A 72,089-nucleotide genomic window follows, 5' to 3' on the forward strand; every position below is an offset into this window, starting at 1 on the left:
CCATACCTGTTTGGTTATCTATGGCTGCAGCCACGGTTATTTGTGGAGCATACTGCTGTGTGGAGCTCCACTTCTGCCTTGTAGATCTTTCAAGGGGGTCATCTTTGGAAGGAGTGGCCAGCCCCTTCTCAATAGGCATGCCCCTGGCCTGGCCAGCCAGTCAGCCTCACTTCCTTTCAGCCATACCTTTCAATAATTTAAATTACCTGCCAGATGAAAGTATTGTCTGAATGGTTAGTCCCGGTAAAACTCAAAGGAATGAAATTCTAATTCCAACTTCCTCACTCATTGAGGGAAGTCATTTCTCTGAGCCACAGTTTTCCCCATCTGTAAAATGGGAGGCATACCAATATCATAGGGCTGTAGTGTCAATTAAATGGAGTAATGTATTTAAAATATCTCACATGATGCCCAGCTTGGAAGTAGATCCTGAGATTATTATCCTGAGGTCAAAGGAGATCATACTTGTGGGAGTATTTGGCCATTGTGAAGTCATTGCCACCACCATCACGGATCCCGGTCTTTGCTACATAGTTATAAACTCTTGGACTTAAACACAATTCAGAGTATGGGAAGGACATTTCAGTCACCTTATTTGCCATGGTCTACTCCAGTGAAGGACAGGAGACTAAAAGGGCATTCCAGTTGAAGTTCTTTACTACATCTTTATAGGACCTTAGAGAAGCCATGTAAACTCTCTGAGCCTTACATGACCATCTGTAAAATAGGGAAATTGGATTCCTAGATCTCCAGAGCACTCAAGAATTTTACAAGCCCATGAAAAGTGAAGGTAAGATCTGGAACTGCAGGTATAGCTTTCTGTGAAAGGAGAGACAAGGAAGGGATCCACTCCAGCCCAGTCTACCTGCCTTCAGCCTCACCGTGAAGGTGAGCCGGCCAGAAGATCTTTCTGAAATGAAAACTTGATTATGTCACTTGGCTGCTTACGATCTGTCAGTGACTTGCAAATTGCCTTCAGAATGAAATCTAAATGCTATGGCAAGGCATGCTAAGGGCAGCTGGTAACCATGAAACATTGGAAATATACATGTCCTCTAATGAGGTAACAAGTCAAAGTCAGACTATAATAACTCAATAGTTAGAATGTTATTCACAAGTTAAAATAATGTTGCCCAGACTAAGTAACAGCATGGAAAGTGCTTACAATGAAAGGACTTTAAAAATAGAAGCAAAAATATTTTATATGTAGAATTATAACTATGCTAAATTATACAAAATAGTTTACTTTTTAAAAAGACTGAATTTAAAAAACCCAAAATGTGAATAGTAATTGATTTGACTAATTTTTTCTTCTTTGTAACTCTTCTATATTTTGCAATTTTTTCTTTTTTTATTTAAATTTTTAAATGTTTATTTGAGAGAGAGAGAGAGGGAGGGAAGGGCAGCGAGAGAGGGAGACACAGAATCTGAAGCAGGCTCCAGGCTCTGAGCTGTCAACACATAGCCCAATGTGGGGCTAGAACTAATGAGCTGTGAAAGCATGACCTGAGCCGAAGTCAGCCACTTAACTGAGTGGGACACCCAGGTGCCCTCCAATGTTTAATGAGAACGTATTGTTTTATAAAAAATTGTTTTCATTGTTTTTTTTATTCTGAAAGTAAAGCATGTTCATTTTAGAAACTTCAGAAAATCTAACTATGAAAAAAACCTACCTATACTCCCAACCTCTCAGAAATAACCAGTTAAATTCTCTTGTATGTGTATTTTTATATACATGTATGAATATATAATACATATGTGTATACATAATACACATATATACATTATATATAAGAATATACAAAGAGGATTTACAGTGATTACATATATATGGAAATTTTTTAAAATAAAATTTATAAAAGTTCTGGTACCAGAGTGGGGAAAAACAGGTGAGCAGTATACTCTTTTTAGATTCTCTTAATGAGACTCACTCCTCTGGACATCTTACATTAGGGTTGCTCACATTGTCTACTCTGGGATGGCAGACCTGTTTTCTACCTTTGGGATACACAGGGTGGGAAGTGTTTCTGCATCCTGGGAGAGGAAAACGACTTTCTATGTGAGGAGTTTAGTTGCCTTCTTATTCTCATTTCAGTCCTGATGCTCAGAATTTAATTTAGATCTCTCAGTATAACAAGGACATTAACCGGGATACTTAATCATCTGTAACCCTGAAATCCTGACTATCTTCATGAGCTCTCTTTCTGAAGGTGTCTAACTCAGTGGTACTCCATCATTCCTATGGCTGAAGGCAATGAAAAGTGAATGAAGGAGGAGGCGGCTTCCTGGAGACCCAGCACCATGATCTACCAGTGGGGAACTGGAGACATGAATCAGGAGCGTCAAGCACACTCATTTGTGCCCACGAAGATAGTTTCACCAAAATTGGAACCTGGAAGGAAGACTATGATAGAAACTCAGCCCACTCACCAAGCCTGATCCTACCGGGAACCAAGCTCTGGGGCTTGCCCAACCAAACCATGAAACAAATTTATTCATTTGACAACTAACTTGAACTGGGACTATACAGATGAGCCAGGTGCCAAGGGTACAACAGTAATCAAGATAGTAAGATCCTTTCTGGTGGCGGAAATGCCCTCTCTTCTCAAGAAAAAAAAAAAAAAAAAAGCAAACAAACCCCTGAGGAGTCTGTTTTCTGATGGGGCGCAGGGAGGGTTTCCCAGGTAGAAGCTAGGACATGTGGAAAGGTAGAAAAGAGCTCTGTATGTTCAAGAAACTGAAAGAAGACCAGTGCAGCTTCAGGGCAGGGAGCAGGAAGTGGCAAAGAATGAGGTAGAATTCACAGGGGACTGAAGCCATTGTAAACAGTGTGGATTTCATGCTCTGGGCGGAATGCTGTACAAAGAGTTTAAACAGAGACATGAGGTTGGGCTTTGGCAACTCTGGATTGCCCTCCCTCCTCTCCAAGTGTTTATTTCCCTCTACCGCCTCTCTGGAGTCTCAGTCCCTCTCCTCAGATCCCTCAATTCCTACAGTAACTTTCAGTAGCAAGATGCAAATACCAGAAGACGTTCCCAGGAGTTTGGACTGTAATGGTAGTCAAAGCCTTCAGATAAGGGTAGATTATCAGACTACAAAATGATGAGCATTGGCCAGGAGGTAGAGGACTGGTGAAAAATTCTTTAATCAAGGACTGTTTTTCTAATTGGGATCACACACCTCACAAAGGGTCAGATGGGTCTTAAAGGGAGTCAAGCAAGCATGTGGTGCTCCCTTTCCTGATGGAGGGACCACAGCACATAGAAGGCAAGATTCTAAGCTTGGGGTCTTAACAGTGGAAAGGATCCTGAAGTTCCTCTAAGCCTTAGCCCACGTCACCTGGGCACTTCCGGAGGGCAGGCTCAAACCATCTCCTTCATTTTAATCAGATTTGAGTAATTGAATTCTCATGCTTTTGGTCTCTTCGTCACCTTCTGAGAGAGGCTAATGAATGGAGAAAGAGCCAGTGGCGCCCAGGTAATCCACAAACTAGACATCTGATCTCGGTGTCCTCACAAGTGGCCTGTGTTCCATTTTCATGACAGATACACCTTAGCCTTGAATCACCGAACTGAAATTCATGGCATTATCTCCCTCTTAGTCTTATCATGCAGGGTTTTTCCTAATAGAGCTTCAAATCCCTCTAAGTCTTTGACATCTTATCATGCAGCTGCTGCAATACAGCCTCTGAATTATGGAAATTTTAATACAATAAAGCAGCCACCTGCGGCCTGAAGACTGTCAAGTACTATCTGGTGGATCTCAGATGCCCCAGGTGTATCTCTTTCTCTCACACACCCCCTCATTGCCTCTTCAAAACATCAGCCTCGCCTTGGCACCCGTGGGACTAAGTCACCTGTGCTCGGCAATGACTGACCCATTTCCTGCCCCAGCCTAAACAGGGCGAGAATAGTGATGTTCCATTTGCTCTGTGAAATGTTAAATGTCATCCTCTGATGTTTACTTGCTTTGAAGTTTCCTAGCCGGGGTATGTGGGGAAACTTTTCCCCATCAGAGTCCTCTTTACCCTGTGTTCTGTGTGCAAACAGTCCCTTCCTGTGATTGCAAGTTTCTGCCCTTACATTCTCTCAGGCGTAGAGTTTCTTATTGTCTTACTAACAAAAATAGAGACAATATTTACCCAGGACTTACTGAGTCAGACACTCTAAGCACATTTGGGGAGGTTAGCTCTTTTAAGCCGCACAACAAGCATTTGAAGTGTTTGCAGTCATGAACCCTATTTTACAAACAAGGAAACCGAGGTACTGAGAGGTTAAGGAACCTGTCCAGGTCACCCAGCTAGTGAGTGACAGACAGAACCTGTGTTCTTAACCATGCGGATTTTCCTTCTTGGCCTCATACCCTCCCGCGCCGCCCCCACCGCCATCTATCTTCTGTGCAACTACATCCAGCCAACATCTATTACTCTGCCAAGCACTGCATCGGACACTTGGGATTTGGAGATGGATACATTGAAGAAACCTTTGCCTGCAGCATAACAGAGCCATGCAGGCAACAACTAGTGTGTCAAGTGGGGAAGGGGAGGCCTGGACGAGGGGCCATAGGACTTTGAAGGGCAAGTTGGAGCCTGTGATACCTTATCTGGAACGCTGAAGTGGGTGTAGGTGCTAATGCTCTAAACCAGAAGCCTCTCTTCCATGGTGGATTATTGTTTCCCTCGGTCTCGTCAATTTTTGATATTTCCATTTTGCCTTCTGCCCCAGGAGAGCAGTTTTTGAACTTAGCCGTGCATTAAAAATCACTCATCGTGGCAGCAGTTGACTGATTCTTTTCATGGCCATGCGGTTGACTCAACTTTCAGTCCCCCTCACGATCAGAGGTGGTGTGGTACCGGAGTCTGGCCGAGGCAATGGTGGGAGAGAACAACCTCGGTCACCTCCTAGCCTGGCTCATAAAACCTCCCTTGAAACTCTCCTTCCTCTTTCCCAGGACCCTGTGGCGGACTCTGGGGCTATTCCAACGGACATGTGGGTTTGAGGGTTTGAGAATCACTAGCCAATACATTTGTTTAAATCGCCACCTCATTAACCTTGAGGTTTCTTGGGGGTGGGAGGGAGGAGGGGCAGCTTACAAATGCAGACTGTTATTTTCTTCCATTAATGTTTTCTTAGAAAATCATCCCTCAGCCAGTGTTCACTGTTGGATTTACTCGCAAGCAGGTAAGAGCCGTGGGTGTCAGATGGACCTCAACATGCCCTGAAGCCATCAGAAAAATAAGTCTTTTCTTCTCCCTTAGGACCAGAGTCATATCCTATCTAAGGGCAGAGACGCTGAAAATGACCCCACCCAAATATCATATAAATAACGATTATTTTGATAGAATTCCACATCAATGCTTACATATATGCATACAATATTCGAGATCCTAGGATGTACCAAGCACTCAACGGACAGTACCTCTTTCCATTCCAAAAACAGCTCTAGGAGGTAGCCATTAGGATCTTGTACAGATGAATCTAACACACAGAAGTGAAATGATTTGCCCACGGTCACACTACAAAGGGGAAGATCAGCCAGGACTATGGAAAGGCCATCTGACGCCCCAGTCCACAGGACTAAACCTCACATAGAGGGCCTGAGTGGCTGCCCCAGCACCCCTCACCCCATTCCACTGCTCCTTTCTCTCTGGGTTCCCTTTTCATTCCAGACTGGACTATACTCCCTCTGCCCATGGCTCTCCACACTCGCTAAAATTAAGATTTAGTCAATGTGAAGCAAGTCCCTGGACCTGATGAGTCTCCCTAGTTTTCTCCACACAGTTTGAGATTTCCCCGGCACCATGGCAACCAGATTCTTGGATGAAGCAGGATCTCCAGAGGTAGGGAAATGCAGGAATTAAGCAAAACGCTGAGAAGATTCACAGTGCTGCTAAGTGGTTCCCTGAGGTGGCATCCACCCTTTGCCCAAATTCCCACCAGCCTGCCCTTCCTCATCCAGGGCCATTTCAACTACTAGGTACTTTCAAGAACCCAGAGTTTGAGACCCTAAAAAAAGTAAATAAAATTGTAGAGGACTTCCAAGTAGGAAAAGAAAGTAGCAACATTGAAATTAATGAAGGTTTGATTAAATGCCCACCAAAATATGCTAAATCTCCTGAAGAGTTAAATTTGGAATTCAAAATTCATGATGTTTAACAAACATAAGGCTTGCTTTTCTGACTTTGCAAACATTTTCTGGATTGCATAATGATCATTGAGAAGTCATGACCAGTCGTAAATTAGATGTATGCCTTGTAGGCGACTGGTTTCAAAAGGAGAATTATGAAAGTCCTATCATACGTTTTACAGCCAAGAGAATAATTTGTTCAAATTGGCCAAATGTGGGCCACATGAGATGGGGTGGCTAAAATGTTTGATAGGATGTGGGGTGCAGCCTCCAAATGAAAGAATCCCTTAAAATCCTTCCACCTTCCTAAACCTTAGGAAAGCTCAGCGGAGGCAAAAAAAAAAAAAAAAAAGTACAAGAGATAAAGTGTGGCCCTTTGTGGGGGCTTTCTCTGTTGAGGGGAGAGGCCCACGGAGGGAAATAGCATTCTTGAATGAAATGTAGCATTTACCCAGCTAGCCCGTCTCAGGAAAGAGTGACTATTTGAATGCATCCAATAGATTCCAGCTGCCCTGGCTGGGAACAAGCCAAGAAAAGCCTGCGCCCCATTTTCCCTTCACTGTAGGAAGGAGATTGGGAAGCTTTTGTTTTTAAAAGTGGTGGAGTGAGAAGGGCTGAGAAGCTCCTGTGTTATTCTTTCCCCTCAGCGACGGGGAGTGTGTCTTCCTTATCATTCAGTGCTGGCCCAAGGACACATTTTAACTGGGAGGCATCGCAAATTCACATCTGTTTTCTTATCAAAGTCCTGGACAGGAGGGAGAACCAGCAGCTGTCTCCCTCCATCAAGCCCAGTGCAGGGAGAGCCCTGTGGGTCTGTGATAAAAGTGCAGCAGTTAATCAGGGGGCCGTCTTTGTCTTTGTCTCGACTGCCAGCATCTCTTGATAACTGGCAGAGGCTAGTTCTGGGTTCTGAGGTGCAAGCCCTTGACATGGCAAAGTCTCAGGACCTTGGTTTCCTTACCTGAAAAGGAGGATCTAATTTCCTTCCACCTTTTCTTATCTGACAAACCTTGGGCTGGAACGGGATAACGGATAGGAAATTGCCTTAAGAGGTTTAATGCTTTGCTATTCACAATGTGGCCTTCAGAGCGGCTGCCTCAGAATCATCTGAGAGCTTGTTACAAATGCAAGCTCTTAGGCCCTGCCCCAGACCCACCAGAGAAGAACCTGCCTTTTAACAAGACCCCAGGTGACATGTTTGCACATTGCAGTTGGAGAAGCCTGGATTTAAAAACTCTACAAATCCTACTTTGTGAGGTATTACTAGGGAACAATTTGTTGAAGGTCTTCTCTCTTAGCTCCATGAAAATCAGGTCCCAAGCTGGCTTGCTCCCCCACCGCACCCCACTTTTTACCTCAGTGCCTGGCATTCAGTAGGCACTCAGTAATTGTTGATTTAACTGATAAGCCTTATATCCTATAAGCCTCACATATGACGGCCCCAGAGGATGGTAGAAACAAACAGACATAAAAGGCACATCTGAATGACATGTGCAATCTGCCTGGCAGGTGGTACCATGCATTTGGCCGCTGGTACAATGCCCAAGGCAGCGGGCAAAACTTATGTGCATCAGGATCACCTGGAGGCCTTGTGAAAACAGATAGCTGAGCTCCAACCCCCCAGTTTCTAATTCAATAGGTCTGGGATGGAATGGAGAATTTGCATTTCCAGCAAGTTCCAGGTGATGCTGATGCTGCTGGTCCCGCGACTCCACCTTGAGAACATAAGTATATTGACGTTGCCTAAGTAAGTGTCTTCATATCTTAAATGCAGGCTAGGAAGCATTCACATGGACAAAAACATCAAATTGGCAGGAGAGCATTTTCAGGCTGAGGGATGGGGCTGCTAGTTCAGGCTCTGGTTCCTTTTCAGCTGGGAAGGGGCCAGGACAGTAGTACCCATGGCCAGGAGCGAAGTGGTGCTGGGGGCCGCAAGGTTATAATTTGGGGCTCAAAGACACGGTCCCCGGCCCTGATTGTACATCAGCATCACTTGCGTAACTCTTAAAGGGCTACAGGTTCCTTCCTGAATCACCAAGGGTGGGACTCACTCCTCAATGTGTCAGATGGGAACTTGAGGGTTATATGCTACCAAACAGTAAAGGCAGTAACAGCCATGTCCTACCAAACAGTAAAGGCAGTAACAGCCATGTCCTACCAAACAGTAAAGGCAGTAACAGCCATGTCCTCTATGCCGGGCCTTGGGTCAAGTACTTTCCATAGATCAACTCGTAAAATTGTCACAATAGCCCAAGCAGTAAGCATATTAGTTTTCTATTTGCTGCTGTAACATATCACTGCAAACTTAGTAGCTAAATAATGCAAGTGTATTACCTTACAGTTTTGAAGGTTTGAAGGCTGACATGGGTCTCACTGGGCTGCAATCAAAGTGGCAAGCAGGGCTACATTTCCTTCTGGGGGCTCGAGGGGGGAAGCCATTTCTATGCCCTCTCAGCTCCTGGAGGCTGCTCCCATTCCTCGGCGCACGGCCCCTTCCTCTATCCTCAAAAGCCCACCACGTGGCAACTCTCTTTAGTGACCACCTTTCCTCTGCCTCCCTCTCCTGCTTTTAAAGACCTTTGATTACACTGGGTGCATCTGCATTATCCCGGACACTCTTTTTCAGGTCAGCTGATTAACAACCTTAATTCCATCTGCAATTTGAACTTCCCTTCACCATAATCTAACATATTTCCAGATTCCAGGGACCAGGCTGCAAGCATCTTTAGGGGCCATTGATCTGCCTACCGTGGGAAGCACTCCTATCCACCCCCCCACCCCCACCCCAGTTTGGGAGATGAGAACGTTTAGATTGCTGAGGCTAAGGCATTCTCTCAAGGTCACTCAACTAGAAACCGCTGTGTTAGCCTGGGTTTGCCCCCAAAGCAGAGCCTAACACAAAGACTTAAAGGAAAATCCTTTACTGGGGAGTGAGATCCAGCAAGCAAGAGACACACAGAGCAAAGCGGGGAAGGAGGGACAGCTGCAGTGATGTGTTATCCAGTTGGCCATTGTCTGAGGACAGACCAGGGGGTGAGAAGGGGAAATGCACCAGATGTGACGCTGCCTCCAGGTGCCAGGGTGCATGAGCTGAACATCAAGCAGACTCCTGTGTTCTTGTTCACTGTGGTCTCGGAAGCCCTGGTTGAGGTGCTGGCAGGCTGCATCTGTGTGAGGCTATGAGCCTGAAAGCAGGCATGAGCGCTGCATATTAAACCCAGAACTCTCCCTGACCCTGGACACCTGACTTCACCTGTCAGCATAAGTAACACTGGCCTGCCTGCAGTCATGTAAATTCCAGTCATTTGTAGCTCTGAGCTCCCTGAGGGGGCTGCCTCTGATCTTGACGACACTCTGACACTCTCGGCACTCAAGAGAATCACTTCTTTTGGGAACATTCAGTGCCTGGAAGCTTCTCATGCAGGCATGTACATGGGAGTGTTTCCTGGGACTACAACCTCCAGCCCCTTGGACTTGCCCATCCCTATGGATAGTGGTGGGAGATAGAGGGGAACCTGCCTATCGGAGTGCTCCTCGTGGTCAAACCACACCTACAGCTTCACAAATAGCCCAATACTTTGGAGGGTGATGTAGTGACAATGATCAAAAGCCATTGAAAACATCAACCTCTTTTGATTTTCTAAAGCAGTTATCCTGTAGAAATAATGAAAGGATGTACACAAAAACATCTCAGTGTTGTTTATGATAGCAGGATATCAGGAACAACTTCCATGCAATGGAAGGATTCCATTGGGTTCCATTCCAATGAATGGTATGTCCACCATGGCCTCAGCTCAGACAGAAATTCTGTTTGGTTCTATTCAATTCCTTCTACTGCCCTATCTCCACAGTCTACCTGGTACCTTAGGATGTAACCTTTTTTGGGTGGAAACAGGGTCTTTAAAGAAGTAATTAGTTAAGATGAAATCACCCTGGTTTAGGATGGGCTCTAAATCCAATATGACTCTTGTCTTTAATGGAAGAAGGAAGTTTGGACACAGACACACAGGGGAGAATGCCACGTGAAGACAGAGGCAGAGACCGGAGGGAGGCAGCCACCTGCCAAGGGATGCCAGGGATTGCTGGCAGCCACCAGAGGCTGGAAGAGACAAGGAAGGATTCTTCACTGGAGCCTTTGGAAGGAGCACGGCCCTGCCAACAGCTTGATTTTGGACTCCTGGCCTCCAGAACTGGGAGACAATAAAGTTCTGTTGTTCGAAACCACCCAGTTTGTGGTACATTGTTACGGCAGCCACAGGAAATAAGACTCAGGCCCTAGCGGGCAGGGGCCACATTGAATTTGTCCACTGTTGAATCCCTAGTGTCTAGCACCATGACTAGTGCATAAATGGTCCTAAATAAACTCTTGGGGAAGAACAAGAACCGTGGTGATTTGTTTGGTCCCACAGAGAAAAACAGCAGCTAGAGAGTAAGAAATTAAGCTCGGCCCTTCCTTCCCGATCTCATTCTCAGATGCTGAAATGACTATTTTTGGTGAATGCAAATCATAGCTGTGGCCAGTGTCTTCAGTCCAAGGCCGCAGATGCGTGTGCTGAGCCAGGATTACAGTCACAAGAGTTTATTTTTAAAGTAACCACGCCTGACCTTCTGGCTCAGAGGCCTGTAGACTCAGACTTTCCTGAAGGCCACCCCAGCGTGGTCAGGTCTCCTGGGCAGAGAAAAGCCACAGGTTTCAAAACGGAGGAGGCCCCGAAACTTCCGCTCCACCAGCTAAGGAATACCACCCTCTCCCATCTGTCGCCTATATGCTGACCACTTTCTGGCGTGTTTGACACCCACAAATCACAATCTGTTGCTCTTGGCTCACTCCAGTTTCTCAAATTAAATGGTAAGTGTGAGCCTGCTATGTAGCCCACAGGGTGCGGCTTCTAGGGCTGAATGCTCTCCCACAAGGTAGGAAGCTCTTTCTCAACCTTTAGTCTTCCCCGAGAAAAGACCAGAAAAACACTTCAGAACTGCTGGATTTTTTTTTCTATTAATTGAGCCACAAGTAAGTAGCAATCAGCCATCCATTGGTACAACCTAATTTGCCAAAGATGGGGATCCTCTTTTGTCTCAGAGGTCTACCTGGGCTTTAAGTTAAGAACACATTTCTTAAGAGTTCAACCAAAGTTTGAAAAAAATGAAGAAAGATACTGTTAACCTAGTGAGATCCAGGGTCCTTCTTTGTTTTTCATTTTCTCAAATCGTGTTTTTCTTAGTCTTTATATCAGTAAAGAATGATTCCGACACTCTCATAGAAAGAAAGAAAAGAAAGAAAGAAGGAAAGAAGGAAAGAAAGAAAAGAAAGAAAGAAAGAAAGAAGAAGAGAAGGAAGAAGAGAAAGAAAGAAGAGAAAGAAAGAAGAGAAAGAAAGAAGAGAAAGAAAGAAGAGAAAGAAAGAAAGGGAACACATTACCCATTTGTCTCCAAACTGGCCTTCCTTGGGTACCTGTGCATTCATGCCACGCCCGCTGTGAGAATGGCCACACCCATTCCTTATTAAACAAATAGACTGAACACTCCACACATCTGATTCTGAAAACATCAGAGAGCAGTGCTGATATTTACTGTAGGTTTTTGAGGGAGGGAAGGAGAAGGTTATATGCCACATGGCACAGCTCTTCAAAATTGTCTTTAGACATGTCTTTCTTTACCCCAAAGTTTCACTCCCCATGATGCTGCTCCATGCCTCCTTTGACTTCATCTTCCTGGTCCTCTCCCTCTTTTTCTGTACACGCAGCTACACAGGCTGTTCTGCCAGCAATCTCCTCTTTCCAGCCTCTTCTGATGCATCAGATTCCTCCAATTGGGTGTCTCTCTCAACTTCTCTTATGCAGAGTAACTTGGCCTTCTCTTAGCCTCTCTGATTACCCTCTCAACCTGTCACTGCATAGCTGAACTCACTGCTCTAATAAGATGTCCCCTTTCCTAGAAAGCACGTGGTTTCCCCACACTAGCAGAGATCTTCGGTGGATATAAACGTTCATACTTTCTGTTGACATCTGTAATCCCCGGGTGTTCTGGGCTGGTCCCATTTCATTCTCCCCATTTTCTGTGAGGTTAGAGGGCTAGAGCACTTGCCGTGGAAAGGGGTAGGAGATGGCCAGGACTTCAGTTCCAATTCCATACAAGGATCGAGGATTTGTGAGAACCAGCATGATCTCACCCCTGTGGAGATGTACCAGGCATGATCACTGCCCTTGAGGAGTTCATAATGTGACTTGGAGAATTGTATATGAGACAGTTGTAGAGCAAGCTGACAGCGACATGTGCTAAGTGCCCTGAGAGTTCAGAAGGGCAGGTGGGTACATACTGGAGAAGTCTTCAGGAAGCTTCAAGCAGGGACCTGGAAGATGGGCTGAGTCTAACCAGGTAGGGGAACAGGGAGGGAGAAGCTATACCATTCAGGAGAATTAGTGTGAATAAAGACTTGGGAGTGGATGTGCAGCATGGTGGAAGATGGAATGAAGAGCCATCTAGAAAGTGATGGATTTCCCCAAGCGCATACCTAAACCAGTTTTATTATTTTAAAATTGCATCTGAACTATATATCCCTCCTGGAATTTCTCCCATTCTTTTTTTTTTTTTTTTTAAATTTTTGTAATGTTTATTTTTCAGAGAGAGAACGACAGAGAGACAGAGTGTGAGCAGGGGAGGGCAGAGAGAGAGGGAGACACAGAATCTGAAGCAGGCTACAGGCTCTGAGCTGTCAGCACAGAGCCCAAGATGGGGCTCAAACTCACAAACCATGAGATCATGACCTGAGCTGAAGTTATGATCTTAACTGACTGAGCCACACAGGTGCCCCTCTCTCATCCCTAATTGTAAGGACACCTACAGTCTGGTGCACAGGCAGGCAATCCTCCACTCACCAAAGACTGAGGTTCCAAGAACTGTTGTTTAGGTTGGTTGATTGGATCTGGGCATGCATTTTCCCACAAAACCCAAGGTATACATGGAATTAGTAATACTAAAATATGTGTGTTGGGGCACCTGGGTGGCAAAGTCAGTTAAGTGTCCAACTTCAGCTCAGGTCATGATCTCATGGTTTGTGGGTTTGAGCCCTGTGTTGGGCTCTGTGCTGACAGCTCAGAGCCTGGAACCTGCTTTAGATTCTGTGTCTCCCTCTCTTTCTCTCTGCCCCTCCCTGCTTGCACTCTCTCTCTCTCTCTCTCAAAAATAAACAAACATTAAAAAAAAGACGTGTGTGTTAAACAGGGGTGGGATTTGGCACATGTATTATTTTAACATGGTTGTAGTAAGTAAACCCTAAACCAAGTAAGAAATTTCATGAAACGTTCATATTTTTCAAATGAGTTATTTTTAAAATTTATAGAAATGTCATGTTCTTGCAACATTTCATGAAAAGTTGGTGAGAAATGACCCCAGGATGTCACACTGAGAGTCTGGCTGCTTGACTACCCTAGAGGTCCTAATGGTGACCCTGAGCCCTGTCTGCCCCAGAGTCCAGAACTGGAAGCATGAGGTCTGCTGGGCCTTAGGCCATACATGGGGCTTCACTGGGTGGGGTCTGGTGATGCATCTAATGTTTTCAGGACATGGGAACTTGGCTGAGCTCCAGGTAGCCTTCAAGGAGAGAGGGCTAATCAGGGCATCTGTCACCACAGTGAGGACCCAAGTGGGAGGGACTATGCAAAGGAAGGCAGGTGGCTTGGATATATTTCGAAGAGTTTAGCTTATGACCTGCAGGACCTCAGACACTGCCTGCTGAGTTTAGAAGCAGCATCTAATCCTCCAGAGAAGGGTCTAGAAAAGCTTGGTTTGGTGTTAGGCTCCACAGGGATGACTGAGATCCAAAAGAAGCCGAGTCTTGTGCGCTGAGCCAGTGTGGCCAGGATCTAGAATGGTATAATTTGAATTGTTCATTTTGTAGCCAAGAACCTTCCTTTCTTCCTCAACCATATCCCCTCGCCCCTCCCCCCTTGCTTTTTTTTGTTCCCTCGTTCATTCATACTAGTGCCAAGCCATTTCTTAAGTGACAAGGACACCATGATGGACACAATTCCTACCCTATGGAAATTATAGTTTATGGTGGAGGGGGGATGATAGACACATAATAATGGTTAAATTCATAATGATTTAATTATAATCATGGATAGGGTTCCAAAGAGGTATAGCATTTGACTGCACCTAACCAGGTCTGGTGGAGTATACTGAGTGCTTATCAAGTTTCCCTGGGAAGCCTTCCCTGGCATCCAAGCTGACACCTACCAGACGAGAAGTCAGCCAGGCAAAAGAGAAGAGAAGAGTAAGACTGGGAAGAGTATTCTAGACAGAGAGAAGCACCAGTGCCATGTCACCAAGGCAGGAAGGAGGATGGAATGTTCTGGGAACTTGCTGGAGAAAGTCAGCAAGTGGGATGGGGTGTGAGACAGTGGCAGCAGATCACTGGGCACAAGTCTGGGGCGTTCACAGTGGGCTGGGTTACTAATGCCTCTGAATGGTGCTGAGTCTTCGGGTATTTTTAATGGTGATAATAAGTATAATAATAGCTACTTCTTTGAAATATTTTCTACGTGCTACGTGCTTTCTATGCCTCAAGTTATTCAACACTCACAATCCCCCGAAGGGATATGTACAGTTATCTTTCAATTATTTTACAAATAATTTTCCTTATTTTACAAATAAGGAAATCAAGGAGTAGAGAAATAAATAAATATATCTAGGGTCATGCAGCCAACAAGTGCAGGAACTCAAACTTGATCGATGGCTTACCTGATTTCAGAACTCTTGTTCTGTAAACTTTCCCCTACTGCCTCTTGGCATCAGCCACTCTTGCTGCAAGGGGCCAGGGAGGCTAATCTCTAGTACTGTAGCTCCTGAGCCCCGAGAAGGGGAGAGGGTGCTGCTGGTGGCTCTATCTGTGGTAGAGAATTGCTGGGGAGAACTCCACTGGTGGAGGTGGAAGGACCTATCTATGAATCATTCATAAGTGGGGGATTAGTCAGACACTGGCTGTGTTGTTACGGAAGTAGTGGGCGGGGTGTGTAGTCAACATGAGGCCTCGAGGGCTGGAGATTTTCTTACCAGTGACACTGTGAACCAGAGAAGGTGAGTCAACTTTTGGAGGTGACTTTTGAGTGGAAAAGCATCTTCTCCAATGCTGACAGGTGAACTTAGAGGATTGTTGGAAGAAAGGTACACTGTAGAGAACGTAGCACATCCTTGACCAGATACGCCCAAAGGCAGGCCATCTCACCAGCTGAAGGAACCCAGCACTCCAGTTTGCAGGCTGCTCGTTCAGTCACTAAGCAGCACCTAGAAACGATTTAAAATTAGTTGGGTAAGGAATTTATCACAAAGACAACTCAGGGACTTCCTGGAAGGCCTTTATGCCTGTGATTCAGTGAGAACTCTCAAGCTCCTTCAGGGCAGGGGAGTTGGAAAAAACCTATGAGGGCGTCTGGGTGGCTCAGTCACTTACTGACCAATTCTTGATTTTCAACTTGGCTCATGATTTCACGGTTCATGAGTTTGAGCCCCACATTGGGCTCTGTACTGACCCTGTGGAGCCTACTTAGAATTCTCTCTCTCTCCCTCTCTGTGCCCCTCCCCCACTCTCTCTCTCAAAATATATAAACTTAAAAAAAAAACTGACTTTGGTGAGATAGACATCAAAATGGCAAAAACAAGACCATTGTAGAATTTAAGAGAAGCAAAAGAACTACTCCCCTTAGGGCTAACATGCCTACCCTAACTACGCACCTGCTATTATGTTCCCCTACAATTTTCAGGTGCCTGACTAAGTGAGATGCTTCCCACTTCAGTCTGACCTTAATATCAGCGATCCAGATAGAATAGCTATTCAAACACCAAAAGGTAACAGTCATGGAATGTTTGACCTGTGAGGGATATCCACTTATTCCTGCAGCCAAAATTCCCAAGAATGTGTATTAGTACCTGGCACTTCTTCAGGCATATTACATGTTATCACTCATGCTCCTTAGCCTAGTCCAGTCCTTATGGTCAAGATTAGGAACTCCTCATTAATAACACTGTATTATATACTTGAAAGTTGCTGAGAGAGTAGATCTCAAATGTTCTTACCACAAAAAAGAAATGGTAACTACATGAAGTTACAGAGGTGTTAGCTAACATGATGGGGGGAATCGTTTGTAGAATATTAAAAAAAAAAGTGTATATTAGGAAGTCTTCTTGCCCAAGGTCCACAGTTGTTAGCAGCTGTTTCTGTGGCTGGTGACAGTTAGGGCCCTCTTCCTTCTTTTTGCGATTGTCAGTTCAGCAAGGTCTGAGTATAGAATTTTGTAAAAGAAACCTCTGGGCTTCCAGGAAGTTCTGCAGTCAGTTATGCAGCTGGAGTCTCAGCGCAAGGAGCCAATGCGGTATGAGCAGGAGCTCTGGCTCCCCTAGCGCCCATCCACTTCCTAGGGCTGACCTTGGGCAATGTCCGTAACCTCTCCTTGAGCCTAGGTTTCCTTGCCTTAACAACAGAAGCCATTAGATCTTCCTCCCTGCATTGCTGTGAGGATTAAATGAAATGATAAGCAATAAGATTGAGGGTCAGTATTCATTATCTTATATGTAATTTTTGGTGCCCTGCAAATTTCCCCCAACATGCAGATATTTTTAATTAAAAAAAAAAAAAAAGTAAGGAGGGGGCGCCTGGGTGGCTCAGTTGGTTAAGCGTCTGACTTCAGCTCAGGTCATGATCTGACGGTTCGTGGGTTCGAGCCCTGCGTCGGGCTCTGTGCTGACAGCCAGCTCAGAGCCTGGAGCTTGTTTCAGATTCTGTGTCTCCCTCTCTCTCTGACCCTCCCCTGCTCACACTGTCTGTCTGTCTGTCTCTCTCTCTGAAATAAATAAAACATTAAAAAAAAAAAAGTAAGGAGATTAGCATGTCTACAGCTTTTACTCCTATGTCTGGCACACAGGAAGCCACCACGAACCTTAACAATTAATTGGACACAAAATGGCCCCCTGCAATGTAGTCTTGTCCGAGCAAGCCTGGGGGCTGGTGGGGCAATCCACTATGGCTGCATACACAGCAAGGGTCAGAGGCTACTCCTGGGAGAGAATTTATGCTAAAATTAGAGGGTTGAAGTTCCCAAGTTAAATCAAGGGCAGTGGCAGTAGATCAAAGCTTGAGGAGACAGGTATTTTCAAGCACAGCCCTGTGTCTATCAGATAGATTGACTCCCCCCCTTCCACCATGGCCCCCTATCATAGTCCCCAGGGTCTCCTGTCTGAATTCCAGAGTAGGGAGTGACAAAACTAAAAAGAAAATTTCCTAAAATTTCCTAAATCCCTCCTAGGCTGTGAGAGCATAATTGGCAGTCAGATTTGAAATCTTTTAACCTACCACACACAAGGGAACAAAGAGGACTCCTCCTCCCCCAGCCCCAGTGCACCCCTGCACGTCTGCTGGACACTGGGGATCCGGGTACTAATAACTGATCCAAAGTCTTGGTGCAGTAGCCTATGAGGCAGACTTTACTGTAGGGAGAGAAGAAGAGGAAGACATCAGTCATGTGGTACCTGAGGGGATTACTTAGGTACACCTGGGACTTTTTTCTAGAGATGTCAGATCTCTGTAGAAAAAAATCTGAAGACCTCAAAGTCTTACTGAATGGTCACCTGAGCCAGGGCCTTGGGGGCTGGGTGTCCCGAGGGAGTGAGACCTGCCCTGTTGGTTGATGGGTAAGTGGACCTGTTTTGTTTTCCTCTATTGGGTTTTCCTTGTGCCCTTAATAATTGCTCTATCAACATTACCTTTTATAAAATGCTGATGAGGCAATACTTTAGGAGAATATGCCCAAGGAGAGGAAAATATCTACTCCTTCTATCTCAGCCATACTTTTTAAAATTTATTTTTTAAAATCTTGGTAAAATGTATTTGCATATATATGTGTGTGTATATTTGCATATGTACATATACAACATATGTGTGTATATATATAATATAAATTATATATATAAAATAAAAAATGTGCCATTTCAACTTTTTAGTGTCCAATTCAGTGACATTAAATCATAACGATTTCCCCCAAGAGTTTTATAGTTTTAGTTCCTAAGTATAGCTCTCCAATCCATTTTGAATTAATTTTTGTGTATGGTATAAGGTGAGGGTACAATATTTTTGTGTGTTGAGCCTGTACCCTGCCAAATTTTGCCAAATTTGTCTATTAGCTCTAATAGCTTTCTTTCTTGTGGATTCCCTGGGATTTTCTCTATAATAGGATCATGTCATCTGCAAATAGACATAGTTTTACCTCTTCTTTTCTAATTTGGATGTCTTATTTCTTTTTTTGTCTAGTATCTCTGGCTAGAACTTCTAGTACAATGTTGAATAACAAGCAGTTAAAGCAGGCCTCCTTGCCTTGTTCCTGATCTTAAGGAGACCTCTTTCAGTTCTCATTATTGGCTATGTTGTTAGCTGTGGACTTTTCAAATATGCCCTTTATCATGTTGATAACTTTGCTTTTCATCTGAGAATATCTTAGTTTTTAACGTCATTTTTTTTTGACGGACAGTTTTGCTGGATATAGAATTCTCAGTTGACAGGTCCCCCCCCCCCCTTTAGCACTTTAAATATATCATCCCACTGCCTTCTGTTCTCTATGTTTTCTGATGAGAAACCAACTGTTTATCTTATTGAGAGTCCCTTGTGTATGATAAGTCACTTAGGCTGCTTTAGGGATTCTCTTTTTCTCTTAGGTATGTAGATTCATGTCTTTAAAAAAATATTTTTTTCTAAAGCAAAGTTAATTTTTTCTAGCTTCTGCACTGCAAAAGAAACAATCAACAAAACTAAAAGGCAGCTGATGGAATGGGAAAAGATATTTGCAAATGACATATTATATAAAGGGCTAGTATCCAAAATCTATAAAGAACTCACCAAACTCCATACTTGAAAAACAAATAATCCAGTGAATAAATGGGCAGAAGACATGAACAGACACTTCTCCAAGAAGACATCCAGATGGCCAACAGACACACGAAATGATGCCCAACATCCCTCATCACCAGGGAAATACAAATCAAAGCCACACTGAGATACCACTTCATGCCAGTCAGAGTGGCCAAAATGAACAAATCGGGAGACTATAGATGATGGGAGGATGTACAGAAATGGGAATCCTCTTGCACTGTTGGTGGGAATGCAAACTGATGCAGCCCCTCTGGAAAACAGTGTGAAGGTTTCTGAAAAAAATTAAAAATAGAACCACCCTAGCAATAGCACTGCTAGGAATTTACCCCCAAGATACAGGAGTGTTGATGCATAGGGGCACATGTACCCCAATGTTTATAGGAGCACTTTCAACAATAGCCAAATTATGGAAAGAGCCTAAATGCCAATCAACTGGTGAATGGATAAAGAGAATGTGGTTTGTATATACAATGGAATACTACTTGGCAATGAGAAAGAATGAAATCTTGCCATTTGCAAAAACATGGATGGAAGTGGAGGGTATTATGATAAATGAAATAAGTCTGTCAGAGAAAGAGAGATACCATATGTTTTCACTCATATGTGGATCCTGAGAAACTTAACAGAAGACCATGGGGGAGAGGAAGGGGAAAAAATAGTTATAAACAGAAGGAGGGGGGCAAACCATAAGAGACTCTTACATACTGAGAACAAACAGAGAGTTGATGGGGGGTGGGGGAGAGGGGAAAGTGGGTGATAGGCTTTGAAGAGGGCCCTTGTTGGGATGAGCACTGTGTGTTGTATAGAAACCAATAAATTATACTTAAAGAAAGAATAACACTTTATAAGAAAAAAGTTTTTTCTAAAGTTTATTTATTTATTTTGAGGGGGGAGGGGCAGAGAGAGAGGGAGAGAGAGAAAATCCCAAGCAGGCTCAACACTGTCAGTATGGAGCCTGATGTGGGGCTTGAACTCATGAACTGTGAGATCATAATCTGAGCTGAAATCAAGAGTTGGACACTTAACAAACTGAGCCATCTAGACACCATTTGGGAATACATAAAAATACTTTCTACTACTTTCTCTCACTTTTTTCTGTTGGGACTTCCATAACACATGTGTTGGCCCACTTAATGGTGTCCCACCAGTCTCTTAGGTTCTATGCACTTCATTTTTTCCTTTATGTTCCTCAGACTGGATACTTCCAATTGTCTTATCTTCAAGTTTGCTGATTGTTTCCTCAAATCTACCGTTGAAATTCTTTAGTGAATTTTTCATTTTAGTTATTGTAGTTACTGCAGTTTTTAGGTCTAGAATACCTGTTTGGTTCCTTTTTACAATAGTCTCATTTTTCATATATTATTTCCCTGATTTCCTTTATTTCTATGTCCATTTTTTTTCCCTTCAATTCTTTCAGCATATTAAGATAGTTGTTTTAAAGTCTTTGCCTAGTAAGTCTGATGCCTGGACTTCCTCAGGGATGGTTTAAGTCCATTTGTTTTGGTCCTTTGAATTGGCCAAACTTTCCTATTTTTTTTTTTAATGTATGCCTTGTGATTTTTTGTTGTTGTGTTGAAAACTGGATGTTTGACCATTGTAACTCTGAAAATCAGAATCTTCCCCTCCTCAAGATTTTCTGTTTTTTTATTGTTTCTTTTTAAATTTGTTATTGTTGTGCCTTTGTGTTTGTGTTTGTTTAGTTATTGAAGTCTGCAGTTGTTTGCTTGTTTAATGACTTTCCAAACTATTTTTTGCAAAGCTTATTCCTGGTTGTGTGTATTGTCGCTGAAGTCCCTGTTCCATTTACTTATGTTTAGCTAATGTTTGATAGAGATTTTGTTGAATGCAAGAAGCTAACACAAAACTAAACAAAACAAAAACTACCACACAAAAAAAGAAAGAAAAATACAAAAAGCAAACGCTTATCCTAATTTTCACAGATGGACTCCTGCTGGAGCACTCTAAGGCTTAGATTTGCACTGAGCCTAGGAAGTGGCACAAGGTTAAAGCTTAGGGTCTTCTCAGGCATTTTCTGAGCATGCATCTTCCTTTGAGCATGTGTGTGGCTTTCTAAACTCCCCTGTGTATACAGGTGCTTTTGAATGTCCTAATTTCCTGAAGAACTTTCCCCAGCTTTTCCTCTAGAATCTCAGGCCATATTGCATATTTGGGCCATAATCTTTTGCCGTAGGCTTCTGTAGATTGTTAGTTCACCTAGCAACATTCTCACACAATGCCCATTGCTTTTCTGGCCTGAGTTCTGAGTTACGCAAAACTAAGACAAGCATCTTTTGGTAACCTCCAGACAGGTTAGAATGGACATACACAATAATGTATGAACAAGCTGTGTGTTAGGACAGATATGAACAATAATGTGTTAACACTGGAAACACAGGCTGCCATCTCTTCAAGACCACTTCACATTGGGGAGAGAATGGAGCCAGGGCAAGGGAAAATTTCAGCTTGTGTGTGTGTGTGTGTGTGTTTGTGTGTGTGTGTGTTTCTTTGGAGAAATAAGAATTTACAGCTACCTACTCCACCATTTTGCTGGCATCACTCTCACGCTATACTTTTGATAGTGACCTTATTATTATTATTTTTTTTTTACCTCTATACTACTGTGGCTTAGGTTACATATACAAAATCCACTTTGGGCAACTGGGTTACATATACAAAATCCACTTTGACCAAATTCTTGAGCTGGTGTACGATGCCTGCTTTTTGTAGAGTAAGTTGAAAAGACCATGGGAAACAGGCCAGAATCACACACACACACACAAATCATTCTCCATAGGCTGTACTTTTTATCTGTGCACTATTGTAAATACTGTATAAATAGTATCTACATTGTAATAAAACTGTTGCTAAAATTAGTCTTAATTTATAATTAATAGTAAAAGGACATTTTCTAAAATGTTGGCTTGAATGTTTAACAGTTCTATTTTATCCCCATGACAAGTGCTGGAAAATGGGTTTAATCTTTTATAGCAGTGGCAGCCTAATGCAATCAATGTGTAAAGGGTTACAAAGCTATGTCCAGACTCAGGGGACCAGAGTTCCATAATCAATTGGTGTTGTTTGTCAGGGGCATAGGAGGGAGGAGTGCGAACATGTATATATTTCTGTGTAACAAATTACCTCAAAACTTAGTGGCTTAAAATAGTAACAAATATTTGACTTCCAGGGAAATGGCAGACTAGGAGGGAGATTTGTTTACCAATCTCAGAACATGTGCTGAAAGGGCAGGGATCATTGGGAAACTTCTCCTGGAACAAAGGAGCATGTTGGCACCATTTTCCTCCCCTGCCCTGTAGCATAAACACACGGACATCTGTGGGAAGCAGCACTGTGCCTGCAATGTGCTCACCCTCACATATTCCTACAGACGTGCCTCCTCCAGCCAGGACTCAGCTCCAGGTCCTCTTCCACAGCAGACCCACCCAGACTTTGCTAACACTATGTGCCCTGCTGCCAAGCTCTTTTGCAAATCTGTCCCCTCCAACCTAGCCTGCCTGAGTCCCCAGCAGCTATAGGTCCCTTGCCACTAGTGATGACCTTGCTGGCACCATGTGCTCTTCTTGTAGTTCAGCACTACTGCATCTCTTAACTGAGATCTGATCTGTCTCAGCTTAAGTCCAAGGTGGCCCCAGACTGGCCCTAACAACACAGGGACAAAACCCTGCCCACAATAGGCAAAGAGAGCTATTACAGATGACTAGGCAGAAGTGGCACAACCACAACAGCTGGGCACATGCAACATGCATAGGAGAAACCCTAAAATGCCAGGTTCTGGTGAACAGGGAACATTTCACTGCAGGGCACTACAGGAAACTCCTCTCCATAAAACCCCTCCTCTCAAGAGCAGGAAAGGTAACTGATTTTCCTAGCACATAGAAACAGACACAGAGAGTTAGACAAAATGAGGAGACAGAGAATTATGTCCCAAATGAAAGAACAAGACAAAATCACAATAAGAGACCTAAATAGAACAGAGATGAATACTATGTCTGATAAAGGATTTAAAGTATGGTCATGAAGATACTCAATGGGCTTTAGAAAAGAGTGGAGGACCTCAGTGAGACCTCAACAAAGAAATAGAAAACATAAAAAAACTAATCTGAGATGAATAACTCAATAACTGAAATTAAAAATACACTGGAAGGAATAAATTAAGTAGACTAGAGGAAGCAGAAGAATGGATCAGTGACCTGGAGGACAGAGTAATAGAAAGCAATCAAGCTGAATGAGAGAGAGAAATAATAATAACAACAACAACAACAATAATAAAAAGAAATGCAAATAGATTAAGTGACACCATCAAGTGTAATAACATTCACATCATAGGGATCCCAGAAGGCGAAGAGAAAGGGGGGCAGAAAATGTATTTGAAGAAACAATAGCTGAAAAATTCCTGAATATGGAGAAGGAAATCAGAAACCCAGATCCAGGAGGCACAGAGACCCTCCCAAAAATCAGCCAAGTGGGTGCACATCAAGACACCTGGTAATTAAAATGGTAAAAATTAGTGATAAAGACAGAATTTAAAATCAGCCAGAGAAAAGAAAACAGTTACATACGAGGGAAAATCCATAGAGCTACCAGCTGACTTTTCAGCAGAAACCTTGCCAGCTAGAAGGAGTGGCATGATATATTCAAAGTGCTGAAAGGGAAGAATCTGTACCCAAGAGTACTCTATCCATCAAGGCTATCATTCAGAATATAATGAGAGAGATAAAGAGTTTCCCAGACAAACAAAAGGTAAGGGAATTCATGACCACTAAACTAGACCTACAAAAAATGTTAAAGGGGACTCTGAGTGGAAAGGAAAGTCCACAAGTAGGAGTAAGAAAAAGAGGAAATACAAAAGCAGTAAAAATAGGTAAATGTATAATAATCAGTCATAGGATTCACAAAATAAAGGGTTCTAAAATATGACACCATATACCTAAAACATGAAGGGGAGAGGAGTAAGGAATGGGCTCAAACTTAAGTGACCATCAACTTAAAATAGACTGCTATACGCATAAAATGTTATATACATTTTATATGTATATAATATATATACATGTTATATACATTTTGTATGTATATACTTTATATGTATAAATTAATGTAACCACAGGTTAAAAAAAAGTAATCGATATGCAAAAAATAAAGATAAGGAATCCAAGTAACAAACAAATGAACAAAGAAAAAAAGAAAAAAAAAACCCAGATTCTTAACTATAAGGACAAAGTGATGGTTACCAGAGGGGAGGTGGGTGGGGGGATGGAGTGGGTTGGGGATTAAAGAGTACTCTTATGATGAACACAGAGTAATGTATAGAATTGTTGAATTCTATACATATATTTGTACAGTGTTGTACAAATTGTACGTTGTACATATATTTGTACAATATAGTACAAATCACTATATTGTACACCTGAAACAGAGATAACACTGTAAGTTAACTATACTGGGATTATAATAAAAACAAACAACAACAAACATTGACTATCTTTCATCATTTCTACAGATCAGGAATTTGGGAGGAGTCTGATTGGGTGGTTTGGGTTCAAGGTCTCTTATGAGGTTGCAGTCAAGGTGTCTGGGACTGCAGTCCTCTGAAGGCCTGCCAGGCTGAAGGATCCATGTCTCTCTAAAGGACCGCGTAAGTGTCTTTAGAACACAGTGGTTGACTTCCACCAAAGAAAGCAATCCCAAAGAGAACAGGGAGAAGCTATTGTTTTTATGGCCTAAACTCAAAGTCACACAGCATCATTTCTGCCCTACTGCATTCCTGTGAAGCAAGTCACTAGATCTGGCCCAGACTCAAGAGGAGAGGAATTAGGTTTTATCTTTTGAAACAAGGCAGGTCAAAGAATTTGTGGACATATTTTAAAACCATCAAACAGTGCTATGCCAGGCCTCACTGACCTACCTGAGAATACTCACTGAACCCTCACACAATCTTAGCAACATAAAATGCTGGCTTGTTTTATGAAAAAATACTAATTAAAAAATGCAGAGTCAAAGGCAGAGAATACGTGTGTGTGTGTGTGTGTGTGTGTGTGTGTGTGTGTGAGAGAGAGAGAGAGAGAGAGAGATAGAAGAGGAAAAATGAGAACTTCCTGGTTTCTTGGGGGAATTACTCAAAAACAGCTTAAGGAAACTCTGACAATATAACAACTCACCATCACAAGAAGAGCTATATCTAAAATCTATCTCTTAAGGTTTTTGGCAGAGAGGGGGGGGCATGAAAGGAGTCTGATTTGACCCCTCTCATTGTCTTTTCCTCAGAAAATTCTGCCATGAGATTAGGACTTCAAGTCCTATGGAAGACTCTAAGTTAAAAGCAGGCCATTTGAGCAGTGCCTCCCCATTAGGTCCAGTCAGTGCAAACAGTTCCCTTGTTTAACAGAAGCTACCCAGTAGGTCAAGGCCACGGCCACTGGCAAACAGAAATGCAATGTGAGAAGTATATATACAAATATGGACAGATGCATTCATTATTCCTCACATGGGCTCAGCAGAAAAATGAATACTCAAGCACAAAATGGTGATGTTGTTTTCTGAACATTTGGCCCTGAGTGTTAACATGGTCTGTGAACTCTTAGCTTTTAAGTATGTCTCCTCTGACTTTAAGCAGCAGGTTCCTCTTAGCAAGCGAGCACTGTGTGCTCTCCAAGGTTAGAAATGGTAGGCTTTCAGAGCTGAGTGAAAATACTATGTTGACAGCCCTTTGCCTGCTTAAGGCAGCAAAGTTGTTTACTTGGGCTGGAGCACAGCTTTGTTGAGGCAGGGAGTTGTGGTCCCATCAGCAGGGTTGCTAAGCAGCAGGTCCAAGCCATGTTGCAAAATTTCAGACTGGGCTGGATCACGAGTACACATTTTGGGGGATTTCCACACGACAGTCTTGCCTTCACTTTGTCATATTGATCCTAAAATCTGAGTCACATTGTAAGACGCAAGAGTAATTTATTCAGTGCCCTCCCCCCCCCAATTCTCTTCTTGGAAAAGTTAAAAAGAATATTTATTCTTTGAGTACATATCTTTAGATACTACAGAAAGTTGGTCACTCTAAATTACTGAAAACATTTAACTTTAGTTTGAGTCTTATTCTGACAAACCGGTTTAATATCTAGCAAAGTAGCTGAATGTGTACTGTGATCATACTATGAACAAAATAATGCATTTTAAAAAATATACTTTGTCATTAGAAATGTTATTACCAGGGAAAGAAATCATATGTCGGCATAAAGCTATATCGTACAACAGATTGTTGAGGGAAACTTAATGAGTGTTTAAGAATTATAACGTGTAGAGTGAGAAGTTAAAGTAAGGGAGAAGGGTTTGGAGATTAGAATGTACTTGGGGAGGGGGTCTATGCTAGAGTGTACACCTCCCAGGTATTTCTGAAAATAAAACCAACAGCGATATACCCTTTTCCCTACCAATAGAAAACTGGACACAGGATGGTATTTTTGTTGTGTGAAATTGTGAACCTGTGTATCTTTGCAGTAAATTCCTGTTGACATTGGCCTGCTTTGCATTATTTATGATTTTAAAAAGCAATATTGATTTTATTACAAAGGGACTATTTCCCTCGGAGGGTTTGTTGATTAATGTCTGTTGCAGTTCAAGTCTCAATGTGGCCACTACGGACTTTGGTCACTTAATCCTTCTATCAAATGGTTTTATTAGCTACGATGCATTACATATTCAGGAACTCAATGTTAAGTGGATTTATGTTAGATCAGGTTGAAGACTTGGGTTAGGAATTAGCGTTTTTTCTCTATTTTAGTCTTTAGACTCTTTGCGGATAAATTCAAGGTTAACATTGGTAGTGACACCGATTTATGGCATACTGAGTCTTTAACCAGAATTTGTACAAGGTAGACTATTGATCTTAAACTATTGCCTCTTTAAGGGCATAAAACTAGATATTTCCATCTTTTTACAGTAACTTTGACAAAACTATGTACAGGAGATGTTGGATGCATATTTTTTTGCAATAATAATGGCATATTTATTGTTACTGCTAATTACAGACTATGGTTTATATTAACTAGTTAAGTCAAATACCAGCCACATTTGAGTAGTTCTAACATTTTGGAGGAAGCCCAATTTAGGTTGATGTGGAATGTTTGACATATTTAGTTCAAGAATGATTTTAGATCATAGGCATTCATTTCCTGTTAAGATTAGCTAGCCAATATCCAGCTAAGATGGGTCAGGTGGCAGGACAGAGAAGAAAGAATATTAAGAAATATTATGTTAAAAAGGACGCAGTTGGATGATTGATAAACTTTTTTTTTTTTTTTTTGAGATAGAGAGAGTATGTAAGTGAGGGGAGTGAGGCAGAGGGAGAGGGTGAGAGAAAAGCTTAAGCATGCTCTATTTCGCTCTGCATGGACTCTGATGCCAGGCTTGATCCCATGACCCTCGGACTGTGACCTGAGCTGAAATCAAGAGTCAGTCACTTAACCACCTGAGCCACCCAGGTGCCCCTCATTGATAAACTTTTAAAAATAAATCACAATAAATAAGAATCTTGAGATTGGCAAGGGTAATAAAGGAGTTAGACCAAATAACATTGGGCTAGGTGTAGCCTATCAATAAAAATATGTGATTTGATATTTAAAGTAGAGGAAAATAAACATGTTTCTTACCTACTTAATTTAGCTCTTGTTCTCGTCTTAGTGTAAGGTTCAAATTTCATAGTACAAAATGTGTTCTTGAGATCTGGGGTTTTCTCCAAGGTGGATAATGATCATTTGTTTTTGAATGCAATGCCAAGAACATCAACAAATAATGTTTAATTATGCATTGATCTTTTTCCCCTTTAGCTTAGTCTTTAAAATACTTCTCAGTTGTGAAACCGGCTATCAACCAGAAATGACATGTATTATTTTCTTTCTTTACAATTTAAAATATCCAAGACATTATTTTTCTTCCAAAGATATTTCACCTTATTCTCATCAATGTATTTATGTGCTAAGGGTTATTAGCTAAGGGTTATTGTTTTCATTAATTTCTGGAAAAGGAAATAGTTTCAGGATCCCCTGAAACTTGGATTTCTTTGGAGTTGGCAAACCTGAGTTCACATTATGGTGCAGTTCATACTTCTGATTCTGTACTTCTTAATAATGTAACCTTGGGCAAGTCACGTAACCTCTTAAAGCCTTCGTCACTAATCTGTAAAAGGGGAGCAATGATGGCACCTCCCATATAAAACTGTTGTTAAGGATTATATTCAAGTTGAGTGTTTAGTACACTTCTAAACACTATAGGAGATGCTAGCTATCACTGTAATGATCATCCCATATGTGTTATGGGCTGAATTGTGGTCCCCTCCCCCCAGTTTATATGTTTAAGTACCTGAGAATGTGAGTATCTTTGTAGATAAGCTCTCCGAAGAGGTATTTGAGGTCAAAGGAGGTGACATGGGTGGGACTTACTTCAGCATGACTGGTTCTTATAAGAAGAAGAGATTAGATATAAACACACAGACGAAAGGCCACATGAAGATGTAGGGAGAAGGTGGCCATTTGCAAGCCAAAGAGAGAGACTTCAGAAGAAACCAACCGTGCTGACTCCTTGATCTCAGCCTTTTAGCCTCTAGAACTGTGCACATTTCATTTCTATTGTTTAAGCCACCTCGCCTATGATACTTTGCCACAGTAGCTCTAAGCAAACCAGTATGGGACTACTAACAAAAAGAATATATTCCTAAATTACGAGTGTAAGATCATTTCTGGAATTATCTGCTATAATTTCTAGAAGCTTCTATATCTGGTCTCCTTCTATCATTTTCTTGCATGGAAAAGAATCCATTGCGTGTCCTCCTCCCTGACCCGGGCTGCCATCTCTGGGGTGTGGCGCCGGAGTTAGGCCCCAGGTGGAATACAGACACAAAGATCACCTGATGGTCATAACTGAGATGCCCCAGAGCATAAGATCAACAGCTTAGTGATTTGGCATCTGTTATGTCAATACTGGTTAGAGCAGTAGGGCTGGGGTAAGAGAGGCAGAGGTGAATCCGAGCGTGCGTTTCGTATTGAAACATCACTCCACGAGAATGGTCTGTATTTTTCTCCAAGCAGAGCTAAAGATGTCGTTTGCTCATTTAGTGTTATTATGGGAACAAAATCATGAGACACTATAGATTCTGTTTTCCTTCAGCCAGACGGAATCATGATTTCATTGGAACTGTGGATAATAATGGCCACACATATGGCTGATTTCTCTTGGCAGTCAACTCTGAACCCCAGGTAGCTCTTCTTCCTTCATAGCAATGCGGACTCTGTTTCCTTCCTTCCTGCAAGCCCATCCTTGCTGACTGCTCGTCTGTCCTTCAGTCTACTTGTTCGCCTCTGGCAGACCAGTGAGGGCTGGGTGTGGGTGCGTGGATACCACTGACAGGAGAATCCAGGCCACTTGAATCATCTCGCCCTCCTTTCATTAAGCCAATGCTCACCACTTCCAAAGACAGGAAGCAAGGACTTCCCCATCCCCACTGTCCTCAGGAATTTCTGCATCCACACTGAAGCCCTGAATGCTCCCTCACTGATGAAAAGCAACTTGTCTATTGTTACTGGGAAGGAAAAAAAAACCAAACCTAAGTCATTAAAAAGAATACCCGGGAATGTTTAGGAGGTTGGTCTCACTCCCTAAGGGAGACCGAGGTATGTGTTTGTAAATTGCAGGTGGTAGGAAACAGCACTTAGTCTGAGTCTCTGCAGCTATTTCTGGGGGGTTGTGCAGGTGTAGGGTCCATGGCAGAGTAAGCGCCTCCCTAAAGCTTGCATCCTGGGGGCCTGGCTTGTCCCACACTGGTCCTGCTGCTACTGCTCACCACTGGGAGCATGTAGCAGGGAGCAGCTGGCAAAGGAGAATCCTGGGTTGTAGCATCACAGAGCTTCGGGGCATTTAGAGTGAAACAATAGCTGAAGAGCTGTCACTGTCACTTAGCTTAAACTTCGTGACCACCCTGAGAGGCAGAGCAAGCAGATACTGTCATCCCCACTTCCTCAGGTCAGTGACTCATTGAGGTCTTGAAAATAGAACTGGGGCTGGGCCCTAGACTTCGTAGTGTCATGATGCTCTACCTGCCCTCGGGTCACGCCTGGGAGGGAGCAGCCCGCTCACTTGATCCTAGGCTGGCCTGACCCTCACTTGGTCAAGAGCACTAGGGAGACGTGCCATGCCTTCAACCCACCCAGCCTGCAGCGTCAGCTTCAGCCAGCCCCTGACCACACTGTTCCTTGTATCTTGTAACAATTTCATTTACTGAGAACTTTCATTACTGTGAGATATCTGAGGGCTGCCTGGAATGTTCCCAGCACTGCTTTTTTTCCGGAGAACAGATGAGCAGGAAGCCCTTTATCTCTGCCACCAGGAGAGATACAGAGGATCTCTCTGGCACAATGACTGTTTTGACCTGTGTTTCCTGCTATCTTGTGCATCCAGAAAAAAAGGTGCAAAGAGCACCGGATAGAGGTACAAGTCCCAAGTCCAGATTTTTCCCAAATGGGAAGGGCCAAGTCTGGAACTTGTGCCCAGTGCCCTAGCAACTCTGGTTTTACCTGCCTTGCTTCGTAGATATAGCAGGGCTTGATGGAAGCTGCATTGTGAAACCATAAACATTGACCTTGGGCCTGTTAGGTGATTATACATTGACCTTACACTTTGTGCCCAAGTCTGCTTGCAGATTATACAATATGGCATTTCTGAGCACAGAGGGTTGGCCCTGGCAACAGCGCTAGGGAAAGAAAACCAAAGGGTTTTGTGCTGCCTCCCAATCAGCGTGCCAGTGCTCTTGAGCAGCTGTGAGAGAGGCCAAGTTCAGATGGCAGGCAATCTGTGGAGCTTGGAATTCCCCTAGAGGTTCCGTGGAGATCCCCCTGAGAGAGCTGCCTGCCCAGCCCCTAGGCTTGGAAGGAGCAGGAAGAGCTTGTGTTAATGAGAGAGGAGGGTCCAGAGCGGCCGGGTGGGAACTGGGGTGGGTGACCCCGGTGCCTGCCTTGCTGGAGATGGGCCTGGGTAAGAAAAGCCACTGCTTCAAAAGTCCGCTGAGAGGACCATTTCATGGCACTCTCTCTCCAGACATCATGTAAAGCCCTGGGAGGCCTTGGGGAACCTAAAAGGTGAAGGACTTAGAAGGGCAGCTTCCCAGTGTCATTCCCAGCTGCTGTGGCCACTCTTCAGCGGGGACAGGGTTGTCTGGGCCAGAGGCGGCAGAGAAGTCTGGGGGCCGAGGCGGGTCTGCTCACAGGCCCCTCCCTCAGGCCCTGAGGAAGCCTGGCTATCGGTAGTTATCTGGCTCCCTTGCTGCAGGGCCAGCCACACACCCTGAAGACCCCCATAGATGTGTGACCCACCACACATGAAGGAGGGGGCATGAAGAGCGGGGGACTTCTCAGTGGGACTCAGTGCTGTGCCAATCGAAATGCTTGGGCAAGAGGCCAGAATACGGTCTGTCTGCTTGCCCAGATACCTTGGCGCCAATCTTCTTGTCCCTTCATTTATCTAAGAAGAGCCCTCGACACTGGCTCTGTGTCAGGCTGGCCGCCAGACCCTGGGTGTGCACAGGTGAGCAGGCCCAAGTCCCCGATGAGCCGACGGCATGGAGAGGAAGCCGGCTTGTGTGATTAACGTGCAGAGCGGTACAACGCCAAAGGAGCATGGTCGCCAGGCCGAAGGAGACACTAGAGAGGAAGAGCCTCTTGTTCAGTCATGCAAAGCCAGGGAAGGCTTCCTGGAAGAAGTGGCAGTTAAGCTGAGACCTCAGACCCAATTCAAACCGACGCTCTCACTTGGTCTATCTGTGAAGCCTACTTCTTGTTCTTTCATCCAGCCTTTCCTTCCACACGTGCCACCCAGCCTCTTCCCTTTGCTGGCCTTGTCCTGACCCCCATCCGTATCTGCTCCCCACATCAAGCCTCCTTTATCTCTAAATCTTTATTGAGTGCTTACTCTACGCCAGGCACTGAGCTAGAAGCTTTATAGGTTACCTCACAGTCACCCTAGGAGATAATGGAGTCAGTCTGCAAGGGTTCAAATCCCAGCTCAGCTGCCACAATCCAGGAGATCTTGGGCAAGCTGGTCAACCTGTCTCTGCCTCTGTTTCCGTAACTGTACAACAAACCTCATGATAGTACACACTCCGGAGTGCTTGTGACAAGACTGAATGAATTCATATGTGCAAAGTGCTCAGAGAGGCGTCTGGGATACGTGAAGAGCCACGTAAGTTTTTGCTAAGGTTGTTGTAGCCTCCATTTTCTAGATGAGGAAGTCAAGGCTCAGACAAGTTTATCCAAAGCCACACAGCTGGGAATCGTCCGGGGCAGGATCTGAAGGCAGGCTTTCTGACTGCGTGTCCAGACCGCCCTTTTCCATGACACCACAGCTATGTCTGCTCTATGGCTGCCCCTGACATCAACTCTTTCAGAGTCCCATCTGTTCCCATGTCCAAGGTCATAAGCTCTGCTACACTGCTGGTGCAGCCGAGCCTGTTCCGGCCGGGCACACCCCACGCCTCAACACCAGCACGCACAGGAGTCTGGGCTCCCAGGCCACTCTCTGCCTGAGCCCATCACTCAAGCTGCCTGTGCTTGTGCAGAGGGGAAGGTGGGTTATCCAGGAAAGGCTGTGTGTGAGGTAGAGGCAGCAAGGCAGCTGAGGATCCTGAGGGCCAGGAAATGGACGGAGGGAGCAGATAGCGGAGGGACACGGGGACCACAGGAGAGAAAAGTGGAGGGGGTGAGACTGGTGGGTAAAGAAGGGTTGCAAGTCAAGGAAAAACTTTGCTTTGTGGAGGATTGTTAACGTTTATTTATTTTGGAGAGAGAGGGAACGTGAGTGCAGCAGGGGCAGAGAGAGGGAGAGAGAGAGAATCCCAAGCAGGCTCTGTCTGCACCCTCAGCACGGAGCCTGACGTGAGGCTCGACTCCACAAACTGGGGGATCATGGCCTGAGGTGAAATTCAGAGTCGGAGGCTTAACTGACTGCGCCAGCCAGGTGCCTCTGCGGAGGCTTTTTAATGTGACTGCTCACATACAGAGCACTAAGGCACGGAGCACTAATTTCAGGTGGAAGTTCCTACAGTTGTTCTGAAAGGTCTCAGAGCAACTCACTAGGTCTACATGAGCCCACCCTTCCATCCTTTCAGCTGTTTGGTAGGAAAAGTGGGCTCAGGAAGGTCGGATTGACCAGAGTGGGAAATCGGGTGAGAAATCGGGGCCGTGATCTCCATCCAAATTTGTGCCCTTTCTGTGACCTTGGGAGAGACGCCTATCTTTCTAGAGCCTGTTTCCTCATCTGGAAACTAAGGGAAATTTTGCAGTTTTCCTCTGAGGGGTATTTTGAAGAGTAGTTATAGATTGTTTTCCAAGTACAAAGTGTGAGATGTACAGAAAGTGCTGGCATTTCAGAAAATCTACAACTCAAGTTTTTAAATCCGCCAATGTTTCCATCCAGGGGCATTTTCCTGAAGAGGGGCCAGCTTAGCCCCAGCGGATTCAATACTGTATTCAACTACTCCTAAAAAACACATATCAGAGTTATTTATTTATCCAAGTTTCATTTGACACGTTTCGGCCCATTATCGTCTAGCTGGACCACTGAACCTGTGCTCAGAAATGAGAACCAGCTGACTAAATAAACAGTTGCCTATGGAAAAGCAGGAAACGCCTTTCCAAAATGAATAATATTAACAAACTTCCAAGGGACACTCAATCCATAATTAATGACAATTTGGGGGGAAAAAGACATAAAAACTTGGAATTTGAAATATGAGTCTGAGAACAGTCTGGTGGGGTTTTTTTTTTTTTTTTCCTTAGAATCTGTCCACCCTTTTTTCTGGACCCTTTCCCTTCTGACTGCCACATTTATTCAAATTCTTTCTGTAAATGTCTTTAGTGTGAGGACTTAGATCTTGAGATTCAGTATTTCTTGCCCAGATTCCTAGAGGGGCCTGTCGATAGGAGCTTATTAAAAACCTCTGGATATCATGTGACCTGATATAACTGATTCTAGTTAAACCCACAGGAAGGATGGTCTTGCTTGCAGAAACCAGCCAGGCAAGGCTGCCTTTGGGGTCAGATTCAGTGACACTGGACCACGTGCTAGAGCAGACTCCAGTCTAAGTGCTTAGGCCGAGATTCAGCAGGCTACAGGTGCCTAGGAAATGGACTTGACCTCCTGGGTTTGCTCCTTAAGAGAAGCACCCTGTCTAAGGCCCTAGCACAACTCGGTCCCCACGCAGCCCATACGATGCCAAAATGCACGAGCCATTCTCGAGCATGTGCCAGGCTCCCCTGTCCCTCTCCACGCTTTCTCTCAAGTGTGTTTGGGATAGAAATGACTGGTGACCCCTAAGGAGTCATGATCTCCTTCTAGAGTGAATAGCTGCTGTTGAAAAGCAGCTAACCCTCCAGGGACTACGTTTCTGAGCCCCCCAACCCACCCCGGGGGATTCATCCTGGCCAGTGAAATATGAGCTTGAGTGAAGCGGCACTTTCTGACTGAGTGGTTAAGTAGCCAGCACGTCTTTGCTCACTTTCTTCCCACCTCGTAGTACAAAGGGTCGGGGGCCCGGGTCCCTGAGTCACTGTGTGGAGGAGCCCAGGAGAGCTGCCAGACTGGGACCATCTGATGGGAGTTCATGTGAGCAGGGAATAAACGAGAGCTGTTAGGATACTGGAGCTGTTTAATGCACCGTTAGCCCACGCTAACGTAGTGCCTGCGCAGCATTCCCTAACCAATAGCAACGTGTCTTAGGGTAAGTGGGATTTCCCCTCCCAACTTTCTCTGTGCAGAAAACACCAGTCCTGCCCATGTGCCTGTGGCCTTGTTGGAGTCTCTGTGCATCTCTCTCTGTCTCCATGATCCCAAATCATGGGGGGAGCCTCTCTGTGGGGAAATAGTAAAGCGCGTATAGAAGTTAAAAGCATGGTCTCTGAATCAGACTGCTCAGATTCAATTCCAAACTCCACCACTTACTAACATGGGAGGCCTTGAGCAAATAGGTTAACCTCCCTGACTTTAAATTCTCTCTCTTCAACAGAGGGATAGTACCTCTTAGAGTTGTCATGAGGAACAAACGGAACATTCTGTGTAAAGTACCTGGCACACAATCAACACAGTAAATATTAGCACCATTGTTACTATTTATTGAGCCTGCTTCAGTGTAACAGATGTGCCGACTGACCAACCCATCAATACTGTTGCTTCTCTTGTCTCCTATTTTCTCTTCACACTAATTCCTACCAAGAACTCACAATTTTCCTTCATAGGTATTTGTATTTCTTCGACCTCTGTCCCTCAGATGTCACCCCACCTTCTAGTCTTTACCTAGAAGACTACAACAAATTTAGAAACCTATAAGCATTATGCCAAATGAGGAGTAGGTGGATCCAAAGGAAGTGGGCCCAAATGTTTGTTGAATGAACATTTATCTGCTCCAGTAGACAGTGGACCCCATTCTAGAACTACTGTCCTAGTGTGTAAGCACTGTCCTCCCTGGCCTCTCCCCAGGGTTCTATGTTGCCAGAAGCTCTTAGAAGCCTTTGTAATGCAGAAAGCAAAAAGGGGAGAAGGGTAACAGGTACTCTGACTGGTTTTGCAGAGGGTTTCCTCCAATACTTTAGAGGAAAGAGAAGCTGGGCATGTTTGGGGCCAGAAGAAAACAGATGGAAGAGAAGAGGAGGGCTGTGAGCAGTGTTACTCAGACATCTATCTCCTTCATGATGGTCAAGAGGCACAAATAAAGAACTAAAGTGAAATAGAGTTGCTTTCTGGTGCTGGGCTGTTTTTCATGTATCACGGTCTTACTGTGACTGGACCATAGGGGCCTCAGCATAATTAGAATCATAATACAGTTTTGCATAGGTTGACATTAGTCTTGCAATCTGATCAAGGAACTGATTTGAAAATTGAAGTTAACACCCGAGGTGTTTGTTCAGCTGAGTGATGGGATCAAGGGGGTACATCTGGGGCAACAGGTGTAGGAAAGTCACAAGAAAGACTGGCAGATTCCCAGTGTGAGGTGGCAGCCTCATGCTTTGTTCTTTGCTCTGTAAATGCTGAACAAAGATGAGTGCAGACAGCATGACGGCAGACTTCCCTAAGTCCAGACTCTCAGGACCGTCTCCTTCTATTGTGATGAACAGCCATAGCGGTCATCTGAACTCATCGGAGCTTTGAATGTTGGCCTCATTTTAGGTTCTGGTTAGAATTAAGATTCACTCACAGCCTCCAGGCTCCTAAGCTCTGACTGGACCTTTCCTCAAGGCCTGTTTGAAAGTGTTTCCTCCGCAGTAATCCCTCCTCTGCCAGCATTCTCCCATGGTGGCAGAGCCTGGCCCAGCAGAGCTTTAAAAATCATGTAGTGCAATTCCTTCATGTAGACAGGAGGAAACTTAAAATCCCATAGACTCCTCTCCTCTAGCACATACTTTGCTAAGCTATCATGGTCAGAGAAACTGAACTTGGCCAGCGGGACAGAGGGCTGGCATTTCCCTGGAGGTACAGAAGGAAAGAGAAGAACCCTTCACAGTCATAGTATGGGAAAACCTGGACTGAAGTTTGTGAAGAACTTCAACCCAACTCCCTTCTTCATCCAGTCTTGGGGTCTTGATTCCCTTCAAGTGGAGGGCATCTGACATTCATCCAGGTACAGATGCCATGGGACTGCCTGCTCTACTCACTGCATCATGACCGCCATGTGGCTTCCTGGAACACTGTGCTTTTACTCAGCATGGAGGCTCAAAGGTGAGCAACATTGCACAAGAGGAGACTCAACCCTTTGGCTTAAGTCTCTCTCCTCTATTAGATGCAAATATCCTTGAAGAAGAGGTACCATGATGGGAGAGTAGAGAACTAGGCTCTAGTACTATTTCCCTTGCCTGTTCCTGAGAGACTGTGGGCAGCATCCTCAAAGTGGGTTACAGGACACTCTCTTGGAGGGAACTTCAAGGGCTGCCAGGATTCCAAGATAAACAGATAAGAATTAATGACCCTCACACATGACTGTGATCCTTTTGCAGAGGGAAATGGATGTGGAGAGAAATTGGGAGACTGTGATGGGGAACTTCACTATCTGGCTAGGGACTGCCCAGCACAGAGAAGTCAGTGCTCACAGCTTAGAGTCTACAATGTGATATTCTGGACAACTGCATCCTGGGCCTTCGTGAGGAGGCAGACCTTTTCCCAGAGATGTGATACCCAGAATCCAAAGCTTTATCTTTTGAGAGGAAGCTGGAGAGAAGATTCTGGGATAGCTCCTTTCTTCTGCATGAGACGAAGGGAAAGGTAGCCAGAAAGGAGAGGTACCTATTGAATACCTGGTAATTCCTTAATTACCAAACTAATGCCCCCTGAAAATTTTATACCATAAACATCGCTTCCCACTTTTCTCCAGTAAAAGATGAGATGGCTACAATTATGTTTTTTGTTTTGTTTTGCTTTACTTCTGAGGGCCCAAGCCTGTTCGAGCTTGAGTTATACCTATTTTGTTTTAGCTTGCTTGAAGGAGAGCTGAATTGTGTTAGGCAGAGAATTGTGTTGCAGTTGACATTGTGCTTCATATTGCTGGGTGGTGTACGTTGGCCTTGGGTTAGCTGAGGGGTTGAGTGAAATAGACAATTGCAGTGTTTCCTGGCTGTCCATCAACTGTTTAACCCATCTTTGCTCTATTTGGGAAATTCCAGCTTCATGAGTCCTATTTTCATCAGGAAGAATCCAGAAAATCAGTTGCCAAAATCCTTTGCAATTAGAATGTAGGCATCTGAACTGGATTCCAGCCATCAGAGTTACATTTGACTTAGAAGTGAGAACTTGAAAGACAAAGGCTCTAGGTGAAACCCATTTTGCTGTCAAGGGGGGCAGCAGAGATTTCTTCTAGAAGAAATGGGGCAGAAATAGTGTCAGAGGAGTGGCAGGGCTGGTATTCTTTTTCCTAGGTGGGGCAGCCACAGAGCAACAACTCTTCACCAGTGCGGTTCTGTAGCATGGATTTGAATATTGTTCTATGAGATTGGTTCTTTAGGCTACTTCTGTGAGCTAGCCAGTTTCCTCTTCATAAACTCCTTTCTGCTTGATTACCAGAATCAGCCTCTGTGGTTTGTAGTGGAAGGTCCTTAAGGACTCGGCAACCAACTGCTAACTCCATCACCCCTTCCCACAGACCCTCTGGGCTCCGAGATCGCTAGCCACAGCAACAGCAGGAATCTCTTGCCTCAAACCTCAGCCCTCCAAAAATTTCTTTCCTGCATATAAGATCCAGGCCTCCCGTACTTTCCTCTTAGACCTATCCTGTCACATCGCTAAGCTAATAGCCACTTTGCAGGAAATGGATTGGTGAAGAGGTGATTTCTAAACCCCATGTGACCACATGAGTTGGCCTCAACCTGATTTCAAAAAGGCAGCCTATCATGAGGGTGGCACAGGTTCTCGCTCTTGGAGAGAGAGGCCAAGTGTTCCCCTAGGATGGCTGCCTACAGGGAGGCCCCTTTCGGGGGGTTTCCATTCACATTCCAAATGCCCGGCCATCATTCCATTCACAGAGCCTTTGAGATCGTCTTGCGTAGATAATTCACCACTAGCCCATGACAGAATCCAAAGAAAGGACCATTTAGGTAATTCCTGCTTGTCTCCAACTAGGAGTAAACTCCATAAAGACAGGGGTTTGTTCACTGATGGAATAATCCTACTGCCTAGAACTATACATAGTAGGGTTCTCAATAAACCACTGTTGAATAAATTGTGAATGAGTGAATGAATTTACTTATACTGCAAACTTTCTACAAGATAATGGCCTAAAATATACTATGGTAGAAATAAACAATACAACTTTGGAAACTTGATATGACTTGAGAGTTTTACACACATAGAGTATTTCCATCTGCCTATTCTAGAAGCCTATAGCCATGGTAGGGGATGCCCAGTGTGAAACCGTAGTGGAGCAGAATGATTTACCTCTATGATATTTTTGGTACCACCCACTAACTAAAATTTGTTGGCACTTGAATTATTTTTATTCTAGGCAGCCTGCCAACTCCCCAAATCACTACTATCTGAAAAGCACCTCATCTTTAAAGACAATGAATGGGCCGCCATGCATACTTCTTTAGTCTTCAGCCTGGTCTTTAACACCTATGTGAACTTGAACATAAGCCTCCCAATAATGTCACTCTCCTGTACATGGTCTTCAGGAGATTGTATAGACTCAGGTCAGACACATTTGTAGTCTGTGGCTGACACCACGCTAATATGTTTGCATACACCACCGCATTGATCTTTCAAGGCCCTTGAAGGATATAAGTCATATAATAATTTCCAGTTGACAAATGAAGAAAGTGAAACATTAAATTACTTGCTAGATGGTGGTACCAAGACTCTAACCCAGCCCAGCTGACACCAGAGCCTACAGCCCTACCCATTGAGTGCTCTGCATCTGACCCACCAGAGGGTTTCTGGGGCTCCTCCAGTGTCTGTACGTAGAAGGAAATATTCAAAGATTATCGTCATCCCCAAATATCCAGTCCCCCCTCTGAGTCTCACAGCACCTACTTAAGGCTCAATGGGAGGCTGTATGAGAACTTACACCTTCCAGTGACAGTCACTGTTTCTAGAATACTATTCTCTGGCTTGGTAGAGGTACTACCCTGACATGCCCCAGCCACACAAATGCAACCTTTTAAAACCAGTGTCTCTAAAAAATTTTCGGTGCATGCATTCAACAGAATGCCAAGAATCACTCTTCTGTCTTTTTGGTCAAATATTCTGTTCTCTTATGTCACTCCAGATGGATCCAGTTTTGCAACTTCTTTGACCGAAAAGTTCTAGATTGTGAAGTGACTTTAGTGGTGAAGATTTAACAGGAAAATAACTTGTTTTAATTTGCCGGAAGGAATTATTTGGTCACCATTATGTCAGCTATTTCAGACTTATCTTCAGTTTGCTGAAGAAAGTTTGCCTGAATAGTTTAAACACTGGTGAGAAGTGGAGGGGGTGGGCAGTGAGATGGAATCCTGCCTAGTTTCCATTTCTTCAATTCTTATCCATCAAAAGAAGAAAGCAATTCATAGACTATCTGAAAGATAAAAGCCTCTAGTCATAGAGCTCTGTTATAGTAAGCTGGGAATAAATTATTTTCCAGATGCTTCAAACATACTAATGTTTGTGGAGAAATCCTTTTTCTCTTAAAATTTTTTAAATGACTTTTTAAAAATGCTTACTTATTTTTGAGAGAGAGAGAGAGAGAGAGCGAGCGAGCACAAACCGGGGAGGGGCAGAGAGACAGGGAGACACAGAATCTGAAGCAGGCTTCAGGCTCTGAGTTGCCAGTACAGACCTCAATGCGGGGCTTGAACCCACAAACTGAGATCATGACCTGAGCCAAAGATGGATGTTCAACCAAGTGAACCACCCAGGCAGCCCAATTTTTAAAAATTATAATAGTAATTGCATGCTTGTGGGAAAAGGCAGTTAAAAAAAGTCATCAGGAAAAAGGGAGAAAGACATCAAGTAAAATCTGAACTACCCTCTCCATTTCATGAATCCATTCCTCTAGAAATAACCAATATTAAGATTAAAAAATATTTTTTCATGACTTATTTTATTTTTGAGACACAGAGAGACAGAGGGTGAGTGCAGGAGGGGCAGAGAGAGAGAGGGAGACACAGAATTGGAAGCAGGCTCCAGGCTCTGAGCTGTCAGCCCAGAGCCCAATGCGCAACTTGAACTCACGAACCGTGAGATCATAACCTGAGCCAAAGTTGGACACTCAACAGACTGAGCCACCCAGGACCCCCACAAATGTTTTAATTATCTGATTTTCCATTGCTACGTAAGCACAACTGTATATATTTTATATTTGTAAGTATGTGGAGAAACATTTTGTGGTGATCTCAAGGCCCAGATGTAAGCTGGACTTTGCTGAGATGAAGTTAGCTAACAGAGCCCCCTATCTGAAATTCTCTAAGTCCTTTTCTTTTTCCCCCACAAAAATGACACTTATATTTCCCTTCTTTGGACAGTGCACTGAGAACCCAGAAGTGAAGTGGATGTTGGCCTAAGCTGTTTTGCTACTGCAACTCTTGGCCTGGTCTAACTGTGTTCTATCCTGATACCTAAGGACAAACCTAAAAATACAAACCTAAATTTATAGCTAACACTGGGGTGAAGAATAAAACCAAAAAAATACAACCCAGAAAGCAAACAAAAACCCCATTAAAACAATTTCTACTTCTTTGCCAGAACAGGAAGTCATTGCCAAATAGAGGATATTAATGCTTAGGTTTGGTAGAAAAGCCAAGAAAAAGTAACCCAGCACAGCTGAGCCAGTTTTGGGGGGAGGGGGGAAAGAAGGGGTGTGGAGCATTCACTTCCCACTCACAGGGAGGTTGCTAAGCAGAGTATGTCAGTAAATGCCTAGCAATGGAAAGGAGCCAAATGTTCCCAGGGAGGGGGCTTTCTCACTATCTTGGGCTCACCTAGGAAACCAGATCTTAATAAAGCCCCTGATTGCTTTGCCATGTCCACGACTTAGCCTTTTTCCTGGAATTGGAAAACAGCTGAGAATGTCGGGCAAGTCGTCCTTGCTCATATGATTCCCTTCTTTTGGTTTCTTGTCCACTTTTTGAAACCTGGGACCAATTCCAGCCTTTCCTTACAAGGGTGGAGCTAGCAGTTTGGTTTCAGTTTGAATTCTCTCAGTACCTAACCCAGTATGGAGTTCAAATAAGAATTTGATAAATACTTTCTGGTGCCAACATCTATGCCTTGCAATCTAGACATCTGGACATAATGTTAACAAACATTACCCACCGCAAAAACCAGTTGGATCCATTTGTGGTTACTTCAGCCCTGGGTAGTTCCTTCTTTAAAAGTTCTGGCCTGATACCTGTGGGAAGTAGCTTTTGACCCCAGCAGGCTGCTGGCTCCATGAGTTAAAGCTGTCCCTGAATCGTTTTCTGTTTTTCTCAGACCTGTAATATGAAGCTGGATGGCCCAACCCCTCCCCAGCGGGTGGCTCAACGTCCTTCCTCTGGCACTAAACCTATTTATGACAGTTTCTGTTGAAATTCTTTTGGTTGGTGGGGAGGGTTACAGATTCTCCACAAGACAATGCAGGCTCAAGATGTGATTCTCTTCACTGACTTAGAGATCCTGGAGGTATTTGGGAGTGGCCTCTCAGAATTCCATCCTACGTGACCTTGCCTTCCATGACCTCTTGGAAAAGTTTTCCACCCTCCGTAATACTTCCTACTACACTGGTATAAGATAGAGATGACACGGTGGTTGATTCACCAGCATTCTCTAACCAAAATTTCTATATGTTGCTCTTATATTACCGACAATTCTATCACTGCCAATAGTAGCCATAGCTAATGTTTATCAATCACTTGCTGCATAAGCCTTTTACATGCACAGTCTCATTTAGTTCCCATAACAACCCTGTGAGGTAGGTATCACTATTATTCCATTTTGCAGACAGGGAAACCAAGGAGCAGTTGGGCAGACTAACACTGAGGTGAAGACGGCTTATACGGCTTATAAAGGGCAACACCACCACTAACCCAGGTCTGTCTGGCTCCAAAATCCATGCTTTTAATCATGACCCTAAGCTATCTGTCAAGTCAGTGTTGATGACAGGGAAAAGGAACCCCAGCTTTACAAGTGGCACTAGGGATGTGACATGTCAGAATCAAATGCACAGTTCTTATTCATTCTAGGTTCTCTCTTATGTGCTCATCTTCTCACATGCCCTGCATGCTGATAAGTACAGGACTCCAGACAGATGGGGTAACAGAGTAAACAGAATAAATGTAGCAGAGTAAAGATGCAGAGCAGAGGGAAGGGAGAGAGGACAGTCGAGGGTGGAAAGGATCCTCTTGGGGACATAAGGAGAGAGAATGTCCTCTGAACTGTCTAGAAAGGGTCGAAGACTCTGCAGGTAGGGCCTGCCAGCTGAGGGAACAAAGATTTTCATGTTCCAATAGGACCAGTGTTTTGACAGTGAGTTTCAGAAGGTCCAACCACCAGCCTCAGACACCTAAGAAGGTGGGTTTGGCAGAAGTGGCCTGGTGGCCTCCACGGAGGGGGTGGTCAGTCCTATACCATCTTGGCCTTTGCAGTGTCAAAGAGATGTAGGCTTTGAGAGCTGAGCAGACACCCCAGCCATCTCTCCATCCAAAAGAAGGTCATGGAAGTCTCTTCCACCCACACTACCTCAATCACATGTGAAAGGAGTGCACCAGTAAACAGCCTGAGCTTGTTGCCTATAGGAGTGAAGGGCAGGATGCCTGCCCCAGCAAGATCTCAGGTTGCTAAGGCTTCTTTCCTCTTGCACCCCTATTCTGCGTGACATTGTTAGTGGCTTACAAGTTTTGGCATAAATAATTAAAACTAGGTTAGCCTTGTCCGAAATAAACACGTGCAGCTGTGCTAGAATATAGCCTTGGTTGGGGAGAAGTGTGTTTGTGTTCTTGCTGACACATAAACTTTGCCCATGTATAAGTCCACATTCCAGGGGTCATGTTCCCGTATCTGTTGGCATAAATTGAAAGCACACAACTGTCAGCTTCACTCCCTTCAACCAAACAGCTACCTGGACCCAGGCGCAAGCTGGCACCACCCGTGTGCAGCTGTGGGCTGTAAACCCATGTGTCTAGGTTAATATTTGCTTATGTTTATATCTTCTCTGATAGGTGGGTGGAATTTGCCTAATGATTGTATTTCCCTGAAAAGTTAATCAGTGTCTAAACGAGCCAGTCACAGACCATCACAGAGGTGCAGTGAAGTTGGACTATGGGTACTTGTTCCCAAGGGCCATGTCCGTGGGGTCAGAGCAACAGGAAAGCTGCAGTGAGGAGCCCAGGCCTCTTGCAGCTGGGCTCTGGTACACCTTATGCAAAGCTGTAGAATCTGAACACAAGGGGTGCACCTCCTGGCCCTCATGTGACCTGTCCACCCAGCACATCTAGCTACAGCCCTGCTTTCTTCAGGTTCCTTCATCACCTTGACCAGGGAACCTTTATGCCCACTTCATCAGGGCTGTTCATCTTCTAGTCATTGGCCAGAGGGGCACTCTATCCCTGCAAACATGTATTGAGCATGTATCACATGTGACACTTTGAGGATACTGAGGGGAAAATGGTAAATGAGATCCCCCAGAGCTGCTGACAGGTGAGAGAAGGCAGACAACAAGGTGATTACAATCTGATGCATGACATGCTTCATGGGGGAGTCTGACCCCTAAACACAGCTTTGGGTACCAGGGACACTTCTTAGACAAGAGTAAAGTTTGAGCAGAACCTGGAGAGCAGTGGGGGTTTGTCAGGTTGGTGGGTCCTCAAAGACGTCCACATCCTCATCACCAAAACCTGTGAATGTTATCTTCTATGGCAAAAGGTGCTTTGCAGGGGTGATTAAGTTAACTATCTCGAGATGAGAGGTTATCCTGGGTGATCTGAGAGGCCCCACATGTAATCACAAGTGTCTTTATAAGAGGCAGACAAAGGGAGATCTGACTTTAGCCGAGGAGAAAGAAAGCGGACCACAGAGCAGAGATTGGAGGGATGTGCTTTGAAGATGGAGCTGGGGGACCCCTAGAAGCTGAAAAAAGCAAGGAAATGGAGTCTTTCCTTGGAGCCACCAGAAGAAATCAGCCCAATCAATACCTTGACTTGAGCCCAGTGAAACAGATCTCAGACTTCTGGCCTATCGAAGTCAGAGAATAAACTTGTTTTGAGCCACTGTGTGGAAATTTGTTATAGCGGCAAAAGGAAACTCATACAGTGGGGGTGGGGTTTGGAGATATCGAGTGGCCCAAGCAGAGGACCCAGCATGGCAAAGGCTTGGTACAACCCATCTTATCATGGTAGCCAGAGGACAGGGTTGATGTCAGGAAGTGGAGAGAATGGTGTGACAGCTCAGACTGCAGAGGTACTTGAGGTCAAGACCCTATAAGGCACGTTGTTGAGCTCGGGTTTCTTCTGAGGGCTCTGTGAATCATTAAGAGCATTTTGAGCAGGAAAGAGACACTATTGAATGGTGATTGAGGAAGATATCTCTGGCTAGTGATGTGGAGTCCCACTTGAGAAGGGGGACCAAGGCCTAAGACCAGAGGCCGAGAGGCCGCAGGCAATGTTCAACTCTGGGTCTGTGGCTTTAGCAGCTCCCATTGGATTTCAAAAATCTCCAAAGTTCTAAGAGTCCAGATCAACTTCACTTCACTCAATTAAATACTGAATCATTCCTGACTTGCACAAGAGTATCCAAGTTAGTTCTTTATGGTAATTGCCTACAAATAACACTGTGCCAGGCTTGAGTTTTTGAGATATAAAATTAGGCTACGCAGGTGGATTTTTCCAGCTAGATCTTATATAACGATAATGAGGAGCCTAAATAACTTGTGACAGCAGCTGGGCCTGGAACTGGTGGGCTAGAATTTGGGGCCCGTACTTCTCTGTATCTTGAGTGGATTATATCCACTACTGCTGATGCTCTCCAGTCTCTGGACCCTTCCTCAGGTGCCAATGTCTGCACCAAGATCCAGAATTTCTTGCACTCTTCTAGATGCTCCTAGGTAGAACTTGATACAAGGGTTACAAACCCAAATCCCTGTAGGCACCAGTCAAAACACAATAGAGACTGGTGATGCTGCCTAAAAGCATTTGAATTCAAATGATTAAAAAATACATTGCTGGCAGCCTCAGGCTGACTTTCTAACCCTGATGAAACTAAGCCCTTTTTAAAATCAGCCTTCTCTCACAGCTTCATCAGGATCCCTTTTAAAAAGGAAACCCACCTTGTGGCTTTTTAAAATTTGAGTTTTAGTATGGGGAGCACTAGAGAGGAACTCTCTGAGTGGAGCAGGTGCCAGAACCTTCCTGATGTACAGGCGTGGGCAATCAAAACTACCAGCTCTCTCTCCTTGCCACCCCAGCTGCACCAGCCCAGGTTTAGATAAAGTTTAAAGGACATTGTTAATAATAAACTGAACCACTTAGAAGAAGTCGTAGGTTCAAACTATGAACTCAAGGCTCAATCAGATGTGCAAGATAATTGTAATTTGGAAACAAACTGGAAATCTTACTGGCTTGGGGAATCAGACAACTGAATTTGGGGTTGCCAGTGCAGCTGTAAAGTGAGGGAGGGGAGCCTGGAAAGGATAGAGCCAAAGAAAGAGAACCCCAAATTTGGTATATAAACTCTGCTCAAATCTCTGGCTGACTTCTGAGCTACATATGTATAGGGCAAACTCGAAGCAGTTAAGCTAAAGCTAAAAGAATCAAACAAGGGACACCTGGGTGGCTCAGTCAGTTAAGTGTCTGACTTTGGCTCAGGTCATGATCTCACAGTTTGAGGGTTTGAGCCCCACGTCAGGCTCTGTGCTGACAGCTCAGAGCCTGGAGCCTGTGTTAGATTCTGTGTCTCCCTCTTTCTTTCTGCCCCTCCCCTGCTTGTGCGCGCTCTCTCTCTCTCTCTCTCTTTCTCTCTCTCCCAAAAATAAACATTTTTAAAAAATAAATAAAAGAACCAAACAAAAAATGCAGCTGCTGCCTAATGGAGGGAGAGTTTGAAGTTGGAGTTCAACAAAGTTAGTTGCTTATTAAAACAAAAATAATAAAAAACACCTTACTGAAGAACATACCAGAAATTGGAGTCTGTACAATGTATCATTCACAATGACCAAATTGAAAATCACTAGATGTTTCAAGAAGAGAGAAATGTAACCCATACTCAAGAGAAAAGGCAGTCAATGAAGACAGACACTGAGATGGTCCAGATATTGGAACTGGCAGACAAGGTCTTTAAATAAGCAGCTATTATAAATATGCTCAGAAATGTAAAGGGGGCACCTGGGTGGCTCAGTCGGCTAAGTGTCCAACTCTTGATGTTGGCTCAGGTCATGATCTTGTGGTTTGTGAGATCAAGTCCTGAGTCATCTCTTCTGACAATGCAGAGACTGCTTGGGATTCTCCCTCTCCTCTTTCTCTGCCCCTCCCCTGCTCATTTTCTCTCTCCCCCTCTTTCTCCCAAAATACATAAATAGATGTTTAAAAAAAGAATGTAAAGAAAAATAAGTTCACAACCAATGAAAAGATATGAAATCCTAGCAGATAAATAGAAACTTAAAAAAAACAATATGAAATTCTGGAACTGAACAATACAATATTAAATAAAAATTCATTGAATAGGCTCAAGAGAAGATTGGAGATGACAGAGAATGTATCACTGAACACAATGATATATCAACAGGAATTAAAGAATCTGAAGAACAGAGAGAAATGAGGTTAAAAAAGTGAACAGGTGATCAGAGATCTGCAGGACAGTATCAAGAGGTGTATCTTCTAGAAGGAAAGGCGAAAATGAATCATGGAAAAATGTTTGAAGAAATAATGGCCAAAATTAATTCAAATTTGATGAAAGACATAACGTTATAGATGCAAAAATATAAAGCAAACCCCAAGCAGGATAAATATGAGCAAAGCCACATGTAGATATGTACTCCATCTTAGCTGAAAACCAAACATAAAGAGAAAATCAGCTAGAGAAAAATGGCACATTACATACAAGGGACTCATAATATGATGGCTGATTCATTCGGGAAGGACAGAAAAAGTGGAGATCAGAAGTTAGTAGATCCTCTCTTAAGTGCTGGAAGACAAAAAAAAAACAACCCTGTCAACCCAGAATTCCATATTCAGAAAAGTACACTTCCTGAAATGAAGGTGAAATAGGCACTTTCATATAAATGAAAACTGAGAGAATTAGTCATCAGTAGAGCTGAGCCATAAGAAATGAATAAAGAAAGTTCTTTCATGCTAAAGGGAAATGATATCAGATAGAAACTCAAATCATCAGAAAGGAATGAAGGATGATATAAATGCCAAGTATGTGGACACATGTAAGAGTCTATTTTTCTGTTAATATCTTTAAAAATACATATGAGTATTTACAGCAAAATGTATAACATTGTATTATAAAGCACATAATATGTAGATGTAATATATATGACAACTAGAGCATAGAGATGAAGGCAATGATTGGAAGTATATGTTTGCAAAATTCTTACATTTTTGTGAAGTGGTACAATATTGATTCTAAGTAGATTGTGTTAAATTAAAGATATTTATTATAATCCATAGAACACTTACTTAAAAAAAATACAAATAGGGACAGCTAAAAAGTCAGTAGATAAATTAAAATGTAATTCTAAAAAAACCCACAAAAAGCAAAACAACCCCACCCCACCACCCACTCCAACAAGCACAACTAACTCCAAAGAAAGCAGGAAAGAGAAACAAAGAATAAAACTGGATTGGGCAACTAAAAATAAATAACAAATACCTACATTGACACATTAATTACATTAAATATGAATTGACCAACATGCTCCACTTAAATTAAAAAATGACCAGACTAGAAATAGGAAGAACCCACTTTTATGCTGTCTACACGCACAATATAAATGCAAATTCAAAGGCAGATTGTAAGAAAAGTCAAAAAAGATATATTAACACTATTTATAAAATGAACTCATTCTATGAGATCATCATAACTCTGATACTAAAACAAAGGAAAGCTATTACAATAAAAGTAAAACACACACCAATATTCCCCATGAACGTGGGTGCAAAAATCCTTAACTAAATATTAGCAAGTTGAATCTCAAAAGTCAAAGAAACAACTCCATTAAACACAGGCAAACGACATGAACTGATACTTCACACAAGAAGATATACCACCAACCAATCAGCATGTGAAAAAGTGTTCAACGTCATTAATCATCAAGGCAATGGAAACTAAAACCACAGTGATAGACTACTACATACCTACCAATGGCTTTAATGGCTTAAGGTAAGATGACTGAAAATGCTAACTGTTGTAAGGATGTCAAGTAACCAGAACTCTCATACATTATTAGCAGATGTAAAATAGTTCAAACACTTTAGAAAAAAGATCTAGCCAGTTTCTTATAAAATTAAACATGCGACTCCCCTATACCTCAGTGATCCTATTCCTAAGTGTCTACCTAAAAGAAATGAAAACATAGCTCCACAAAAGCCTTATACAAGAATATCCACAGCAGCAATTATTATAATTATTAAATGGGAAACAACCTAAATGTCCGTCATCAAGAGAATGAGTGAACGAACTATGATATATTCATACAAATGAAATAAAATCAACAAGAAAAAGGAATTAACTACTAATAAATGCAAAAAAAGGATGAATATTTAGCTGAATGACAAAAGCCTTACACAAAAAAAGAATATGTGTTGTACAGTTTTATTTATATGAAGTTCTAGAATAGGCAATACTAATCTGAGGTTAAAAAATCAGAATAGCTGCTGTTCTGTGGATGGGGATAGAGATTTAGGGGGAGAGCTATTTGGAACTCTTTATCGCAATAGAAATATCATATATCTTGATGGGTTTGGGTTCCACATGGACATGCATTTGTCAAAACACATTGGTTGGTACACTTAAGATTTGTGCATTTTAGTTTTTGTAAATTCTACCTGGACAAAAAAAGAACAATTTACAAATAGTGAACTTTAGCTGATGATTTGTAGTCTAAAATGTTTACAAGTAAGGAATGCTGAGATCTGCAACTCTCTTAAAAATGTATCAAAGATAAGATGGAGGGATATTTGGATAGATATGTGATAAAGCAAATACAGCAAAATGGTAACAAATGTAGAATCTCGATAGAGGCTATATGAGTGCCCATTGTATAGTTCCTGCAACTTTTCTGGATTTTGAAATTTTTTTACAGGTTGGGGAAAAAAGTGAAGAGGGGGTCTTAGATTCACAGACAACGAAAGGAACATGTGAGGGAACTTTGAGATGTATTAAAATGTCTGGGGCACTGTTTCCAAACATGGATAATCATGAAAATATCATGGAGAGCCTTAAAAAACCAGGATTTCCCAGCTCCCCTCTTAGAATTCCTGACTTAGGACTGATCTGGGCTGCACTGGGAAATACTTTTTAAAAACTCACTGGGTGATGCCCTGGGAATGATCCATATTGGGAACCATTGGTCTAAGAGGCCATATTTGCTTTTATCTGCAAGGAGTGCTGTGAAAGATACTACATACAAGCAAAATCAATTACTATTTCCTTTTTTGGTAATCTCTGTTCATCTGTTCACCTCGCACTTTGACATCAGGTTAACTTTGAGCAATTAGTAGCAACTGATTTCAGCTCATCGTTACTCCGGGTATAATGTAGTCAAATGTGGGCCCTCTTCATTCACCTGCTGAAAGGAGTGGTGGCCATGCCACTCTCAGGAATGATAAACAGGACTTGTGGGTGATTCTGAAGACACTGCAACAGGTGGGTGATGTGGGGCTCCTCATGTGGGATCTTGAGCCTGGAGAGGTCTGGCTTGGTAGGGAGGCCAGGGCATCTTCTCCCTGTCGCCACGCACGCGGCGAGCTACCTTTGACTTCTAGGTAGTTTCCCAGCCTGAGGGGCCTCCTCACCTCTTCTCCATTCATCCCAATCCTCCAAGATCATCAAGTCCCCCCTTCCTACTATGACTTCCCCAACTCCCACTGAGCAGTCTTCTTGTATTGATAACCAGCACAATTCCTATTCTGCAGTCTTCCTTCTTTTGTTTTTTAATAAAACTGATAATTCTTTAACATCCATACTTTCTGTTTCTCTACTAGATATGGAAGGTGTGGCAAACATTTGCTATTTGTTCTGGCTGCCCTGAGGCCGTGTTTGGGGAATCCCCCACCTCAGGAATGAATGTTCGCCTCCTGCTAAAAATCAGAACCTTCCAGCCACTCTAGTTTTCAGCCTCCCTTGCATCTAGGATATGGGCATGTGGCACAGGTCTCCTGCCCCTGGCTTCAGACTGAAATCCTCGGAATCCTAGGCCCTGCCACGGTGACAGTGGTGTCCTCACCAGCTTGTTCCTGTGGGGTTACCCAGTGGTGCTTCCTGTTCTCCAACTTCTCATGGTTTCTACCCCCTTTCTTTTTTTTTTTAGTTAGTTTGTTTGTTTATTTATTTTTACAAACAGTTTATTGTCAAGTTGGTTTCCATATAACACCCGGTGCTCATCCCCATAAGTGCCCTCTCTAAGCCAGGGTCCCAGCTCAGCCTCCCAACTATAATTCATTTTTTCTAAATTTCTTTTCTTCTTGAACCCGGCCAGAGTTTGTTTCTGTTGCTTGCAATTAGACAAGTAGATTCGATCTATATAAGCATTTAAGGTACTGAAAAATTAAGAATTTCAGCTTCAAGGTAAGACTCAGAATCTATATATCTCTTCAATAATTTTCCTGGCTGTTTAGGCAGGCATGCTTACGTTTGAGATCTTCTGTGTGGTTCTCTCTTTCCAGAGGGCTTGTCTTGGCTCTCCATCCAGATTGTAAACCCTTGAGGAAGGGCTCGTTCTGCATCCTCTTGCAGCCCAGTGAGAGGCTGGCCTGTAGTTTTGCTCTGTAAATACTTGCTGATTGACTGAGACACTAATAAAGATAATTTGCTTTCTGTAAGCATGAACAATCCTTATAGGCCACTCAGTCCCATCTGTATGTATGTGCATCTTTCTAGCTGCAGGAATCCATTCATATTTGGTTATCTCTCAGCCCATTGTCTGAAAGCTCACTTAAGCCTTCTCCAATTTCCTTCCAGCATTTGGGCTTAACATTGTTCACTCATAAAAGGTTTAAATTTTCTCTCAGCCATATTCAGATCTCTACCACTATGAGTGGTAGGCACCCTCCCTGCATATCTCAAGGGCTCTGTCACCTTCCTTTAAGCTGAGAAACCCAGGAAGCACATCAAGAATTGTTGACATGGCCTTTATCCCAGAGAACAAAAGCCAAAAACTGCACACAGAAGTTCTTTTTGGCCAAGCCACTGTCAAGCACTCAAGGTCAACTTCACACACTTACCAGTATTGGTTAGCTCTTCCTTGGAAAAGGCACTTGCACTCCTGTCTCCTTTCCCAAGTCACACCAGGGGTCTCTGCCCAGTTGAGAATCTGAGAATCTGTGGATTTAAACATCAACAAAACAACCTTTTCCTCTAGAACTATCCTGAGGAGCAGAGCGGTTGGTGTTAGCTAATGCTACTGTCTCTTCTCCAATTGTTTTGCAAATACGGCCTGGATCTGTGACCCTATCAATCAACCTACGGTCAGGGATAGAGGGAGTACTTACTATGTGCCAGGAAGTGGCCCAAAGAAATAAAGAAGCCAAAGGTCTAACCTTAAAGTTGCTAGTTCAGTTCAACAAATATTTATAGACTGCCAACTTGGGCAAAAGGGTATAAGGTGGTGTGCTAAAATCAGGGGTGCATCTGGGCTTGGAGTTACACGGTGGGCCTGCCAAATCTCTACTACTAAAGTAGGAGGCCACAGGATCCCCAGGGTGTGCCCCAAGGCCCCTAGGGTGGAAGGGCCAGGTGACAGCATGCTGTGCCCAACAGCTGACCATGGTCAAACCACTGACAGTGCTGATGAAGATGCAGATTCCTGGGCCCTGCCTTCGGAGGCTTTGGAGGCTCTTGGGGCAGGAGACCAGGAATCTGCATTTTAATTGGTGCCACTGGTGGCTCTCACACAGGTGTTCCAAGGACTACACTTGGAGACACTTCCACCTTCAGAGACACCTGGGGTAGACATTTCACCCAAACCTCCTAAGGCCGCACCGTATCCGCAAGACAAAGGAAGTGATCACTCGTTTTTAACCACAGCCACTGGAGAGTGGATACACCTGGTATTTCTACATTCTCCCCAACTACAAAGACAAAGTATGCCTCCCACCACTTTGTGGCTAAAAGCTTCTATTAACTAACAGGGGAGAGCACACAATGCCAATAGTTTCATCCTGCGGAAAATCTGGAGGTTTTGCCTTTGGAGTATTTAAGGCCCACTCACCTGGTCCTGATAATAGCTACCCCAACCCAAGAGTGCCGAAGGACATAGAACTCAAGAAATCCACTTCGGTCTCATCGCAGGAGGCCATCCATGGGGTTAAGATGAGCCCTGATGAAGAGAGACAGATAAGGAATTCCAGGCTGGGAAAGCAGCAGGAAGGCCCCTCCTTCCCTGTGTGAAGGCTCCAGCCTCAGGCAGCACAGGGGAGCCCCCTGGCTGTGGGGAAAGGGGGAGGACAGAAATGGGGGCCCTGAGCTAGAGGAGCTAACCCCACGGCAGACTGCAGATGGAAGTAGGGGCCCAGGAGGAAGAGGATGGCACCTGAAAGTGTCCACACCCTTGGGTCTCGGCCTGCAGGACGCGGTGAGGCCGCAGCTCCTGTGAGGGCCGGCCTGGGGGAGGGGCAGTAGTGGGAGGCTCTCGCTTGGAATTGTGGGCAGAGATTCAGGCAGGAGACTCACTGTCAAGGTGGAGAGGGCTGAACCTAGAAACGGGGGTTTACCAAAGTCACCACCAAAGAGTACCAGCCAGATCTTAAGCCATGAGACAGCGAGGGAGGGTGTCAGGACACGCTGAGGTCTGTCCGTAGTTTAAGGTAGATTAACTGTGGAAGGCAGTCCTGGGCTGGGCCACACTCATAGAACAGTTAGGAAGAGGGGTGCCTGTGTGGCTCAGTCTGTTAAGGATCCGACTTCAGCTCAGGTCATGATCTCAAGGTTGGTGAGTTTGAGCCCTGTGTCTGGCTCTGTGCTGACAGCCTGGAGCCTGTTCCAGATTTTGTGTCTCCCTCTCTCTCTCTCTGCCCCTCCCCGGCTTGTGCTCTGTTTCTCTCCGTATCTCAAAAGTAAATAAATGTTTAAAAAATTTTTTTAGAACAAAGAACAGTTAGGAAGAGAAAAGGGAAACTGAGGCGATAAAAAATTGGGGAGTCTTTCCCCATAAGCTAGACAAATACCCATGGAACACTGCCACATTTGAACTTCCCTTCCCTCTTAGCCCCTCCCCCATCTCCAAGCCGAAAGTGTACATTATTCCACAGGGCACCCAATAAATGTCTAATGCTTCCCTAAATCAACTTGACTTCTTTTGTTCCTTGATAGATGGGAGGAAGCAGCCTCATCTGGGGTGAGGGTGGAGGATACAGGACCCTTGTGTCAAGGTCTACAACCCCAAGCCTGGTCCTGTTTTCCGTTAACAATATTAAAGCCAATGCATCTGAATGAGATCCTAAGAACTTATCTGAAGATTAATATCACAAGACTGATATTGAGTGCAAAGCTCTGCAGTGTATTTGTTCTCAGGGATGATGTTTGCTAATGTTTGGTTTTTATTTCCCTTGGAGCTGGTACACATCAGCGAGGCCTGGGGATAATGAATAACAGCATAGACAATAAATTTTAAAACAAACAAAATAAAAACTCAAGGAACGCTAATGCAGACCAGTGATGGGATATGGCACGTGATGCTAAGATCTTGATGATGAAACCTTATGAGTAGATTCTATTATCTGGTCCCTTAGAAGCAGTAGGTGGCTGCCTCTTGACTGTATTAGTTCCTGAGTTATAAATTCTCAACACATCACATCACAAATGTGACAAGTGGGGCGAGAACAGGAAGGCAAGGGAGGGTGGACTTGGGAATAAGATGGATGGGGTCTACAGCAGAGGCTTTGGGCTTCCCACTAAAATCCATCTCCCCTCTTGCTGGATGAGAGCTAGCTAATGTTGCCCACCTCTTGCAGGTAAGGGTAGCCAAGGACTGGTCAACTGACTGCCAGCCAATGGCGTGTGAGGAACGTCTGAGACAGCAGTACACTCCTTTATGTTCTTGTTCCCCTTCCACTGGCCCAAAGTCCTTGGGGGATGATGGGGCCACTGCTGGAAAGAGCTTGGGTCCCTGAATCACCCTGCAGCATAGAGCTACATGCTGACCGGAAACATCCACCCTGGAATGTTACATGATCTAGAGATGCGCTTCTAATGTATTTGAGTCCATGCAGTTTAGGGTCTGGTTGTTACGCTGGTTTAGCCTGCCCTCTCTAAAGCAGGGCCATTGCAGCATGCCCACTACAGGAATTCTGGGATGGGAAGGAGAGCCACAGAAACTTTGCTTTTCATGAGAGTTCACTCTGAGGGCTTCTGGAGAATAGATGTAGAGGACACTGGAGCCGATGGTCAAGACCCAGGACATCAGAAATAAGACCATTGGGGCGCCTGGGTGGCTCAGCTGGTTAAATGTCCCACTTTGGCTCAGGTCATGATCTCACAGTCCGTGAGTTTGAGCCCTGCATCAGGCTCTGTGCTGACAGCTCAGAGCCTGGAGCCTGCTTCAGATTCTATGTCTCCCTCTCTGTCCCTCCCTCATTTGTACTCTGTCTCTTTCTCTCTTAAAAATAAACATTAAAAAAAGTAATTTAAAAAGAAATAAGACCCTTGAACAAAGCATGGAGCGTGGTGGGGGCTCCTCTACCACTCTTCCAGAGGTGGGAGAGTCTCAGGGCTCTTCCTGGGCCATGCCTGAGACAATAGGAGGAAAGGCTTTAAGTGTGACCTTAAGTCATTTCAAAATGCTCTCTGGAAATGAGGGTCCATTTCTTCAGTGGAAGCAGCCAGAGGTTAGTCAAACAAACCAGCCAAACAAATCCAACACTGCAGGCTTCCTCTGAGGAGGCTGGTCTGAATGCAAAGACAGGGAGGAGCTGACGGTTCACAGAGGAGTGCAGTTCTAAGGGCCCAAAGCCCCAGGGACTCCTCTGTAAATTGGTCCCCAAAAGGCACCAATGCAGAGACCCTCAGTGGAATCAGGAGCAGCTGGCCTCAATGAGGCCTCAAGGGACAGTGTGTAAAGGCCCCCGAAAGCAGCAGCAAGAGGCTTATCTAGGAACTTGTGAGAAAGGGTCTGAGACGCGGGTGCTCACAATTCCAGTGACACGCCCTTGACACGCTCTTGAGGTTAAACTCAAGCCCTTGGTGATCTCCTTCAAGACTCTATAACCCTAGGAAGTAAATAGTACATTTAAATACACATTAAATTATTCTGTTAATGGCATTCCACCGATGCTCACGGGTACACATTTGTGAAGATTGACTCAGTAGAAAGGCACTTCCAAACTGGAGGGGGGAAAAAAAAACAAGGTACTTTTCTCCAAAATATTCATTCAATAACTATTTACTTAGATGTGACAAAGAGAAATAAGGCCAGCCTCTTGTCCTGCTGAGCTCATAAAAAATTAGTGTGATTTTCCAAAGCAGAGGTATGTATGTCAAGAAAAGGAAGGAGCAATTCAGTAAGAAAAAGAACATTCCAGTAGAGAAAGAAATGAAATATATTAAAATTCAAGAATCTTATAATGTGTGTACAATGAGTTTGATTATATTGCAGAATGGTTCCACAAGTTTACTTTTAAATTCTGTTGACATTCTAAACTATTTAGCTTGACATGAATGACATCTTTGTGTACACTCAGCAGAAACTGAATTTTAACTTGTAAGTTGTAAAAAGCCATACAATTATTTCCCTACCCCAGAGAAGATGTGAACCAGGCCTTTTGCATTACATTTCAGCCTGGTGGGTTTGAGAGTAGATATGCCCTGTGCACCCCCTCGTCCCCAAGCTGGGGGGGGGCGGGGATGGAGAGGCTAAGGGAAGGGTGGGGACAGGAGGTGAGGCTAGACTGTTAGATCTTTGCACTCGGGAGGTCCCTTGCTCTTATTGGGAGAGTTGCAAATTCCCAGGATAACTGAAGTGCTCACATTAAAACAAAACATTCAAAGAAAAATTAAGGTTAAAATATAATTTGCAAAGCTAGACATACTCTTACCATACAACCCAGCCATTGCGCTCCTGGAAAACTTTGTACAAAAACCTACCTGCGGATGTTTACAGCAGCTTTACTCATAATTGCCCAAACCGGGAAGTGGCCAGGATGTCCTTCAACAGGCGTATGGATAAACTGTGGTACATCGAGACAGTGGAATAGTACTTGACAATGAAAAGAAATGAGCTACATAGCCATGAAAAGATGTGAGAACCTTACATGCATATTACCAAGTGAAAGAAGCCATTCTGGAAAGGCTATCTACGTGCAAAATTCCAACTACGTGACATTCTAGAAAAGGTAAAAACCATGGTGGCAGTACAAGGATCAGTGACTGCCAGGGGCTGGGGCAGGAGGGAGGGACGAGTAGATGGTGCACAGTGGAACTAGTCTGTGGGACACTGTATTGGCGGACACACGTCTTTATACATTTGTCAGAATTCACAGAATGTACACCAAGAGTGAACCTTAGTGCACACGAGGGACTGTAGTTAAAGATGACAATGATCAGTTCATCGTGTGGGACAAATGTGTGGCGCTAACGCACGGTGCTAGGACAGGGGGAGTATATGGGAACTCTGTACTTTCGGCTGATGTTATTCCGTCCTCTGTGCTCGGATGTCAGACCCCACAGTCTGAACCCAGTAGTCTGAGTGGCCAATCCAGAATCGCACCGGCAGCTTCTGAAGGCCTCCGGACTAGCTTGTTTGTGCTTACGGGAGAGTCATCCCTGGTCTTCACCGACTGCTGGGAAAGCCAGGTGCGCTGCATTCTAGAGTGTGGCCAATTCGGCTGCGCATACTCTGGCCGGGAGTTCATGCAGCCCTGTGGCCCTTGCCTCTGCTGGGCAGAGAGGAGGAGGGACAAGCAGGTGAGGAGGGAGGCGGGACGGGGCAGCTGGAAGCTCACAGACTCAGGGGGCAGCAGGTCTGGGCTGGGGTCCCAGGTCTCCCCTTACTCATCTCTGAAACGGGTAATAATCGTACCTAATTTATGGGGCTGTGGAGGGAACAAGTGAGATGTCAGTTATAAGACAATGACCACAATGGCGGGCATGCTGAAAACGTTTAATGAATGTTGTATGTATTACAGTAAAATTCTTTTTATTAACAATGATTAAAAAAATTAGAATGAAAAGCATAAGAAGAAGAGTAATCGTTAGTAGAACTCCATTCTCAGGGGTGTTTGGCAAGCAATAGCTGCAAGGGGAGAACATGTATAAATACCGGCTCAAGACAGAAGCGTAGTTTACAGGCAAGAAATGGTAGCTTTATGATTACAATGTTATGTGATGTTGTTCGTAGTCGTGACATAGCAAAGCATAGATACAGTTGCTTGAAAAGCCCATGGTAAACTCCTGCTGGGTTCTATTCACAAACGTTGCAGTTCTAAAAAGAAAGTGTGCTGATAAAACAGTTGCTAGAAAATCCCATTTGGGTTTGCATTGTAATCTGGCTTGGATGGGCGCAGCCATCACCTAGGTGACATCTCCAGAGTCACCGCTCTGAGGTGCGGTCACCTCCCTCCCTGGCCGTTTCCACGCTCCTCCAGCAGGACCCTCTTTATGAGCCGACAAGAGAGGACTTCTTAGATAAGCAGCCGGTGACACGGTGGGACAGCCAGGTCTGCAGGACAGCGGTGGCTGCTTTTAATCCTCACAACGGGGGCCTAGCAGGCCATCAAAGCCCGGGGGGAGGGACCGGGGGGGGTCACCGGCCTCCAGCATGAGTGACCGACTGTCCTGGCCCTTAGCAGACACGGACTCCAGCGGGCTCTCCCAGGAGGCAGAATTGACCTCCAGACTCTGGCCTCTGGGCCCAGTGTTCTTGACACTTCTCGCTTTGTATTCCCGGGGTACAGGAAGGAGAAAACTGGGGCTACCTGAGCTTCAGCTGCTGGGGGGGCTGCCTCCATGCCTCTAACGTGCTGGGTCCAAAACATGAGGAAAAGGGACTCTGGCCTCTGACACAGACCCTACGTAGTGGCACGTCTCTGGATTTTTCCTTCCAGACAGTGCGAGGGACCCCAGTGTGGGCTACGTTAGCCACACGCTGGCTTGGCTTATACCATAAATCTATTTTTTATGACTATAATTTTTTGTCAAATTGGCTTACATACAACACCCGGTGCTCCTTCCGGGACCGGACCACCAGCTATTTGGCTCTTTGGTTGCTGTCATAAAGATTCGCAAAGAGAGTAAGTAACTGGGGAAAAGAGCCCCTGCCATGGGCTCCACGGGGATGCACCACGACTCACAGGAGGCAGGTAGCATCAAGGTCCTGTCCCGTCCCCAGTGCTCCTGAGAGGTTCTGGTGAGCAATGGGGGTCAGCAGGGCCTTAGTTAACCTGGGAGATGGCAAAGACCGGGCCTATCCAGGGCCACCCCTCCTCTGAACGTCCCTCCACTGGGAACTGTGTGACAGGAGCAAAATATCAAATTAATGACAGTAGTGGCCAATGTTTGGAGTGTTTGCAGTGTGCCCGGGGCCACACCCACCTCTGCAGTAGAAATGAGCAGAGCTGATATGTAGCAGGTAAAACCTGGTCCCGGCTGGGATTCACTTAACAGGTTCGTGCCACAGCCAGCTGTTGAATGTGCTCACTAGCACCCTGGGCGCTCGCACTGGGCTCCGTCTTACAGATTAGGAAACCGAGGCTGAGAGAGGGAGCAGATCAGACCGCTCGCTCGTCTGCACAGAGGCTGCGTGCAAAGCCGGGTCGTGTGACTCCAGACCTGGGCGCTCAGCCTGGGCATCCACGGCGTCCTGGACTCACGCTCGGAGGAGTGGGCAGCAGGCACTATCCTGGCACGAGGGGCATGAGGAGAGATCTGGATGGCCGTGCCTCAGAGTAAACTGTTGCACCCCTGCACACCTGCGGGCTGGTCAGTCAGTGGGGTGTGGCCCGCTGTCCTCTGGGAGGCTGGGGCCCGGGGGAAGGGGGAAGGGGAGGACTCACCTGACACATTCCTCTACCTGCCTATTACGTGCAGAGTGGAAAATTCAAGGATGTGCCAGACCTGACTGCCGTCTAAGCCCCGGATGTTTGACATCAGTGTTCTCTACTGCCTCCCCCTTTTAAGAACTTCAAAAATGGAGATGGTAGTAGTTGGTGTGTGGCTTTCGGGTAATCTTTTTTATACAGATAGATTCTCTCAGCACCTGCTCCGCACCAGAAGCATCCATTCGTTCATTCAGCTGATTTATTACAGGCCAAGCCAGGTGCTGCACCCTCCCAGGTGAGTGTGCAACGGTCTCCACCTCAAGGATCTTGCTGCACCTGGAGAGGCAGGACGAAGGAGTGTTGGGGAGGGGGGGGCAGGAAAACTGGTTCACGTTGTTGAGAATTTCCTGTGAGCCAGCCAGACTCTGTGCTCCGTGCAAGGTGGTCGTCTCACTGAATCCTCTCAACAGACTGCCGTTACCTCCATTTTACAACTGAGCAAATTAACACTTGGCAAAGTTAGGCAATATGCCCCAAGTGTCATGGCCAGTACACAGTGGAGCTGGGTTTTGAACTCAAGATATCTGACTCCAAACCCTGTGCTTTTATTTGCCGCCTTATCTTTCTTGCCTTTCACTTGTATTCTTAGCCCCAAATGTGCAGGGAGCCACTATCAGCCCCGTGTGACTGATAGGGAAACCAAGGCTCGCAGGGGGGAAAGTGGCTTGCCTGGAGCCTCTCTGGCTGGAGCAGGGATCTGAGCCCGGGCATTCTGGTGCCAAGTCCAGGAAGTGTCACTCCACAGAGCTTTTCTGGGATGCAGTCCTGGGGCCGGGAACAAGGACATGGGGGGTCTCCATAGAGCCAGCTGGGTCTCTTCCTGAGCACTGGTATAACGTAGGTTGTGTGGCTGAAGACTGTTTTGCTAATGTGTTTAGGGCTGGCATCCAAAGGGGCGCCTGAGTGTCCAACTTTGGCTCACGTCATGATCTGTTTGCGGGTTTGAGCCCCACATCAGGCTCTGTGCTGACAGCTCAGAGCCTGGAGCCTGCTTCACATTCTGTGTCTCCCTCTCTCTCAGCCCCTCCCTCACTCATGCTCTGTCTCTCTCTCTAACATAAATAAAAAACAACAAAAATTAAAAAAAAAAAAAAAAGGATTGACATCCAAACATCACTTGATGCGCTCCAGGAAGCTGGGTAGCTGGAAGGGGATGGCCTGAGTAGTGCAGGCAGAGGTGGGCACCCAGGGAAGCCCCCACCCGAGAAGGTGACTTCGGACACCTTCGTGCTCTTCTCTCACACTTCACGTTCCAGGGCCGGGCCCTGCGAGCTTCATCATTTCTGTGTGAGAAGAGAGAGGCTGCTGATTCACAGCGAAAGGAAACGGCATCAGTTCTGAAACTTCCTGTTTGTCTGGTATCTGCAGAGATATCTGTGTTATGCAAATATCCTCAGTCCTGAAAAATGCAGGCATTTTTCACACACACACACACACACACACACACATGCACACACGCACACACACCCTCAGCCTGGACCTGTCCACTGGTCTCCTCGGTACCTAGTAAATTGAACAATGATTCCACTAACACGATAGCGGAGGTACTGGGGGAACATGCTGTAGGAATTTATAATCATTAAACCAGCAGCATTTGCTTTGGTTCGAATTGCTAAGCAGACGTCTCTTCCAGGTAAGTCCTTGCTCTGGTCCCTAGCCCAGCGCTCCTTTGGTTTCCACCTGGAGGCAGGGATCCCTTATGAGGGAAGCAGATGTGTGGGAAGAAGGCCTCCGGCTCCCGTCCAGCCCAGAACTCCATCTGCGCGTGGCTCAGTTTTCCCTACAGCGGCTCTTGGAATGGGCCACATCCCACTCCCAAGCCCCGAGTAGGTGGAGAGAATGACAGATGCTGAATATTTTCTGTCGGTTCACTATGATCTTTGTGCAGGTCTTTCTTTCTTTCAAGGTCAGTTCGTGTTTGAGCCCAAGCCTGCAGGCTGCTGAGGAGTTCTTTTTTTTTTTTTAAAGCTGAATGGAAGCTTCAATTTTAATAGGTGAAAGTGAAAATGACATGTGACTTCCAGAAAATTCTCACAGATTCAAAAGAATTGTTCTTTGTCATGAGTTGAACAGCATTCTTCAAACGGCTGAATGCTTTTCTCATATACAGAGTTGCCTGAATTAGGGGAAATGGATATAAATTGCTGCAAGACAGAAATCTGGTTAGCCATAAATTAATTTTTTTCTTTTTTTTCCCTACTCTCTACTCTCTTCCTGCTCCCACCCAAAAGCCCTCACCTGGGCAGTGGGAGGGTGGCAGTTCCCTCCTCTGTCTAGAAAGGGATGAGGCTGAGGCTTCAGCAGGAAGAACTGCCACCAGGCCCCGATTCTAGGCCAGTGACTGCCTCACTTCAAAAGAGGGTGGCCCAGAGGCAGGAGCTCAGGCTGGTAGAGGTCAAACAGGGTGGACATCTCAGTTCTGCTACTTACCAGCTGTGTGACCTTGAGCAAGCTTCTTAACCTTGCCAATCCTCAGTCTCCTCACCTGTAGAATGAGGTTTTTGTGAAGATGACGGGAGACATATGTATATAAAATGGTTGGTCCAGGACCTGGAGCCCTTGAGGTCAATGAAGGAGGTGTCATAGTGACCACACCTCTCTTCAGGAGAGCCTCAGTCACTGCAGCAGGTCACATGGAACCCGAGGAGTCCTCAGAGTGTCTCTAGAATCTGTCTTTGAAGCGGAGAGTCCCCAAAGACTGCTCTTGCTTTAGGATTGTCTGTGAGGAAAAGGATGGGAAGAATAGCAAACATTTTTGTGAGGAAATTTCTCTTCGCCCCTTGAGAGGGGCCCAAGGTCAATTTCCACACTTATCTGTCAACTTGACCTGCTGTCTCCTTGCTGGCTCAGGCTCTAAGGAAATGAGAGATTAGCCTTGTGCTTTTACAGTCCTGTAGCAATGACCTGGGTCTGCAGAGAAATGGAAACAAATGCCCTGATGCATTAACCTCACGTGAGGCAACTAAAGACAGAGATTCTGCCCATTTAGCCACTGAGCACTTACTGGGCACCTACTGAACGCGTGGTACAATGTCAGGTATCATGGAGATTTGTCACACTAGAATAATAGCCGGCATCTGTGTCCCTACTCAGCACAAGACACCAGGCCGGGTTCTTTGCAAACAGGGTTTCATTTAATAAAGAGGCATGAGTAGCCTCTTTATTGACGAGGCACAGAGAAGTTCAGTTACTTGCCCAAGGTCACACAGTAGCAGGTGGGATTTGAATGCACCTTCTGTCTGCTGCAGTCTGTGCTCACTGCCACCACTCCGTGGGCATGTAAAACATACCCTTGAGCCTATAGGATTTAAAAAGCCAGGAGATGAAACATAACAGCCCCAAATGCTGAAATAAGAATGCAGATGACAAAGAACCCAGAAAACAAACACAAAGAAGGAGAGGCAGCCAGGGGTGACTTCATGGAGGAGGCGGAGTGAGGATGGGATCAGAGTATGTCTGGGGAATGGGAAGGTGGGGGCATGGAGAGCAAGTGGGGGAAACTGAGAAGTGCAAACCTGGACATGGTTTCGTGGCACGTGGACTCGTCAGAGGCCACTCTTGGTTGCCTTGGAAGTGGGGACAGAGACTTTGGAAAAGGGTGCTGGGCTGGACTTTGGGTGTCTCTCCCCTGCTGGATTCAAGATTCTGGGGAGCCTGACTCTCCTGCTCCTTCCAACTCTGTGGATGGGGTTTGACCCGGGTGCCTGGAGGGGGCGCTGATCATCATCTAGGGAGCTTCAGAACTTTTGCTAATTAATTATTTGCATCTCATCCCTGTGGACACTTTAGTCAGCTGAGCCAGGTAGGTCAGGTTGGAGCAGTGGGTGCTACAGAGGAGAGAGGGGTGGGAAAGGGCAGGTCGGCTCCCCTCGGGTCCCCACGCACCTCAGAGGGGCGAGGGCCAGCAGGACTTGAGCACAAGTCTCCCTGAGGCGGGAGTGGGCACACCTCCCAGCTCTGCACGGAACCGGCAAGGCCCGGGCTCCCCAAGGACTCGGCCACAGCCCTTTCCCCAGGTGGCGTGGCCTAGCAGCCGCGCTCAGACCCTCTGCAAGCTGCTTCGGGGCTCCAGAGGTCCACGGTGGGGCAGAGTTGGAAAAGGGGACGCATGACTTGCCCCCTACCCATTCCTCCTCCCGTCTGTGCCACCTCAAGCCGCCGCAGCCAGCGCTCCGGAGCCCAGGTGCTCGACTCCAGGTCTCCTCTGCTCTGCCTCCAAACCCCTCTCCACTGCCCACTCTCCTCCAGCACCACGTGCCCCTGATCTCTCTGCCTCGGCCACTGCAGTGGCCTTCTACCTTGTCCCCCTCCCCTCTTCCACACTCGGTTCCTCCCAAGCCATCCTGCCCCAAATAGCCAGAGGACTAGTGATAAAACCTAAATCACCCTTTCTCCTGCCTCATCAGCTTCCGGGTCAGCAGGGCGCGAGGGGCCCTCCCCGACTGCCCCGTTCTTGTGCTCGCTCATTCGTTCACTCATCCATTCATTCAACACGCATTCACTGAACCCATGTCACATATGTTTGTAGACGCTGGGGATAGTGGCTAAACAGACAAAACCCCCGGATCTTGTGGAACAAAGTGTTAAAAGTGTCAGTGGAGAAAAGAGAGTAAGGCCAGAAACCAGGGAGAGCAGAGGATGGGGGTGGGCGTCAGGAAAGGCATCATTTGAGAAGGTGACATTTGAACAAAGACCTGAAGGAAGCGAGAGAGTGAGTCATGGGGATTGTAGGGGAAAACTTGTTCCCGGCGGAAAGAACAGCATCTGTGCCCCGAAGTGGGAGCAGGTGCGGGCGTTTGGGGGTATTTTCAAGGAATACCCGATCACCTGTTGGCCACCGCTGGGTGTTTTCTCTGACACAGCATTTCCACAGTTTGTCATTTATGTTTGTGCGATCATTGTGTGTCTTCCGCAGCAAGCTGTCAGCTCTCCAGGATGAACCATGTGTCTCTCTCTGACACCGGAATTACTGGTGTCCAGCACCGGGCTTGGGGGCTCAGAGGGGCTCAGCAAATGTGTGTTAAATGAGGCAGTGATACAGACAGCTGGCGCATATGCCGCCAAGGGCATGTGTGAGGGTCCCTGTGGGGCTTCTGGGAAATGACTGGGGCCACCGTGAAGGGAGTGAAGTTCCTCTTAACACGGAGGTTATGTGTGTGGTGGGGGTGGGGGTGAGTTATGTGACCTGGGCGTCAGTGTGACCCTACTGCGTACACAGGCCAGTGACCTTCGGGATTCCTGGCCGCTGTGCTAGTTCATGGAAGGAAAGCGAAGGCACGCCTCCATCTTATTAGCTCCCGTATCTTGTTTTAAGTGGTTCTCTCCCCCTCCTCCCGCTGTTCATCTCCCCAGGGCTGGGATACAACCTTCTAAGAGAGCAGACGGACTATTCTGGCAGGTGCGGGTTTCGAGCCGCCTGTGGCCTTGCAGGCCCTTCCGGCTTGTACATTCACAACTCTCCTGCTCTCCCAGCCGGTGGTGTGGGAAACTTGAGAAGCAAATTCTACCTTTAACAAGAATTTCTTGCAGACACTGGAGAGATGCTGATTCTGTTTTACTATGACTGGCCGGCTCTGGTTGCTGGAATGTTAAATACTGGTAAAGACGGGGAGATAAAATCTTGCTGCCCTCCAGGGACCGGAATTTCCCCATTCTTGAGCCCAGGCTTCCTTGTCTGAGAGAGAGACTGCCAGTAGCCTATTCTAGACCCAACTTCCCCCCTCTGCCTTACCAAACTACCTAATCTGGAGAGGGGCAGCAACCTAGCCATCCAAAGGTCTACATTTGCCCGTGCTCTTGAAACTAGCGATAGCCAATGAGGTATAAATGCAAGGAGTTGGATGGGGCTTCCTAAGAGCCCCTTAAAGGGAACTGGAAAATGTGCTCTTGATTCTCCCCTCCCCTACTTCCTGTCCCTGGAACACTAATAGGATTGCTGGTGCTCTAGCAACCATATTGGATCACGAGACAACCTTGAATAAGGAAGCCACACTCTAACACATTGACTCTCAGTCTTTATTATTGAGAAAGGAGAAAGCAGATCCTGACATCTGGAAACTGGCCTGACACTTTTGGCCAAGCCTTAGTCTTGTTTGAAGTTGGCCTAGATGTTTTCTTGTTGAACATGAACAATCTCACGGGATGCCATCAGTCAAGGTCACTCTGCAGCTGTGATGAAGTGAGTCAGAACAGACTGCCTCATAGCTTTATTTAAGCACAGATAAAAAAAAAACACACCACAAAATACTAAACACCTTCCTCTCTTTGCTGATATGAGTGATGGCTGCTTCTTTACCAATTCCGTGTTTAACTTGTAACTACCCTTGGTCTACCCTCTTTCTAGGTAAGATTCATGAAGATATTCGGTCATAGAATTGTCCCATTTCCTGAGAGCACCCAATCCAGAGCAAATGCCTCCTTTCCTGGGCCCTCCCTAAATTCACCAAACCAAAGCCCATGTTCCGCAGATCCTATCAAGCCCTTTTTAACGGAGATGGTCCACTGTTACCCAAGGTGTACAGTCTCCCTCGCTGCAGTGAGTATAAGGCCAACTTCTACTTGTTCAATTACGTGTCTGAATAAGTCACTTGGGGGTTGATTATAATGCAGGCTGTGGCTCAGCGGGTGTGGAGCAGGCCCCTTTCTGTATTTCTATCAAGTTCCCAGCGAGGCCGATACCGTTGGGCCCCAGGCCACACTCCGAGTAGCAAGGCAGTCAAGGATTATGGATTCAAATGCCAGACGTGCTGGAGTTTGACCACAGGGCCCTCATATGAACCCTGGACTGCTTTCTGGAGAAAATGCGGCAGTATTTCAATTAGCTCACTGCTTTCTGGTTCTCTATTACTAGCAACCCGACCTAACACATTGTCCTCCTCCTTAGGGGGGCATGTGGTTCTGGCTGCAGGAGCCACTGAGGAAGAAGGCTTGCAGCGGCTAGGTGTGTGCAGGCCTCAGTGAGGCTTGGGCGATTATTGACCAAACTTGCTGCCTTGGAGGTGAAATTATAAGCAACAAGAGAAACCGAGTCATTCTACTTAGTGGACTGGTTGAAAATCCTCCAATAGTCCTATGCTGGCTCCCAGTCGGGCTCTTGGCTGGAGGACCAGAGGTTTGGGAGGTTCTAAAGTGTCATTTTAGCTCAAGTGGTCTGCACCTGGCCCACCTCACCACACGCCCCCCCCCCCAGCTCCATTTCTCCCCATCCCACCCCTGCAGCACCCCATGCCTCATGCCTCCTTGCCTTCACTGTTCCTTATGCTGAGGATGCCTTTCCCAAGCTCCTTCACTTGGGTAACTGCTAAATCCTACTCGACTCAGCCTCCCCGGCCCATGAGGCCAGCTGAGTGCCCCTACTCTGGGTTCTCAGGGAACACCGCCTTCCTCTACCCTGCTCTTTCTCAGCTTACAAGCATTTATTTATGTTGTGTTCACCTCTCCAGTGTCCATCAGCTCCTAGAGGACGGGAACCATGCTTTATTTATGTCTGTATCCCCTGACACAGTCCCCAACACTCAATAAATATGAAACTGAACTGAGGCTCCAATCCCCCACCGCCTGCCCCTTAATCTGTAACCACCTGAAGGAAGGTTATAAGACAATAGTGAAAGAAACCCTGCACTAACGTTTCCCTTTTTAGGCGATGTGAAATTGGGGGTTCCCAGGGGCTTGAGGCGTGAAGCTGTAGGTCATACCCCACTCGGAAACTTGGCCCCCAAGAAGAGAAAGGCAGGCTTCTGAAAAACCACAGAGGCATGAATTCGTGTTTAGTAAGTGACTATTAAATTCTAAGTTGGGGTTCGTCTATAACTGGGCTTCTCAAACTTGAATGGGCCTACGAATCACTAAAATTAAGCAAATGCATTTGAACTCCCAGGTGAGTCCTAGCTATTGAGACCTGCAGCACTAGTATCATCTGGCTCAGAAATACAGATTCTTGGAGCCCACCCCAGATTTACTGAAGCAGGCTCCCTAGGGGTCAACCCAGGCATCAGTATAAAACTCGGGGTGATGAAGGCCAGATCCCCGGAAATGGTGGAAGCCTGGTTAATTACAGTGATGGCTCTACCTAGAGAAGTGGGCTCACCTTGTTCTAGGTGAGTTACTTGCTGTCCAAGCTCACAACTGGATCTTTGAGTAGGGAAGCTGTTGAAAATGGAGACCATGAGGGGCTCCTGGGTGGCTCATTCGGGTAAGCGTCTGACTTCAGCTCAGGTCATGATCTCACTGCTCGTGAGTTCGAGCCCTGCATCGGGCTCTGTGCTGGAAGCTCAGAGCCTGGTGGCCTGTTTGGATTCTGTGCCTCCCTCTCTCTCTCTCTCTGTCCCTCTCCTGCTCATGCTCTGTCTCTTTCTCTCAAAAATAAATAAACGTTAAAAACAAAAATTTTAAAAAAGAAAATGGAGACTATGAAAAACCACAGTGAGAGAGAAATGCTAATGACAATACCTGGCTGTTGCTGCTGACAGTATAGTACCAGGGCTAGAAGCACGTGAATGTGTGCTGCGGAAACATTTGTAAGGAAATATGCTAAAATCCGCATGGTAGATGCATTAGGAAAAATGTCCCCCTTTTCTCTAATTAAAAAACAATTAAGTTCTTATTTAATAGAAAGATACATGCATTGAGTTTTAAAAATACATTCTCATTTTATGCTGTAGGGGACAAAAGGGGCTATGCCCCTTTGGGGAACCATGGGATGGTTCCCACAGTAACCCTGTGGCACCTAAGGAAAACCCGAGCTTGAGCCTTTCTCAAACAGTGTTGGGCGAGAGGCTGGGGTTGTGAGGGGTGGTGGGTGGTGGCGGCAGTGTCCTAGGCAGGCATGTGAGGTAGAGATGCCGTGAAGATATCTGTTGAAACAATTTTGGTGCAAGAGATAAAAACCACAAACTGGACTTAGCCAAAATAAATGGGAAAAGAGAGAGAGAAAGGAAGGAGGAGGAAGAGGAGAAGCAGGAGAGGGAGGGAGGGGGGACAAAGAAATTTGCTTGGTCTGTAACTGAAAAGACCAGCTGGAGTCAAGTGCTCCAAGGATGCAGTCAGGACTCAGTCCACCCCTTAGCTTTCCTTCCCTGGACATCAGCAGGCTCCATCCTGGCCCCTGGGCCAGCAGGGCTTGCCAGAGTCGGCTCTGACTGGCTCAGCCAGTGTCCATCCCTGGGCCCATGGAAGTACGTGAACAGACACGGTAGAGCTGCTGGCCCCAAGGAAAACCCGTGTGCTGCCCTCACAAGGAGATGCGGGGCAGGAAGAACGTTACCATATCTGCTCCGACCAATGGGGTTCTCGGTACTTTCGAGCTCACCCTTAGGTCTGCCCTGGGCAGTTTTTAGACTTGTGCGGAGGGTTTGGATAAGGCCTTGAGTGGCTGCAGGCTTCCACAGAGAAGAGCTGTCTTTGGGGTGATGGGGGACAGGGAGATTCTTACTCACCAAGGCTAACACTGTGCGCACTGTTATCCGGAGGAAGCGGGAATTTCCACCCGGTAAGTTCCCTTCCTGGTACGATGAATTACTATCTTGATGAGAAACCCGTGGGCAGCTGGTTAAGAAGAGAGCGGTATTCTCTGAATGAGAGGGAATTTACCACCTTCTTTTATGGTGGCCGTTCTGGTGTCACAGCAGGGTATGGATTGATTCATGTACAAATATATACATCTACATAGACACCATACTGCTAGCCTCTGCAAAATACACGCCTGGAGACTGTATCTGCCGCCCAGAGTAGGTCACCTCTGTCACAACTCCTCTGTCTACCACCCCCACACCCTGCGGGCCCAGGCGTGTGGGCCTGGGGTTCCCCAGTTGGAGGCCAGATGAGAGTCTTTGTGTGTAGGGATTGGGGGGTGGCGGTGGGGAAGTGGGGCTGGTAAGCTGGCTGGCAGTGGCCCAAGTCCCTTCCAGCACCTGTCGTGGGCCTCTCTCTCCTGGGCTGTCTCTTCCACCATTGGGTTTCTAACCTGAACCTCCAAGGTCATTCATATCTCATCCTCCCCTGCCCTGGGGTGCTCACACTTGGCTCTCCTTGGAGCCCCCTTCCAGGCCTCAGAGCCTTGGCTGTTGTCCTTGGAGCTCTGTCCTTCCCATAAGGGGACAGGAGATTCGGAGTTGGAGCCAAGCAGCTCCATCTGCTTCTTCCTTCCCCTAGAATTCTCCCCCTCAGCCAGTGTCACCCTCAGAGTCCCCTCCAGAGGGCTTCAGCTGCACAGCTCCCCATGACAGATGTCTGGCTCCTTCCTATCAGAGGGAAACACGGGCTCTTCCCCAGCTCTGGAGTCCCCATCCTGCCTGGGCTCCTGCGGGCTGAGGAGGGAGAAGGTGGGAAGGGTGATGGCAGGGAGAGGGGCCATCCTTCCATAAGCACTGAGGGGTTTGCTGGATGACCAGACCTGATGCCTGGGCCATCTATGAAAACTCTGCCCTGACCTCCACAGGTCCTCTGACTTCCAACAGGGCCTAAGAAAACTGAATTATGGGTAAAAGTGACATTTAAAATGACCCAAGAAAAGGCCTGGTGGAAACTCTAATGGTGAAAAATTGTTTAACACTTGCTGATGAAATGAAAGCAACGCTCACAATATTTGGCTCTCTATTGGATTGACTCCACCAACATACAAATGTGCTGTTATTTCCTCATCTTTTAAAAAGGAAGTTTTCGGGATGCCTGGGTGGGTCAGTTGGTTGAGCATCTGACTCATAATTTTGGCTCAGGTCATGATCCCAGGATTGTGGGATCAAGCCCTGTGTCGGGCTCTGCACTGAGCATGGATGGTGATTGAGATTCTCTCCCTCTCCCTGTGGCCCTCTCCCCCTCTTGTGCTCTCTCTCTATATATATTTCTAAAATTAAAAAAATATATATAAAGACAGCTTTCTCTGTAAAAATGATTAAACCAAGTAAATAAAGAAGGGGAAGTCTATCCTAGAGGAATTCCAAATAATACATGTAGATACTACCCCCTCCAGGAGCTGGAACTTAAATCCCCTCTCCCTGAGGGTGGGCTGGACTCAGTGACTGGCTTCCAGAAACTAGAACATGGACAGGGAAAAATAGTAACTTTATAGGGAAGACACCCAGCAGACATGTTAACCAAGTGATGAGGGTAACATCACCGGTGATAAGCCATGTTGCTGTCATGTGCCCCCTGATGTGATCAAATGAGAAGGGCACTTCACCTCAGGGACGTTCTTCCTCCAAACCTATCACCCCAGCAGAATCATAAGAAAACCTCGAGTAAACTTAAAGTGATGGACATTCCATGAAATACCTGAGCAGTACTCTTCAAAACTGTAAAAGTCATTAAGACCAAGGAAAGATGGAGAAAGGATCACAGAGTGGAGAGATTGAGGCCTGACCCAATGTGGCCTTCTGCGCCAGAGAAAGGCCAAGAGTGAGAAAACTGGTAAAATACAGTTAAGAGACCATAGTGGAGCTACTGGTATAATGTCAACATCAGTCTCTTAGTTGTGACAAATATACTACGGCTTAATAAGAAGGTAGCTTGGGTAAAGCTGGGCAAAGGATGTATCAGAATTCTCTGTTCTGTCTTTGAGGCTTGTTTGGGAACCTAAAGGTATTCCGAAATCAAGTCTATCCACCCGATCCCCCCCTCCCCCCAAAATCTTCATCTACAATTTAAAGACTGACAATATCAAGTGTTGGGAAATCTGTGAAGCAACTGGAACTCATACATTGCTGGTGAGAGTATAAAATTACATTTTAGAAAACATTTTGGTAGTTTCTTATAAAATTAAATGTACATTACTATATGACTCAGTAATTCTACTATTTACATAAAAGTGAAATTTCTGTCCACACGAAGACCTGTGTACAAATGTTCATGGCATCTTTAATTATAATAGCTCCAAACCAGAAACAACTTAAATGTCCGACAAGTGGATGAGTCATCAAATTGTGGTATGCCTGTACAACAGGATACTGCTCAGTGATATAAAGGAAAGAACTAAGAAGAGAAGCCAGGTACAGAAGTGCCTCTTGCATGATTCAATTCGTACGAAATTCTAGAAAAGGTGAAACAAAGCTCAGCAATAAAAAGCAGAACAGTGGTTGTCTGGGGCTGGAGTTGGGAGGAAGGGGGTGGGAGATATTGACCATAAAGGGCACAAGGGAATTTCTGGGGGGGTGGAAGTGTTAAATATCTTAATTGTTGTGGTGATTACATGGGTGTATACATTTGTCAAAACTCATTGAACTGCATACTCCAATGCAATGTAATGCATTGCAATGCAATGTAAATTTAAATTATGCCTCAATAAAATTGATTTTTAAAAAAGCTTTCTCTTGCTCCCACGTACCCTGCCAGCCACT

Source organism: Hyaena hyaena, unplaced genomic scaffold (assembly GCF_003009895.1).
Source record: "Hyaena hyaena isolate Hyena2069 unplaced genomic scaffold, ASM300989v1 scaffold_79, whole genome shotgun sequence".
In the NCBI taxonomy this organism is placed as follows: Eukaryota; Metazoa; Chordata; class Mammalia; order Carnivora; family Hyaenidae; genus Hyaena; species Hyaena hyaena.